Raw genomic sequence first — 60,628 nt, 5'->3', positions numbered from 1 at the left:
CTGCATCTAACGTTCTGCAGAATCAGAGGCATTGTGCATGCTGACAGTGGTTAAAAGGGTCTCAATTTTGCTGTCGTAAAAACGAAATCCCCACTTAAGCTGTTTCCTTCAAAAAAAAATCACCTAAAAGGGATTAATCAAATCTAAAAGAATCTTATTTTACAGCACTTACTATGTTAATTTAAAAATCAACATGCTGTAAAACTGCAAAATACTCATATATTATACACACACACGCACGCACACACAAAGACAAGATCATCCAGAACATAGTCACCCTCCCACCCCCCTCAAAAAAAAAAAGTCAGATCAACAAATCAAAATTTTTATTTGCATGGCCAATTATCATTTGTACTCTTTGCAACTTCATTTTAATATCCCTTTAACAGGTTCTAAGCTTTTGTTGCACAGGGCATAAAAGCTGCAACACTGCAAACTTTCTTCAACAGGCACTCCCACAACACCTAAAAATGAAACAGATGTAACAAATGACAACAGCACAGACAGAAATGCTAAGCTCCACCATTCAACGTAGTTCACGACAGTGTCTTTAGGGTTCAGTTGAAGAGGGGGTAAACTCCTAAAAAGAGGGTCATTTTCCTTCCCCCATATTTTATAATGTCGGTGGTTTTAATCCATATTTCTTTGCAACTTCTGTCTGGGCATGGGCAGCATCACAGAGTGAGTATAGATGAGCCATCTCCATTTCTGATTTGGCCAGGTTAATAGCTTTGTTGAACATGTCAATGGCTTTCTCCATGTTTCCTCTAAAACAACAACAATTTTAAATGTTTCAGATTCAACAAGCACTTTACAGAATGCAATGAAGTTTGTAAGTGAAGCTACATGGAGCCTGACCTTTAAGTTGCAACTATGATTCTAATAAAATGCTTCTTTATAACAAAATAATGCCTAGTACATAGAAAACACTCAATGAATGTTAGCTACTATTACAAATACTATATGCTTATATTATGCTACTTGTGGTCTTTGTTTACAGATAAGAACAGTGAGACTAGAGAAACTAAATGACTTATTTAAAAATCATAATCATATCTGGTTCCTAAATTCTGCTTGTTTCTACTCCACAATGAGGCTCCTTTAGAAAGCAGTGACATAGCCTCAGAGAACATTACAGGTATTCAGGGGCCTTACCTTCACAGATCTGTGTGAGCCCTACCAGCATATCCCTTACCCAACGCTCTACTCCATACACACAGGTCTCCCTGAGTTCACTCATGCTCATAATGCTCAGATTATTTACTGCTTCTCTGCCTGATTCTAGCCAAATCCTCACCTTTCTAAGGCCCAGTTCAAATACAATATCCTCATGAAAAATACTCTCCCCTTCCCACGCTAGAGGAATTGGCCACTCCCTCCCCACTGTTCCCATGATTCTATTGTCATTCTATGCACAGTCAGATGAATATATATTGATATTTGTTTACATCACAGTCTTACCAGATCCTTACGGGACACCTTTCAATTCCTAGAACCTAGTACAATGCTTGGTAGCTAGTATCCATTCTTTGAATAAATGGATGAATATGCTTGGTCAAAAAATATATAATTTATCTCTTACAGTCTAACTGTGATCAGGCTCTATATACTTGCCAAGAACCAAGAGCTATTTTAAAGTAACTAGTACTGGCTATGTATATATGCATACATGCATGTAATCTTACAATAAATACTGTATTAAGTCCCCACTATATATATGCCAGTTAGAATCTAAGAAGTACAATGTACCTCTGGGGAGACTGTACTCAATCTCCTACTACATATATTGATACAGTACATAATAGACTTAATTAAAAAGAGTTCATGTTCATATATTAGGTAGACAGATTTGCTAAATCCTAGGATAATCAGCAATTTCATTCATTCACATTCACTTATCTATTTGTAAAGCAGGATGCAGAATGGATTTCTTAAAGTACAATTAACACACAAACAAAATTCATCAAACCCCATAAATCAGGGGTCCTTAACCCAGGCTCTAGGAACAACTTATCTGCAAAGTTTTGTGTGTGCATTATTTTAGGGAAAATCCACAGCTTTGCTCAAAAGATTAAGAACTATTACACCATCATATTCTAGTATGAGAATATTTTATACACATTAACAAACTGGCAATTAAGAAATAATTTAATATTTATATGCAACTGTCATATATGGATAAAAAGAATCACAAAAATTTTCATCAGCCTATATATATTCTGCCTACTCTGGAGCAGAAAGACAGAGGACCCCAGAAGTGACTGCATAACAGGTTATTAAGACAACTCCTACTAATTCCTGACAAGCGATGGTGGCAAGATCTGTTACTTTTGGCATCAGTGAAATATGGGCTCATGTCCTCTTTCCACGTGCTTACCATGTAACCTTGTCTGGGCATCAGTTTCTACACTCTTCAATTAAATGGAGGATCATATAACCTCAACCTTTATAAAAACTGGGGTAAAAATCAATTGAAATAATATTTGGAAAGCTCCTAGAGTTCAGTACCTGGCCTAGAGTAGATACTCAAATGGATGGCAATGCCAGTATCAAGATGGTACATTACACTAAATTCTATGGCATAAAGAGTTATCACCTATTAATGGTGGATCTCAAGTGCAACTCTGGATAAACATTTACAGAAAATAAGAAGTTACATGAAAGAATTGCAAAAGTTCTTATCCAACTCCCTGATTTTAAAGAAAACTCGGGGGCTCAGAGGTGATGGTGCAATTTGCCTAGCCACTTGGCTGTAGCAGGATCTAAGTCTTTGGGCAACGTGGCTGCTAATCCTTATGCTACACTGCACTGCCTAAGTACACTGCAGATGTTTTTTTCCCTCCAAGAGAAATAATACAGGTGAAAGGAGGAAAAAAACACAACAGGTATTGGAGAAAGATCAAGTTTCCCTTTCTAATGTATATGCCTGACTTAAACAACTTTTAAGTGTGACTTTTAAACAGGAAAAATAATTAAACAAGGAAAATCAAAGTTGTATAGTTTCAAGGGAATATTGCCTCAAAAGGCACAACATGTTAAGACTTAAAAATTTAATGATTATTCACAATAACCTGTCTATAATGAGAAGAATGAAAAGATAAATATGGAGATGCCCTAACTTTCCTAAGGACAGACTCTAGAAGTTACCTTTGTACTTCAATAGTTCCCATGGTTTCATATGCAAAATCACATTTATTGTCAATTTCAATAGCCTTGCTGATAAGCTCCAAACCTCTATCCAGATCTTGCTTCCACTGAAGCTGAAGTAAACTGCAAATGCAAAACAGCAGTCAGATGTGACCATGGCCCAGTATCAACTGGCTCTCAGTGAATTTATAATTTAATTTACAAGGAAAAACAAACTCTAAAACAGTACAGAATCAGCATCAAATTGGTTTTTTGCCCTCAATTTATAATGGTTTTGTAGTCTAAATTCCTTATTATGAAAAGAGTGTCCAACGGTCTAGGCTCTATTATTAACTTATTTTGCACAGCTTAATGTTTTACTCTGTATAAATTTAAGTGAAGTTTTAAAATGACAATTCAAATATACTAGGACAGGAAAAACTTATCTTACGTGTTTCCTATTTTGATACAAGTTAACATCTGACAGGATGTTCAGAACTGAAATACTTAAGCTAGGGTGAAAATAGCATATTTACTAATTATTGTATAATAATGAAACATAAGTAAAAGAAAAAGTAACTGAAGCATCCACAGCACTAAGAAATTTTTCAGTTAACACTGACACTATCTACCACAGTCCCCTTTCTCAGCGAACAAAAGAAATCCATCTTACTACTATGCAAGAAATTTAGTTTCTTACTGGAACAAACAGACCCACAAAAATACATACCCTTTATGAACGTATGTTGTGGCATTGTCTGGTTCCAAATTAATACATTTATCATACATTTCATCAGCTTTACCAAACTGTTGTTGATCTGTTAATGCCTATATGAAGAGATACTTCAGTTAAATTTAGGTAACTGTCACCCTAAGCAGTTAAAAGTATACTGCTTATTAATTATTAAAATTTACTTCATGTAACCATTCATTACCAAATTATTGTTTTGGGGATTAAACTTATTTAAAATGCTGCATCTTAATTATTGGGGTTTTTACATAGCAATATTATAAATATGAAATCTTAACTGTTCTATTAAATTTGTTAGTAATATGCAATAGAAGATCTAATAAACTCTAGAATACAGAAAATCCCATTCTTGGTGCAAGTTCTAATATCAGATTCTCACAGGTACGTTCATGTCACTTATTCATAATTTATCATAATATATCCTAAGGGAATTACTTTAAAAACAATACTCATTTGGAAGGATAAGTTCAGATAGGTATGTTAACTGTTATCAGAGTCATTCCTTAAAAATGATTGGTCAGAGAAAGAAAGCAGCTACACAGCAGCTACAATCAACTGTTTGAAGGCAAATCCCATGGCAGAAATGGAAGGCTTGGTTATGTGGATACCAGATCATGCTGATCAAACTGTAACTCTGAGAGTTAGCCGGCATCTAAGCTCAAGCTTCAGGGTTCAAAGAAAAAAGTCATACTATGTAACTGTATGTAACTATATATAACTCTCTCTCTATGTATAAATAAAATTTGCTATATATAGTAAAGCAAACATCAGAAGAGGGACCAAAAGATAAAATCTTTAGTGCAAACAGACTTGTAATAATGCTAGTGCTGATAAGATGATGCTCAAGTAGGGCTTCCCTGGTGGCACAGGGGTTGAGAATCTCCTGCGAATGCAGGGGACACAGGTTCAAGCCCTGGTCCAGGAAGATCCCACATGCCGTGGAGCAACTAAGCCTGTGCACCACGACTACTGAGCCCGCGTGCCACAACTACTGAAGCCCAAGTGCCTAGAGCTGGTGCTCTGCAACAAGAGAAGCCACCGCAATGAGAAGCCCTCGCACCGCAATGAAGAGTAGCCCCCGCTCGCCGCAACTAGAGAAAGCCCGCGAAGCAACAAAGACCCAACGCAGCCAAAATAAAACAAATACATTTATTTAAAAAAAAAAAAAAGATGATGCTCAAAGTAAGCCAAAACCTGTTTTGAAGGTAACATAATGAGGGAGAAATGTACAATCATGAAACCTCTGCAAAAGAGTTGTTCCTAGTATTTGGTTTCTTTAAAAGCTAGTCAGTGGCCTTTGCTCTTTTAGCTGCTTATAGAAATCTGCACCAAAAAAGCCCTTCTGAATTTCATTTCAGTGATGAAGATGCTCCTGTCACCTTCTGGCTTGTTCCTAATTAAATATAAGCCCTAAACCCAAGTGTACTATTCAATACAAACGTCATACAATTATAATGTGTGTTTGTCCTATTTTAACTTCTATACATTCTATAAAATTTTATATAGTACATGCTTTCACAATTAATTGAGCATGTAGTCAGCAACAAATGTATCATTTTGTTTTCTGTCTAGGAATTATAAGAACAAAGACTGAGCAGATAAGATTTCAAACTGAGGTTAATGAATTCCTGGGTTGCAGAAGTAAACCCACACACCTATGGTCAATTAATCTTCGACAAAGGAGGCAAGAATATAAAATGGGAAAAAGACAGTCTCTTCAGCAAGTTGTGCTGGGAAAGTTGGAGAGCTGCATGTAAATCAATGAAGTTAGAACACACCCTCATACCATGTACAAAAATAAAGTCAAAATGCCTTAAAGACTTAAAACATAAGACATGACACCATAAAACTCCTAGAGGAGAGCATAGGCAAAACATTCTCTGACATAAATTATACCAATGTTTTCTTAGATCAGTCTCCCAAGGCAATAGAAATAAAAACAAAACTAAACAAATGGGACTGAATCAAACTTACAAGCTTTTGCACAGCAAAGGAAACCATAACCAAAAAGAAAAGACAACCTACAGAATGGAAGAAAATATTTGCAAATGATGAGACAGACAAGGACTTAATCTCCAAAATACACAAACAGCTCATACAAATCAACAACAAAAAAACCCAAACAACCCAACTGAAAAATGGGCAGAAGACCTTAATAGACATTTCTCCAAAGAAGACATACAGATGGCCAGCAGGCACATGAAAAGATGCTCAACATCACTAATAGAGAAATGAAAATCAAACCTACAACGAGGTACCACCTCACACCAGTCAGAATGGCCATCATTAAAAAGTCTACAAATAACAAATGCTGCAGAGGGTGTGGAGAAAAGGAAACTCTCCTACACTGCTGGTGGGAATGTAAATTGATACAGCCACTATGGAAAACAGTATGGAGGTTCTCAGAAAACTAAAAATAGAATTACCATATGATCCAGCAATGCCACTCCTGGAAATATACCTGGACAAAATATGATTCAAAAACATACATGTGGGGGTGGAGTCAAGATGGCGTACTAGGAGGATGTGGAATTTGCATCTCCTTACACCTAGGGTACCTACCAGGCACCAGTGGGGAACCATGGTCAACTAAGGGGACAGGAGGAACCCCCAGCGACCGGGAAGGATGTGGGGTGTGGGGGGAGTGAAGGGGGAGAAGTGGAGGTGGGATGGGTCTGGCGCCCCTGAGGGGTGGCTGGGGTAGGGGAAGGGATCCCACATCCGAAGGGGAAACTGGGGAACCACTGGGAGGGCAGAGGATCAAAAGGGAGTGTAGCCAGGTTTCCCCTGCCCCCTTGGTCCCCCAGTAACCTGCTGAGATACCAGGCCTGATCCTCTGCCCACCTAGGACCCCTCCAGCCACACGGGTCCTGAGAGAATGGGAGGCAGGGAAAGGGGAGCAAAAGTAAAGGCCAGACCTATGAGACTGGCACCCCTGAGGGGTAGCTGGAGGAGGGGAGGAGTTCCTACACCCAGTGGGACCTACCCAAAGTTAGGAGTCCAGCAGCAATGGGGGAAGACCCTGGGGAGACAGTGGGAGAGGGGTGTGAAGGAATGGAAGGGAACACGGCCAGTGCTCTTCCTGTCCACTTGGGCACTGGGGAGCCTGTTGGGCTCCAAGGCCTAATACTCTGCCCTTAAAGCCTCCCTCCTGCTCCGCAGAACCCAAGCCCCGCCCCTACACCCCCACCCAGGGCCCTACCTCTGCACTCGGAGACCCCTCCAATGCGCTGGGCCTAAACCCCACCCACACACCCTCACTCAGGGCCTGACCTCCAAACTCTGGAACTCCACACTCCAGAAGCCCTCCTTTGGACATACTGCCTCTCCCCTTCCTTGATCATTCAGGTCCAAAGCAGAGGCCCCACCCCATGCTTGAAAGTCACCCCGCCTAGGCTCCACCCCACACTCAAACGACACCCCCCCACACCTGCCTAGGTTCTGCCCCACCCTAAACCCCACCCCTGCCTAAGTCCCACCCCACCTAAACTCTGCCCCCACAGCCAAGGCTTTTTTTTTTTTTTTTCCTTTTTCCTCTTTTAGATTGGGGTTCTGTTTTACCTTGTTGATTCACTGTTGTTGATTCTTTTATATTATTATGTTCCCTAATAAATCTTTTATTTTTCTAATTTTATTTTATTCTTTATACTTTGCTAGTGATCTCTCCTTTTGGCTTGTTCCCCCTTCCCCTTTTCTGTTTTCTTTTTTCTGGTGTGGTTTTATTTTACATTGTTGCAGTTGGTTCAATTATAGTTTTATTTTTCCTAATACATTTTTTATCTTTCTAATTTTACTTTCTTTGATACTGTACAGCTTTTTTTTTTTTTTCTGTTTTCTTTTTTTTACTGCACCACAAAGCTTGTGGAATCTTGGTTCCCAGGCCGGAGGTTGGGCAACGAGTTCCTGTGGTGGGAACTCCAAGTCCAAACTGCTGGACTAACAGAGAACTTAGGACCCCAGGGAATATCATTCAGAGTGAGGCCTCCCAGAGGTCCTCATCTCAGCACCAAGACCCAGCTCTATCCAACTGCCTGCAGACTCCAGTGCTGGATGTCTCAGGCTAAACAGCCAGTAAGACAGAAATAAAGCACCACCCATCAAAAAAAAAAATGAAATTATAAAAAATACGTTACAAACAAAGGAGCAAGGTAGAAACCTACAAGACCAATTAAATGAAGACGAAATAGGCAACCTACCTGAAAAAGAATTCAGAGTAACGATAGTAAAGATGATCCAAAATTTTGGAAACACAATGGAGAAAATACAAGAAACATTTAACAAGGATCTAGAAGAACTAAAGAGCAAACAAACAGAGATGAACAACACAATTACTGAAATTAAAAATACTCTAGAAGGAATCAATAACAGAATAACTGAGGCAGAAGAACGGATAAGTGAGCTGGAAGATGAAATGTTGGAAATAACTGTCAAGGAGCAGAATAAAGAAAAAAGAATGAAAAGAATTGAGAACAGTCTTAGAGACCTCTGGGACAACATTAAATACACCAACATTCGAATTATATGGGTCCCAGAAGAAGAAGGAAAAAGAAAGGGTCAGAGAAAATATTTGAAGAGATTATAGTCGAAAAATTCCCTAACATGGGAAAGGATATAGACAATCAAGTCCAGGAAGCACAGACAGTACCATAAAGGATAAACCCAAAGAGAAACATGCCAAGACATATTAATCAAACTATCAAAAATTAAATACAAAGAAAAAATATTAGAAGCAACAAGGAAAAAGCAATACATAACATACAAGGGAATCCCAATCAGGTTAACAGCTGATTTTTCAGCAGAAACTCTGCAAGCCACAAGGGAGTGGTAGGACATATTTAAAGTGATGAAAGGGAAGAACCTACAACCAAGATTACTCTACCCAGCAAGGATCTCATTCAGATTTGATGGAAATTAAAACCTTTACAGATAAGCAAAATTTAAGAGAATTCAGCACCACCAAACCAGCTCTACAACAAATGCTAATGGAACTTCTCTAGGCAGGAAACACAACAGAAGGAAAAGACCTACAATAACAAACCCAAAACAATTAAGAAAATGGTAATATGGTAATAGGAACATACATATCAGTAATTACCTTAAATGTAAGTGGATTAAATGCTATAACCAAAAGACACAGACTGGCTGAATGGATACAAAAACAAGACCTGTATATATGGTGTCTAAAAGAGCCCCACTTCAGACCTAGGGACACATACAGACTGAGAGTGAGGGGATGGAAAAAGATATTCCATGCAAATGGAAATCAAAAGAAAGTTGGAGTAGCAATTCTTATATCAGACAGAATAGACTTTAAAATAAAGACTATTAAAAGAGACAAAGAAGGAGACTGCATAATGAGCTAGGGATCAATCCAAGAAGAAAATATAACAATTGTAAAGATTTATGCACCCAACATAGGAGCACCTCAATACATAAGGCAAATGCTAACAGTCATAAAAGGGGAAATCGACAGTAACACAATCACAGCAGCGGACTTTAACACCCCACTTTCACCAATGGACAGATCATCCAAAATGAAAATAAATAAGGAAACAAAAGCTTTAAATGACACATTCAACAAGATGGACTTAATTGATATTTATAGGACATTCCACCCAAAAACAACAGAATACACTTTCTCCTCAAGTGCTCATGGAATATCCTCCAGGATAGATCATATCCTGGGTCACAAATGAAGTCTTGGTAAATTTAAGAAAACTGAATTTGTACCAAGTATCTTTTCTGACCACAATGCTATGAGACTAGATATCAATTACAGGAAAAAAACTGTAAAAAATACAAACACATGGAGGCTAAACAATACACTACTAAATAACCAAGAGATCACTGACAAAATCAAAGAGGAAATCAAAAAGTACCCAGAAACAAATGACAATGAAAACACGACGACCCACAACCTACGGGATGCAGCAAAAGCAGTTCTAAGAGGGAAGTTTATAGCAATACAATCCTACCTCAAGAAATAAGCAACATCTCAAAATAACAACCTAACCTTACACCTAAACAATTAGAGGAAGAAGAACAAAAATACCCCAAAGTTAGCAGAAGGAAAGAAAACATAAAGATCAAACCAGAAATGAAGGAAAAGATAGCAAAGATCAATAAATCTAAAAGCTGGTTAAGAAGATAAACAAAATTGATAAACCATTACCCAGACTCATCAAGAAAAAAAGGGAGAAGACTCAAATCAATAGAATTAGAAATGAAAAAGGAGAAGTAACAACTGACATTGCAGAAATACAAAGGATCATGAGAGATTACTACAAGCAACGATATGCCAATAAAATGGAAAACTTGGAAAAAAATGGACAAATTCTTAGAAAAGCACAACCTTCCAAGACTGAACCAGGAAGAAATAGAAAATATAAACAGACCAATCACAAGCATTGAGACTGTGATTAAAAATGAAATTGAGACTGTGATTAAAAATCTTCCAACAAACAAAAGCCCAGGACCAGATGGCTTCACAGGAGAATTCTATCAAACATTTAGAGAAGAGCTAACACCTATCCTTCTCAAACTCTTCCAAAACACTTCCAAAGATGTCACAAAAAAAAGAAAACTAGAGATCAATATCTCTGATGAACATAGATGCAAAAATCCTCAACAAAATACTAGCAAACAAAATCTAACAGCACATTAAAAGGATCATACACCATGATCAAGTCGGGTTTATCCCAGGAATGCAAGTATTCTTCAATATATGTAAATCAATCAAAGTGATACACCATATTAACAAATTGAAGGATCACAACCATATGATCATCTCAATAGATGCAGAAAAAGCTTTTGACAAAATTCAATACCCATATATGATAAAAACTCTCCAGAAAGCAGGCATAGAGGGAACCGACCTCAACATAATAAAGGCCATATATGACAAACCCACAGGCAACATCATCTCAGTGGTGAAAAACCGAAACCATTTCCTCTAAGATCAGGAACAAGACAAGGTTGTCCACTCTCACCACTATTATTCAACATAGGTTTGGAAGTTTTAGCCACAGCAATCAGAGAAGAAAAAGAAATAAAAGGAATTCAAATCGGAAAAGAAGAAGTAAAACTGTCACTGTTTGCAGGTGACATGACACTATACATAGAAAATCCTAAAGATGCTACCAGAAAACTACTAGAGCTAATCAATCAATATGGTAGAGTAGCAGGATACAAAATTAGTGCACAGAAATCTCTTGCATTTCTATACACAAAGGATGAAAAATCTGAAAGGGATATTAAGGAAACACTCCCATTTACCACTGCAACAAAAAGAATAAAATACCCAGGAATAAACCTACCTAAGGAGACAAAAGACCTGTATGCATAAAACTATAAGACAATGATGAAAGAAATTAAAGACGATACAAACAGATGGAGAGATATACTATGTTCTTGGATTGGAAGAATCAACATTGTGAAAATGACTATACTACCCAAAAGCAATCTAAAGATTCAATGCAGTTCATATCAAACTACCAATGGCATTTTTCACAGAACTAGAACAAAAAATTTTACAATTTGTATGGAAACACAAAAGACCCCAAATAGCCAAAGCAAGAGCGAGAAAGAAAAACGGAGCTGGAGGAATCAGAATCAGGCTCCTGGACTTCAGACTGTACTACAAAGCTACAGTAATCAAGACAGTATGGTACTGGCACAAAAACAGAGATATAGATCAATGGAACAGGATAGAAAGCCCAGAGATAAACCCATGCACATATGGTCACCTTATCTTTGGTAAAGGAGGCAAGAGTATACAATGGAGAAAAGACAGCCTCTTCAATACGTGGTGCTGGGAAAAATGGACAGCTACATGTAAGAGAATGAAAGTAGAACACTTCCTAACACCATACACAAAAATAAACTCAAAATAGATTAAAGACCTAAATGTAAGGTCAGACACTTTCAAACTCTTAGAGGAAAATATAGGCAGAAGACTCTATGACATAAATCATAGCAAGATCCTTTTTGACCCACCTCCTAGAGATGGGAATAATAACAAAAATAAGCAAATGGGACCTAATGAAACTTAAAAGCTTTTGCACAGCAAAGGAAACCATAAACAAGACGAAAAGACAACCCTCATAATGGGAGAAAATATTTGCAAACAAAGCAACTGACAAAGGATTAATATCCAAAATATACAAGCAGCACATGCAGCTCAATATCAAAAAAACAAACAACCCAATCCAAAAATGGGCAGAAGACCTAAATAGACATTTCTCCAAACAAGATATACAGATTGCCAAAAAACACATGAAAAGATGCTCAACATCACTAGTTATCAGAGAAATGCAAATCAAAACTACAATGTGTTATCACCTCACACTGGTCAGAATGGCCATCATCTAAAAATGTACAAACAGTAAATTCTGGAGAGGGTGTGGAGAAAAGGGAACCCTCTTGCACTGTTGGTGGGAATGTAAATTGATACAGCCACTGTAAAACAGTATGGAGGTTCCTTAAAAAACTAAAAACAGCACTACCATATGACTTAGCAATCTCACTACTGGGCATATACCCTTAGAAAACCATAGTTCAAAAAGAGTCATGTACCACAATGTTCACTGCAGCACTATTTACAATAGCCAGGACATGGAAGCAACCTAAGTGTCCATCAACAGATGAATGGATAAGAAGTTGTGGCACACATATACAATGGAATATTACTCAGACATAAAAAGAAACAAAATTGAGTTATTTGTAGTGAGGTCAATGGACCTAGAGTCTGTCATACAGAGTGAAGTAAGTCAGAAAAACAAATACCATATGCTAACACACATATATGGAATCTAAAAAAAAAAAATGGTTCTAATGAACCTAGGGGCAGGACAGGAATAAAGATGCAGACATAGAGAATGGACTTCAGGACACGGGGAGGGGGAAGGGTAAGCTGGGATGAAGTGAGAAAGTAGCATGGACATATATACACTACCAAATGTAAAACAGATAGGTAGTGGGAAGCAGCCACATAGCACAGGGAGATTAGCTTGGTGCTTTGTGAGCACCTAGAGGGGTGGGATAAGGAGGGTGGGAGAGAGACACAAGAGGGAGGAGATATGGAGATATACATATGCATACAGCTGATTCACTTTGTTATACAGGAGAAACTAACACAACATTGTAAAGCAATTATACTGCAGTAAAGATTTTTTAAAAAATGCATGTACCCCTATGTTCTTAACAGCACTCTTCACAATAGCCCAAACATGGAAACAACCTAGGTGTCCATCAACAGATTAATGTATAAAGAAGATGTGGTACATATATATACAATGGAATACTACTCAGCCATAAAAAGAACGAAATAATGCTATTTGCAGCAACATGGATGCAACTGGAGAATATCATACTAAGTGAAGTAAGTCAGAAAGAGAAAGACAAATACCATATGATATCACTTATATGTGGAATCTAAAATATGGCACTAATGAACTTCTCTATAAAAAGGAAACAGACTCACAGACATAGAGAACAGACTTGTGGTTGCCAAGCAGGAGCAGGAGAGAGAGAGGGACGGACTGGGAGTTTGGGGTTGGTAGATGCAAACTATTACATTTAGAATGGATAAAGAACAAGGTCCTACTGTATAGCACAGGGAACTATACTCAATATCCTGTGATAAACTATAATGGAAAAGAATATATTAAAAACAAAGAAACAAAAAGGAATTCCTGGGTTGTACTTCATACTGCAGAATTTCAACCCTTAATAATGCAGTGATGGTAGGACTTTATATAATAGATCCGACACAATCAATCTTCTATAGTCCCTCTCAATAAACCCTCAAAAAGAAAGTTTTATCCTGTGGAAATTTTCTTATAACTGGACTAAAGATAACATGAAGGAAGTTAAAAACAAAACAACCCTAAAAATGTCTGGAGGTAGGAGTCTAATACAGACAGTCATTTTTAAATGCTTCCTGCTTCTGTGATGTTTGGGGGGATAAGGAGGGAGGGGAACAACATTTCTTTGGAATAAGAAGAATAAGAGAAAATATATAGAGTTTTGAGATGGCTGGTTTTTGAGATACCAAAAGCAGCTTTCACCTTAAAGACTAAGAAAGAAACAGTCTTTCAGAAATCATTTAATTAGAGGAAAAACTCCTTTAACTGTGGCTATAAGAAGTTAATCATTTTCATTTAAATGGATAATTTAAAATTAATAAGTTTTCAAAGACTTCAAACTATAATTTAAAAAGTGGGGCTTCCCTGGTGGCGCAGTGGTTAAGAATCTGCCTGCCAATGCAGGAGACACAGGTTCGAGCCCTAGTCTGGAAGATCCCACATGCCACAGAGCAACAAGCTCGTGCGCCACAACTACTGAGCCCACACACCACAACTACTGAAGGCTTAGAGCCTGTGCTCCTCAACAAGAGAAGCCACTGCAATGAGAAGCCCACGCACTGCAACAAAGAGTAGCCCCTGCTCACTGCAACTAGAGAAAGCCCACGTGCAGCAACAAAGACCCACTGCGGCCAAAAAAAATACCAAAAACTGAAAATAATCTGAATTTAAATCCTACTTTCCATAGCTTCAATCCTAAACCAAGGAAAGCTTCAAGAATTTTAAACAAACCAGAGAGATTAAAATGAGCTGTTACAGACTATCTCACCATTTAAAGAACAGTGATCAAATAGAAAGAAAACCCTTTCCAAGGACATTTCCCTCACCAATTGCATACAGTAGATTTTCCTAAGATAATTAAATTTTGCAAATCCAATCCAAATGAAAACATGAGGGAAATGCTCTATTTAAGCTTCCCCATGTTACAAGTTTAGGGCCACGGTTTTCAAATTGTATAACATAGGAAGCCCTCTTAAGGTGATCCAGGACCATCCTGGGGACCAGGAGAAACAAAGCAGGAACAAAGCCATCTGCTTCCACAAAAGCTGCAACAAGAGAAGCACTATTTTCTGATTTCCAGGCTAGCATTCAAGATATGAATGCAGTTCTTTAAAAAAAGAACTGGCAAGTGAAAAAATATGAAAAATGACATTTACCTGGGCATATAATGCATAGCCTTCAGCACACCTTGGAAATTTCTTTATGACCTCTTCAAAACCTTTCATAGCTGCCTGGATTTGTGAAGAATTGTTTCCCGTATATGCTTGGCGATACTGTGTAAAAAAATCAAAACAGGCCTGTCAAATCAAGAACTCAAAAACTCAGGAAATGTTAACATATTATAAAAGTCACACAAAATTACATAAATATTTCCAGAGAAGCAGGCAATCTGCTACATAATTTGCTGCATCTAAAAGGGTTCCACGGGAATATCTCTAGAGCAGGGATCCAAAGGCTATGTACAATTAGGACTTCATTGCCACTAAACAATTTCAAGATGTTCAGTATTCTATAAGAAGACAAACTAACTTGTAACAGGTTAACTTTGTATATAAGTAGGGGAATTTTAAATTCAATATATTATCACTTTATTATTTATTATTACTTCATAATAAAAGTATTATAAAGCTTCTTCATCTGATAACATTTTTAATCTGTAATATAAATGTGTTTGTGACCCAATTTCTTTCTTTAAAAGGAAAATCCTTTTAGGACTCAGGGTATGGGGTTAACTGAAGAATCTGATTTCACTAGAAATGGCCTTATTTTACCTAATTTTCAACTTTGTGTTTCTGAATATTAATAGCTCTACAAAGGCGAAATGAGAGATGAGTTATATGGTGTCATGATTGCAGAGTATTTCCTCTAAATGCTTTTGTTCTTCATACTGGTTTATGGTAGAGAATTAGAGAGAAGAGTGCTGTTTAGGGGGCATAAAATCAGGGACAAACATCTATCAAGATGAACCAAATAAGGCATCCAGAGAAATATTGGAGCAGAACCTCAAGTAATACACACTTCTACTTTCCTAAACTGACATTTTTTTCTCCCTGTCAGTAGATGATTTTGTAGACAATGATACTCATTTTTGTTATCAATGGGAAATACTGATGTTTAGGAAAATACAAAAGAAAGTCGAACCTACCAATGCAAAACATTTCTGAGCTTGTGCCAGAGCAGACTCAGGTCTTAATCTAATACATTCATCAAAATCTGCTACTGCTTCTTCAACTTGATCAAGCAGTATTTTCAGCTAAGGAAAAAAAGTACATAGATAAACGCAGTTCAAAATAACAAGTACACCAGTTAAATATGTACCGTGTCTCTTAGTACATCTCTGCATAATGCTACGCATGAAATTATTCACTATAGAATTACTTTCTAGAAATACTGAACTAGAAAATCTTATAATTTTAAAGGAAAGATTCTAAAACTTAAAACCAGTGTCCAATTTTTTTAAAAAGCACTATAAACCTACCATTTTTCATCACTCTTAAATGATTTTTCTTCTAGAAAATGAAGTATCTGTACTTTCAAACGTCAAAGTAGATCAGACAGTAGATAATTACATTTCAAATTAATCTTAAAAGACACTACCAGTAAGGATCAAAATACCAAGAATTTTAAGGTTATCTCAACACTTCTTAAGACCCTTCAGACAGAAATATTAGATAAAATTCTCCATTAGAAAGAACCTGACTTTTCTGTTATTATATGGATTAGACCATACTTTCTACTCTAATGCATTCCAAGAAGCCACGTCACACAAGCAGATTTATAAAGCCGTGTTTTCTCCAGATGAGGCTGAAATTGGGAACTGTTTTCTTCACTATATATTTTTACTAAAAAATAAATATGCATGTTATAAAACTCCATTCAGAAGAGATTTTTTTTGATACTGTCTGGATAGTTCAGGCTAATATTTCCTTACAGCAAGAAGCTCACAAAAATCATTCTGTTGATTCTAGCATTAACTCAAAATGCTCACTACATTTTCTTTCTTTAATTTGTCACTACATGTTTTTAATGTTGAAACATGTTTTACATATTTTTAATGTTGAAAACCTATGAAGCAGAAACAACTGAAAAACAAACCTGATATGGCAAAAGCCAACATTTATAGCCTTCCTCTTCCTTTTTTTTTGCAAGTAAATATCAGGACAAATGTTCAAGATGGGACTAAATAAATGCCAACCCAAACTGTAAACTACTCTGATACTTTGTTCACAGCTATCACAAGTGATGTAAGAAAACTTTAAAGACATTCTCAAAATGGTATCAAATTCCTCAATTCAAAGATCAGAACTCTTTAAGAAAATTAATTTACCTGTCCTCGGTGGTGATAAACATCTGCATTCTGAGGATCAATGTCGGCAGCCATGTTAAAATCCTGAGTAGACAGCAAAGGCTGCTGCTGTTGCATATACATGCTGCCTCTTTTGATGAGAGCATTTGCTCGAAGCTATATACCCCAAATGAGGAAAGATTCATCATTACTACTTTTATTCTAATTTAGTTTTTTTAAAATAACAGCTGTATTGAGATGTAATTCATGTACCATAAAGCTCACCCTTTAAAAGTATATAAGCCAGTCATTCTTAGTATATTCAGAGTTGTGCAACTGTCACCACTAATTCTAGAACGTTTTCACCACTCCCAAAGGAAATCTCATACACATTAGCAGGCACTCCCTATTTCCTGCCTAATTCTCAGTCCCTAGAAACCATCAGTCTTTTTTTCTCTTTCTATGGATTTGTATATTCCAGACATTTCATACAAACTGGAATTGTACATAATGCAGTCTTTTTGTGACTGGCTTCTTTCACATAGCATGTTTTCAAGGTTTGTCTATGTTGTAACATGTATCAGTACTTCATTCTTTTCTTTTTTAAAATATCTTTATTGGAGTATAATTGCTTTACAATGGTGTGTTACTTTCTGCTGTAGAACAAAGTGAACCAGCTGTATGTATACATATACCCCCATATCTCCTCCCTCTTGAGCCTCCCTCCCACCCTCCCCACCCCACTCCTCTAGGTCATCACAAAGCATTGGAGCTGATCTCCCTGTGCAGCTTCCCACTAGCCATCCATTTTACATTTGGTGGTGTATATATGTCAGTGCTACTCTCTCACTTCATCCCAGCTCATTCTTTTTTAATGGTTAAATAATATTCCATTGTACAGATATATCACATTTTATTTATCTGTTCCCCAGCTGATGGACATTTGAGTTGCTTCCACTTTTTTTTTTTTTTTTTTTTTTGCGGTACGCGGGCCTCTCACTGTTGTGGCCTCTCCTGTTGCGGAGCACAGACTCCGGACGCGCAGGCTCAGCAGCCATGGCTCACGGGCCCAGCCACTCCGTGGTATGTGGGATCTTCCCGGACCGGGGCACGAACCCATGTCCCCTGCATCGGCAGGCGGACTCTCAACCACTGCGCCACCAGGGAAGCCCAAAAAGGCTTCCACTTTTTGGCTCTTATGAATAATGCTGTTATGAACATTCATGTACAAGTTTTTGTGCTGACATATGAATTCAATTCTCGTGGGTATAGATACCTAGGAGAGGAACTACTGGGTCACATGGTAACTCTATGTTTAACATTTTGAGGAACTTCCCAACCCCAACTAATTTCCAAAGGGATTTTACCATTTTATATTCCTACCAGCAATGTATGAGAGTTCCAACTTCTCCATATCTATACTAATACTTTTAATTGTCCAAATTTCTGATTACAACCATCCTAGTGGGTATAAAGTGATAGCTCGTTGTGATTTTGATTTGCATTTCCCTAAGGGCTAATGATGCTAAGCTGCTTTTCTTGTCCTTATTGGCTCTTTGTACATATTCTTTGGGAAAATGTCTATTCAGATCCTTTCCTGGTTTTAAATTAGTCTATCTATTTATTGTTGAGTTGTAAGAAAACTTCTTTAATATATTCTGGATACAAGCCCCTTATCAGATATATGACTTGTGAATATTTTCTCCCATCCTGTGGAATGTGTTTTCCCTTTTTTTGGTCACTTGTGCTTTTGGTGTCATGCCTAAGGAGCCACAGCTTAATCTAAAGTATTGAAGAGTTCCTCCTATGTTTTCTTCTAAGAGTTTTATAGTTTTGGCTCTTAACATTCAGGTCTCTGATCCGTTCTGAGCTCATTTTTGTACATGGCATATGACAGGCATCATCACTTACCATTAAAACAAAAAATCATGATCATGAAATAAGAAATAGGGTTCTTCTCTAAAATTTTTTTCAAGGCAAAAGTACATACAAATGTCTTCCTCAATGAAACAAATAAGAATGCCCTCACAACAATAACAAAAACACATAACAGAACATACTTGTAATCATCAGGAAAATCAGCAGGAAATAAAACTAATTATTATTAGGGTATCTTCAACTTGTAAATCTATTTTGAGAAGGACTTTTAACAAATACTTTTCATTTGGAGATGAATAAAGCCAGAGTTCACTTAATTCAATGAGGAAAAAGAGATGTTAACCATCTAATAAGGAGTACAGTACTTTGGCAGCTAACCGCTATTCTTGTTACACTGACTAGAAGGCTCATATTTGACAGACCCCCCCCACCGAATCTTAATTATAAAACTAACTACATACACACAAGAACGCTTAGAAAATGAAAAGCTGTTCCAACCACACAACTGCAAAAACTTTTGGTATATTTCAGTATATTTCTATATTATATTTTTAGATCTTGTTTTTTCCTCATGTAAATAAAATCTTTCAAAATATATTAAATGTGTTTATTTTTTATTAAATGCATTTTATAACCCTGTACTACATATTGCATGTTATTTACAATACTACCTATAGCACTGCTACATCACCTTTACCCCTACCCAAATATAGTCCAATACAGTAAGCAGAAGCTATACGGGGAAGCTGAAGCTACCACATATTATAGGGGGAAAAAAAAGGTCCTTTCCTAGTTAAAGATATCTATCACTGACATTTATGATTCAGTTTCACTGCACCAACTCAATCATCATTAGGCGTAGTCCCTTCCAAAACAAAAAATAATCTTTTGGAGAATGGCAACTGAAATGCCAAAACTTCGGCAAAACATACCTAAAAGTCTTATTTTTATTTATTATTAATTTTTTCACATGCACACACACGGAGTTTTAAATGTACCTTCACATTAGCTTCTTTCAAGCTGATGACCTTATCTAAATCTGGTTTGGCCGCGTTGGCATTACCAATAAGCAAGTAGAAAGTAGCTCGTAGTAATAATGCTTCTGCCATGTATTTGCCTTGGGCATCTACTTCTTTTGAGCATTCACTTATGATTTTATCATAGTTTTCTTCTTCCATATACTGTTTGGCCTTTAAGTATCCAGAGCTGAAAATAAAATAAGCATAGGAAATTACTATTTATTACTAATAAAATGAACATAAAAAATTACTAAAAAAGCATCAAATGCTAAAACTTGCCACATTTAGTATACCTGAGTTAAACAACTGTCCTCCTCCCCTTAAACAAGATAGCCAGTCAATGTGAGACTGGAGTGTGGTGGTGGTATGCGGGGCAGTGTGTGTAACAGATTAGGATTTTTGATGCAGACTGGGATTTTCTTGCTGCCTTGAAGAAAGAGTTTTAAAAAAGGAAACAACAGAGAAAATGGCAGAAACCTCGGGTTATTGCCCAGGCTTCAACATTTAGACACATGAAAAGATGAGCTAATGACAGACTGATCTGCAACATAGAAAATGATCCTGTCTTATTCACCTTCTTATCTGTGGCACATTGATGGCACGCAACAGTTATTTTATGACTAACAGAAAGAACAGAGAAATAGAAAGTTATCAAGTGAGTTTAGGGTCACAGAGCCCAAGGGAAGAGGTGTGACCTGAGTTGTACTTTGTAAAGATCACTCTGGCTGTGTTGTGGGAAATGGACTGAAAGGGAGCAAGAACTGGAGGCAGGGAAATATCTATTGATAAAAGGCTCTCATCCAGAAGTTGTGCTGTTTCACCTAAAAGAACAGACCTAGAATGAATAGGTGGAAATATCAAAGAAGCAGACTCTTCCATCAAATAGTACTTAAAGAAAACACCTTCCCCTACTTTTTAAAAAGCAGTGACCACAATATCATCACTCTTCTAAGATGATGACTTTTATTGAGAAGGCTTGTAGAACGAATTTTTTGAACTGAAAAGGAATTTATACTATATGTCCTTTAAGGGGCACTGTAAATTACATTTTCTTATTTCATTTGCTACATATTCTGAATAGAGAAAACTGGCAAGTGACTTAAGTTATGTCAGTCAAAGTCTTACAAACTCTGTGCTAACCTTTCCTATAATTACATTCTAATATTCCCTGCACTCTAGTTTTATTCCTCAGGTCACCAGGGTTAAGATAAAATAATTATTAAATCAGATTGGAAGTAGTAACGGTTCCTACTTATTGAGAACCTAAGTGCTAGATACTCACATGACCTCTAAACCTCACAATAAGCCTCAAAGGTAATTATTACTTCCTCATTCAAAAAATGATGAAGCTAAGGCTCAGAGTAAAATAGAATTCAAAAACTTAGGACCAATTCCAATTAGTGTTCTGGTGAGAGATAGCTATGTCCTGCCACCTCTCAAGACAGTTTTTAGAATAATGGTATTAACTTCACTGTAGTTTTTCTGGGATAAGGACTATTTCCTAATCAGAAGAGGCAATTATTGGCATCACCTTAAACATTTACTTCCCATCTACAATCTTCTCAAAGAGATTCCTCACCAACTAACTCAAACTTGAACATCTTGGCACAATTATACATAGTATCCTCCCTTAAAAGGTGGCTAATAATGGTAGAAAAATTGGGAGATACAAATTAAAAGCAATCTTTTTCCTAAACCTTCCAATATGCTATAGATGCAAAATTATGCTTTGCTTTGGGAACAGCATTCCCTTTTCTTCCAAACTCATTAGAAAATGTCATGTTGGTAATAATGTTGTACCTTCTCTTAGAGAGGAGAGCTAGCCTCAACAGCAAGATAAAAGTATTGATAAATATAAATGGATAAGCAGGCTAGATAGCTTATATACTACATTATATCACTTGACCTCCAGTTGTAAACATAGTATCTTATACTTTGGTTTCAGCTCTCGACAGGAGCAAACACAAACCCAAAGAATGGCATTTTCCTAGGCATGCAGAAAAAACCTTGAAGAAAGTCACTCTTTGGGGCACTCCTAAAAATTAAATTATATATTATAAACTTTCTTGCACTAAAACATCTGGATATTGAGCTACACAATCATTTTTTAAGTTAGTGCCCCTGTTCAAATATAATCAACCACTTGATCTCCACTAGGATATCTCTTGAGAATATCATGTAGGACCTCAAAAGCAGGGCAGACTTCTGGCAGTAAAACCTTGAGTCACCAGAGAGGTAACTCTTAGGGTGTAATAGACATGTGTGAGAAGAGAAGTATTTTTATTATTATAATATTATTATATATTACAATTTTGTTATATTTATATCTATTTATAAACAGATCTTTTGGAGATGACTCAGAGTTCCACTTTGGCTCTATGGCAGCAAAAAACCCCACAACCACGCCCCCGCCAAAAAAAACACAGAACATTAAGCAGATACTATACTCGAGACACTTACTTTTCTTTTACTTCTAAAGCCTCCCCTTCCTTGTCTTTATCTTCGTCAGACTTCTCTCCTTTAAGCATTGGCTGAGAAATTATATCATCCGTGAAAGAACTGAAGTAAGATTTGATAAACTGTGGAGATGGCATCAGAGGTTCACGATTCTGAAATTTAATCATATTTATACACATCAAAATAGAAAACACTAACCAAAGAAGCAGATGCCTTTGTAGAATACTGAGAACCACTGTCGTAAAAACTGGCGTCTCATTTTCAGATAACTGAAGAATATCAGGCTCCAAACCGTAGTGCAATAGACAGTGGAATTGGTAATGCGGCCAGTCCCAGCTGTTCAAAGTAGGTTTTAAATGAGAACCTTTCCTCTCTCCAAAGATGTAAAATGTCAAGAACTCTTAGAACCACTCACTAAAAGAAGGTGAAATCTGGAACAAAGGAGGTAAATAACTGCTGAGTTAAAATTATCTCCTTCTGAGTTAAAATTATCTTCCTGTCCTAGAAGATTAATATCTCAATTTACTACTCAGGACCATGTCTTACACAGGTGCTAAAATGTTAAGTCCATCTACCATGGGCTTTCATTTGTCCCCTACTTATTCTGCATCTGAAGATCTCCATTGGAGTAAGTGCCACTGAAAGCCAGAATGAAATCTCATTTCCTCTTTTAATTATTACTTTTTCCCATGGCAACCTGATTCATAATCATAGAAGTATTTTGTTTCTCCTTACTATACTTAAGATGATAAAGTTTTAAAGGAAGAAGGAAAAGGGACTAATGTCACCAAAGGGCTCTCATAACATATTTTGGATCCTTTGCAAAATTCAACCCAAAGACTTTAGAGTGGAAATATGGTATTCTAAATTGTATGTATAACAAATACCATTTCTAATATTTTGGTAGATTTAATGTCTTTGTATTTGAAGGAGGGGAAAAAAATGAATCTGGCTTTGTAAGTATATGATCTAATCTAGGATAGATGAGAGTGGGGTAAATAAGAAAACTGAATAGAAAAATCTAAGGAATTCATACTCTTTTTTTGGTGCTCTCTCTGGGGAGAGACTCAGTGTGTCTTTTTTTTTTTAAATGGTACAGTTACTTTTAAAATTTTATTTATTTATTTATTTATTTACTTTTGACTGTGTTGGGTCTTCGTTTCTGTGCGAGGGCTTTCTCTAGCTGTGGCAAGCGGGGGCCACTCTTCATCGCAGTGCGCGGGCCTCTCACTATCGCGGCCTCTCTTGTTGCGGAGCACAGGCTCCAGACACGCAGGCTCAGTAGTTGTGGCTCACGGGCCTACTTGCTCTGCGGCATGTGGGATCTTCCCAGACCAGGGCTTGAACCCGTGTCCCCTGCCTTAGCAGACAGATTCTCAACCACTGCAACACCAGGGAAGCCCCAGTGTGTCTTAATTACCATTTTAAATCAAATGGTCACCACCAAGTGATAAATACACCTAACTTAAGTATTTCACTGAAGACCCTGTGTTGGAATATATAAGTGGCAATCATCTACCACTTCAGGGAAAAAGCTTAAATAGAAATTTAAATAGCCCTTACTGAAGTTGAATAAATCATTAATGTCTTGTAGTTTCCTATTTCAGCTTAGAAATGAAGCTACCACTTCCCTGTCTTTCAGAGTTACAAATTTAAAATGAGAACAATATTTTATAAGTAATGGCCTTAAGTATCAAAGGAACAAGATATAAATTCTAGCTCTGCCACTTATTAGCTACGTGACCTTACACATATCATTCTCAGTTTTCTCATCTCTAAAATAGCAATAAAAATACTCTCCTTATTTATCTTATAGGGTTATTGTAAAAATAAAAATAATAAAATGAAAAGTATTTTGCAAAGTGGAATTTACAAAGTGGACTACAAACAGGTTAGAAAATATATGTGGAAACTAATTTGGAACCTATATAAATGTAGGTTATCATATTTTCTTACTACTCTGCAGTCCAACCAGTATAATTACTCAATAGCATTATACTCAAGGAAACGAGGTTCCTTCAAAGTTCAATTTGTGAGACTCGAACATGGTATTTTGCAAAATATTTTGAGGAGCACCAGTTCTAGTTCCTCAAAACAGCATGTTCTACCAGATGCTGAAGGGAAGGAAATAAGTTCCAGAGTTTAAAGAGACTGAGAACCAGTATAGCTGTATTTGGAGATTCACAACACATACTAGCACAAGAAAGTCCTGCAGTGAAGAAACCTGTTTTACTCAGCTAATATTCAGAGATGTAAAGTTAAAAATACAGAGAGATTATTAAATCAACTTAAGAGAAAAGCAAGTTATTATTAAAGAAAAAAGAAACAACTGCCTCGATATTATGAAATTTAGCAGAAAACCTCTACCGATGTTTAGTAATACCTGTGGTACTCCCACAGCCCTCTACTTATATCCCTCCATGACACTTTACCAATATCATGCCTTTTATACTTATTAATGGTCCCTCTCATTAAGGACTTTGTAAGGGCAAGGACCATGTCTTTGTACCTACCCTCCTAAAATGTCCATTATGGACCTCTGTTCAATAAATATTTCTTGAATTAAACCATCTACTAACTGTGTAAAACCAATGCCAATTTATACAGCATATCTTTAAAAACTTTAAAGAGTACAAGTTGGCAATTTTTTTCTGTAAAAGGCCGGATAGTAAATATTTTAGGCTTTATGTGCCATACAGTCTCTGTCACAACCACTCAACTCTGCTGTTGTAGCTTAAAAGCATCTAAAACAATGTGTGAGTGGCTGATTTCCAATAAAACACTATTGGCACATTATCTATAAAAACAGGTGGCAGGCTGGATTTGGCCTGTAGGCCATTGTTTGGCAACTTCTAATATACATGAATTCTTTCAATATCCTCCAGGTGTAATACTGGACATAGTTTACATTCTTATTTTAAAAAAGTAAGCCACAAAAGCCCAAGATTACAGGAAAAAGAAATATAATCCGGATCTAATTTCAGTTGTAAACATCACGCCCAAGTTTAAGCAGTATAAATTAGAAATGACCCTTCACAATGTATACTCCCTCTATTAACCAATTCAGATTAACTTACCTTATATTTTTCTTTGGCTTTCTCTTTTCCAAGAAGTTTAAGAACTTTATCAGCTAACAGCATGCTTTGCTGATTTTGGAACCCTTCTAATATACACACAGCAGTGACATCTAGAAATGATGCAGAAAACAAGAGTAAGTATGAAATTATCACAAAGATGATTAGCAGCATCAAATGGATTCAATGTTACCACAGAAAGCCAAACTACATGCATAGCTTTATGTGGCTATCATTTCCAATAAACTGATTCTTAACACTCTAGTTTTACATACTGTACGACCAAACTCAAAGCTCAGAAAGTCACTCTACTTCTCTAGAATTCACTTTCCTCACCTGTGAAATGAAAGGGACCATACTACACCATTTGTGATGTTTCTCATCACTCCAACATTGTACATAGCAAATAAAACAAGTAATCCAGGAATATTCTTTTCTGGCCGGTTAAGTATATGCCAAATCAACATAATGTGGCTCTCTCATGTCTGGTCTTTTTATAGGCCTCAGGGTTAACTCCTCGTCTCCAAAGCCATCTTGCCACAGAGCTCTCAATTAAATCTGCTTCAAAATACCATTTTAACCTGGCTATGCTAGAGCTCAACACACAGTGGTCTGAAATTCAGAAGATCAATGTTTCCTTAACCTCTCAACTTTTCATTCAAAGTAGTGAACAATGGCTGTCTCTCTCTTTTTGAACTCAATTTCTCACAATTCCAAATCCTTGCTCCTCCAAACAAGTCAATCTGCTGTATGTTCCCCTGATAATCTGGCTAGTGTCAATGTCAATGTCTTTTCCCCATCCCATTTCTCCATCTAAAATCCATTTAAACTCCTCTCTACAATTATCGCTTAATAACTTCAAAGTCTGGTTCAAAACTCAGAAGTCTCTTTTCCAAAGCAACACTCCTTCTACCCACCATCAAAGTACATGATACCACAAAACCTCAAGTTTTTCTAAAATGTTCTCTAAACCACTCTCAACTGGTAATCCTGATTAAAAAAATAAATAAATAAAACAGCTTTTCCCTTTTAAATAATGTTATTTTAAAAAAAAGTATGGCTAAATTTCTGATTATTGATGCTTTTAAAGCAGATTTAAGTATGTAGTGGAAAGTACTTTTCGACTGCAGAAATTGCATTTTGGTTTAGCTCTACATCACCCAGAAGAATGTACTTTATAGGCCAGTGGCGGATACCCTAATTTGAAGTTTTGGCAACAGAAATGGCCAATTAGAGGCCAAAAAATATTTATAATATTTACTGAGAATAGCAAATTCACTTGATGCTTTGTATCAATTACATAATTTCTAACTGAGTATAAGATAATGTCTGAAAATTGCAAGGGCAAAAAACAAATGTTTTCTTTAATGATTCATCTCAAAATTATTTCATATTTATATAGGATATTAACTGAAAAATACGTAGAATCTTAGAAACACTATCGCTCACTAAAACCTCTCTTCTGATTTCTTATTCATGAAATTACACTGATGCTCATTAATTGCCAAGTTTAAAATGTGTGGTATATAAACTCTAAATCATTTAATTTACCATAGTGGGGAACCGAGACAGTACTCAAGTATCTGCAATCTCAATTTAAGCTAGAAAACAAAGTCTCAATTGGGGAAGAGTAAAACTTTTAAACACAATTAATTTCTCTACTCATAGGCAGAGTTTCATATAAATTTACCAATGACTATGAAGCCTTTAGTAATTTTCATACATAAACACAAAAATACCCTCACCTTCTAAACATTCCTTCTTATTGTCTAGCTTCTCGTGGGCTTTTGCACGTCTAAAGAGAGCTTTCACATATTTGGGATTAAGTTCAACAGCCTTTGTACAATCTTGTGCCACCTCTTTCCATTTTTGCTGTAATGAAAGTATTAAAAAAAAGTCACACTAAAGGAAGCACTGTTTGACAGAAATCAGTTTTCTAAACTCAGTAGGCCAAGTATTAAGAATCCCACAACAGAAAAAATATTCCCAATTCATACAAAGAGTTAATATCCACAATACATTATAACAGCTCATATAAATAACTGTAATAAAGATTAGCAACCTAATTTTAAAAAATAGGTAAAAGACATATTTAAGCCATCTTTCTACCACCAAATCTACAACCTACCTGCATCTATGTGATCATACCATCTCCTCCTTCCCTCCTGTTAAAACTGAGGAAACACCCCTCTTCACCAAAGGCCAACCTTCCACTTGTGGTATGGATCCACATTCTCCCCACTTCAAGGACTTCACTGTTAGCTATCCTGCCTCTGCATCAATCTGCTTCTCTACTGAATCATTCCTATTAGCATAAAAACACTTGATTTAGTATTTTCTACCTTTTAAAAACACTCCTTTGATTCTGTAATTCCCTGCAGTTATTACCCCATTTCTTAGCTCCTGTTTATTGCCAAACCTCCAAGGAGTCGCCACTCTACTTGATTTCCATTTACCTCACCGGCTGCTCCTTCTCAATTTCTGTAGCTGACTTCTCCTCCTCTATCTGATTTTTACATGCTGGAATGCTCAAGGACTCATCCCTTCTCTCTCTTAGGTGATCACATCTATTGTCCTCGTAGTATATAACATCTAAAATTAGATGACTCCAAACTTTATCTCTTTAACCCAAACCACGCTCCTAAAACAGAGACATTTCTCAATTCAACTGTCAGCTGACTCACTCCTTCCTCACTCCACTATTATTAAAACTCCTGCTTCTCTTCACGCTTCACATCCAATACAACAGCAAATTCTGTTGGTCTTCAGCTTTCCTTCATGTCTCACTTAGGCAACTACAACATCCTTCCTTAGTCTCCCTGTCTCCACTCTTGCCTCCCTCCAATATATTCTTGACAGAACAGTGAGAACAATTTTAGACGATGTTCCTGCCCTATTTAAAACCCTTAAATATTTCCCATTACACTCAGAATCAAATCCAACCTTCTTACCATTGCAAGGCTTTGCCGGATCTGGCCTCTGCTACCTTTCCAGTTTCATCTCTCTATACCCCAGGATCCTTTATACATACTTCTTTAATCATGGCAAACTCCTGCCTACCTCAGAGCAATTACATACACTGTTCGTCCATTTGTAACACTCTATTCTGCACTGTTTTATGCACCAACCCCACTCATTCGTCTATTATAGAATCAAAGCATTTATCAAAATGTCATTTAAGTTGTTTTGCGATCCTTGAGTTCTATGCATAATTGTTTGCTTTTATAGACCCAGCTCCTACTACAGTAACCTTTCATATACAAAACAGTCAATAAAATTTCGTTGAACAAAAAATGCAGAGAATATAAATGCCGAATAAACATAGAAAAAGATTGTCCACTTCACCAACATCTCAAAAATTGCAAATTAAAACAATGAGAGAGAATTTTTCTCCTACCAGAGTGGCAAATATTATTAAGACTGATAATACACATAGTCAGTGAGATACTGGAAAACAAACATGTTCATATATTATTATAATAGGTATTGATACTATCTTATTTCCATTTCTAGAATTTTATTCCCCCAAAAGTATGCAAAAAAATACTTACAAAAATATTTACTGCAACACTGAATGCGATAGGGAAAATAGGAAGCGATTCAAATGTTCATCAACAGGGAGATGTTTTCCACTATATAACCATGTAACAGCTACTACATATAGCCTTTAAAAAGAATGAAATAGATCTGTGTGTGCTATGAGAAGCTGTACAAGATACAGTGGCAACTGAAAAATTATGTTGCAAACCATGTAAGAGGAATTCATCTTTTGGTCTTTTTCCCCCCACATATGCTACTATTACATATATGGGGACAAAAGTTGAAGAAATAAACTGTTGAGGAGGATGGGGTCACCAGAAACTTTAACTTTCTGTTTTATCTAATTTCATAAAATCTGATATATACAACTTTGGATTGTGTGTGTTATGAGCAAAACTAAAATTTGTTCTTTTATTTATTTTTTTATGAGTCCCTAAAGGTAATTTACTGGTTTTAAAACTACTTTCATACAGAATAGACATTCAGAACTATTTTCTGAACTGTGTTTGGACAATTCCATATAATGCTTTGCATGAGAAGAGGGGTATCAAATCATCAAAATGGACTTTCAGGACAAAACCCAACCAACCACGGACCCAAGGCAGGCCCCCAATCAGTATTTTCTCCTGATACTGGTGTGAAAAAGACAGCGTAACCTTAATATTCCAAAGATTCTTTACTTTTTATTTTCCTTCTTGGGACTCTTGAAGCCTTGTGCCTCAGGGTCTCCAGAGTCTTCCCTCTCTCTTGGCCAGCAGCCGCTGTCCTCCCCACTCTGCAAGGTGTCTATCTTTCTGCTTTCGACTTTTTTGCAAGTCTGCCATGAAGTCTATGCTCCGCTTCAGGCTCTGAATTCTCTCCTGGCTAAGAATTTTCATCCCTGAGTGCAACAGCTTCTTTGCAGCTTTATAATAAATGGTCTCTGGTTTGTTGTAAATCATAGCATTAGTACACATTAGTTTGAAGTTATCCTTTAGTTCTTCTATGGACTGGTAATCATTGTTCTTGATCTTTTCTTTCATGGTACTAAAATCCATTGGGTGTTCAATGATCATGGAGTAGCCGGAAGCAATAAAATCAGTCACAGGAAATGAAAAGAAAGCACTTGGGTCTTTCCTCTGCAGTCGTCTCATCAGTTGACTCAAAGCTTCTTGAAGGGGTGTCTGTTCTACTTCTTCTTGTTTGGCTAAAGGGCTTGCAAGAGGCTTCTCAGGAGGCAAGTCTAATCCTACAGGGGCCTGACACTGGAGGTCTTTTTCTGCCTCATTGTCCACGCGGTCACGATCTCGCTTCTTTTTATCTTCCTTTATTCATCTCCGTTTTCTCCCCTTTTCCTCCCCTGGAACCTGCTTCTCTCCTTTCTTTCTCTTTTTCCGCTTTCGGTCCTTGTGTTTGTCATGATCGTTTTTGTCTTCTAAGAGGCTGGAGTCATGCCTGGAGCTGCCCGTGGAGAGCTCGGTGACTTCGTTCCCTCCCACTCTGAGGACAAGCTTCAAGGGCTTCTCTACATACTCCTCGTAGAGGTGTTTGTCCGACTTGTGCTTGTGCTTCTTGCCCATGTCCGACCGGGCCCCGGTGCCCGCCCCCCGCGCCAGGCCCAGGCCGTGCGCCGCCGCTTCTGGTCCGGACCAGGCGAGCGGAGGGTGGGAGCGGGGCCCACGAGACCCTGTGCCTCGGGGCAGGGGTACGGTGCGCGCCGAATGGCGCGAGGCCTCTCACGAAGAGCTAAAATTTGTTCTTAAAAATCTATGTAATTAAAGGATATAAAAACCAAACAAAAATCCTGTAATTTCAAAACAACTTCTAAAAGTTTATTAGATTTGAGTGGCATTAACTGAAACATTATGCAAATAAAGAGAAACAAAACAAACAGAAAAACCAACCTAGGATACATACCAACTGCTCAAAGGCAGCAGCTCTGTTTTGATAAAACGTGGAAAGGTCAACATTCTTCTCTGTAGGGCACAAACTGATGGCCTCGGTATAGCACTGAATAGCCTGTTCATATTTTCCTGCTTTAAAATATTTGTTGCCTTTGTTCTTGGCTGCTTGGGCTCTATCAAGAGAGTTCTGAAATATGAGGAAACAATCATGAAAAAGTTATCAATACTCAGTAATAGACTTGGATCACAGTGATTAAATGACAACACCGAAGAAAACATGGGAGGGCAGAATGGCTGTTCACAATGCAAGTCACTCATAAATATCGTCACGGGATAGAGTCTTAGTAACAGGATTGCTTAGCCAAAAGGCTTACATATTTTTAACTTGAAAAACAGACTTCTCCCAAGAAAAGGCTGTAGTGCTTGAAAGTACCACTTTTCTGCCATTCCTGCCAGCAAGAGATGATAGCTGTGTTTTATTTTTGCCAGTCTAATGAGTATAAAAAAGTGGTTCTCAATCAGGGATGATTTTCCCTCTAGGGTACCTTTCACAACGTCTGGAGACATTCTGATTATCACAGCTAGGGGTCAGGAGGAGGCGCGACTGGTATCTAGTAGGTAGAAACCAGGAATGCTGCTAACATTCTACAATGCACAGGACAACACCCTCACACCACCACCTTGATCCAAAATGTCAACAGTGCCTAGGTTGAAAAACCCCAGTGTAACATAATTCTAGTTCACATATTATTGTAATTCACATTTTCTCACTATCAGTGAATTTGAAAATCTGTTCATGTTTGTTTATTGGCCACTGGACTTTTTCATTCTGAAAACCACTTATTCACACATATTGCTGTTTTTCTATTAGGCTGTTTGTCAACAGTGTAGAAGAGATACTAGAAACACTTTGCCATCTTCATTACAATTGTTATGCCAAATCTATTGTTTGCTAATCAAATACATTTGGGGGACTCCTATCTTTGTCTCAGAATCTGCTTCCTTGAGGAGCCATCTCACATACTTCATGATTTGGTAGTTAATACCCACTGAGGACAGTTGCAAAAGCTTCAGTTAACGTTTGGGAAGCATCTTTGTAGACAAATCCAGTTATCTAGGTCCAGCTACTAGGTCCAAGAGCTTCATGGCACATCTTTACCCCAAACTTTATTGTTTGTCAACATCATTCAATTTTAACAAATATGTGATTATGAAAGAACCCGTGTTATCTCCAACAGGTAAGCATTGACAAAGCAAAAGCAGAAGTAGCTACCCCCACAACTAACTTACAGGGAAGGCTATGTTGCTTGGGGCCCAGGGCATCTCAGTCACAAAGAGACGATGGGATAGCAACCTTCTGTATCTGCTCTTTTCTCCCTTCCTCTTGCTTCATTCTTCTTTGCTACCTTTTCCCCTCCATTTACCTTTTGTTTCCCTTCTCCTTTAGTCTGAATGTAGCTATAATTTTTTGTTTTTCTTGTTTTTTGTTTTTTTTATAGTGTGCAAAGAAGGATGTGTAGGAAACTTTAGGTTCAGAATATAAAACAGCTAGTTTAAGCTAGCTAGTGTCAAGAAGAAACATGCTCATTTTAAAATAAGATGTGGGAGGATGAAAGGAGCCAACTAGAACATAGAGTAACAGATAAATATGAAATCTTCCACTTGTAAATAGCCTAATCACCTTCCAAAAACTTTGACAGTAAAAATCCTCAGCACAAAACATTCATACTAGAAGACAACTAGGACTCTCTTATGTAGTTGTGGATTCTAGTTGCTGGAAAACTGCACTTGAAGCAACCTCATCAGTCCTCCCACTCCACTAAGAGAAAGAGAAGTCAGACTGGAGTAGGGCTGTATCATTCAGAAGGAGTGAGGATCCCCTCCACCCAGGAGACAAGTGACAAGCATACTATGCCTATCTTCCAAGAGACCATACTGTCAAGACCATACTGTCAAGGGGCTAACATAAAGGAAAATTAATATCATAAAAGAGAGGCACCTGATTCAAATAAAAAACTAGTATTTGAGAAAGCGGGATAAACAAAGCAAACAGAAAATTTAACATGAGAGGAATGAGAGGTTATCACAGACATTTTTTAAAAGGCTGCTTCTAAAGAACACCAATTAGACATCTTGAAAATTAAAAAGGATTATTACAATAAACTCAATGGATGGATTGTGTATTAGAATGGGCATAACAGAGGAGCAAATTAACAAGTAGAAGGCAGAGCCAAGGAAATCTGCCAGAATGCAACAAGAACAGAGGACAGGGAGGTGAGAAATTTGGAGGAAAAGTTAGATGATACAGAGTATAAATACCAAAGTTCCAATATCTATCTATCTGAATTTTAGAAGGAAAGGCATAAAAAGGAGTGTTTTAAGAAAATATTAGAAAAATTTCTGGAGTTGAAAAGCAAAGACACACATTTTTAGACATATCATGGTGAAATTTCACAGTAAAATTCCTTAAAGTTGTTAGGTGGAAAAACCCAGATTACCTACAAAGAAAAAAAGAACCAAACTGGGGTCATAGTGTCACCAATGTTAGGTATTTAAAAACAATGAAGCAACAACTTTAAAGTCCTGAAGAAACATTATCTTGAACTTAAAATCTTATGCCTAGCTAAATTAGCATTTAAGGTTGAACACAAGAACAGAAACAGAGGTGTACAACTTTCTTACCACTAAAAATAAACCCCAAAGCAGTGGAGATTAGTAAAACAAAAAGCAGGAAGGAGAGGGTAAAGGAAGAAACAAAAAAGCGGAGTACACATGGCAGGAATCATTAAACATGTCAATAATAACAATAAATGTGAATAGCTTAAATTTCCCTATTATAAATAAACTATCTACCTACCTACCTACCTATTTATTTATTATTTTTGGCTGCATTGGGTCTTTGTTGCTGCGCGCAGGCTTTTCTCTGGTTGCGGCGAGCAGGGGCTAGTCTTCGCTGCCGTGCATGGGCCTCTCACTGCAGTGGCTTCTCTTGTTGCAGAGCATGGGCTCTAGGCACGCGGGCTCAGGAGTTGTGGCTCGCGGGCTTAGTTGCTCCGCGGCATATGGGATCTTCCCAGACCAGGGCTCGAACCCATGTCCCCTACATTGGCAGGCGGATTCTCAACCATTGAGCCACCAGGGAAGCCCAAATTATTTAAAATAAAAAATAACCACATGCTACCTATAAGGCATGACCTAAAACAAAATGACAGGTCAAAAAAGAATGTAAAAGTTACAGAATGTAAAAAAGAATGTAAAAACGTTACAGAATGCAAATACTTGCAAAAAAGAAGGCAGTATGAGACAAAATACCATTCACATGCCTCAGATGGAGCACTTCTGTGGGCAATTTTATTGATAAAAGATACAAACTGCCAAGAAAACATCATTAACACAAACCTTTGTATGCCTAATAAAACTTCAAAATAGGGAAACAATTACTTTTGATGTTAAATACAAAAACAAGAAAAACATTTCAATTTCTTGTAAAAAGTTTACAATGTTTCTAAGTCATTGAGAACATAGCTAATACACAATCTAATAAGCTAGGGACTGCTGATAGAGAAAATAATGTATCAAATGCCTGTGAGAAGTATGTTCGGCTACAAACATATTGAAAATCTATTTAGTATTTTTACTAAAGATTTTCAGATTAAATAAAAAGAACGTTCTTTGGACAGAGTAATGACCTTGTTTCATTAACACAAACAGGCAATGAACTCTTTCCTGTCTACTGGAAATTTAAGGCTACAGGATGTCACACCGAATACAAGGAGAAGCAGTCATGGTAAAGGCAGACAAGTTAAAAGAATAGAGAGAAAACTGGATAGGTATACAAGGCTTCCTCTCCTTAGAAAGATGGATACTTCCAATTTTTATTCAGCAAGGTCTAAATCAACCTAAAACCAACCAAGAGAATCTTTCAATTACCCATTTCCCTCCATTCAGTCAAGTTTTACAATAGATTCCCTTTAAAAAGTATTATAAATTCCTAGGGGCTTCCCTGGTGGCACAGTGGTTAAGAATCCACCTGCCAATGCAGGAGATACGGGTTCGAGCCCTGGTCCGGGAAGATCCCACACGCCGCGGAGCAACTAAGCCCATGCGCCACAACTACTGAACCTGTGCTCTAGAGCCCGCGAGCCACAACTATTGAGCCCGCGTGCCACAACTACTGAGCCCACACACCTAGAGCCCATGCTCTGCAACAAGAGAAGCCACTGCAATGAGAAGCCCATGCACCGCAACGAAGAATAGACCCCGCTCGCCGCAACTAGAGAAAGCCCGCGTGCAGCAACAAAGACCCAACGCAGCCAAAAATAAATAAATAAAATTTTTAAAATTATTATAAATTCCTTATCACCTAAGGCCTAAATCAGAACCTGCTTAATTTCCTTTCCTTACTGTACTGGGAAAAAAAAAGATGCTATGACATTGAGTGAAAAAGGATCAAATTACATAGGCAAATCACCAAATGGCAAATTTCTCCCACTGTCACTGCACAGCGCTACCAAACCATGTTTGGGGAGAACAATATCTCAGTTAACCTCCCTATCACCTTCTGCTCATTGCACCCCGCCCCCACCACCGCATTACTTTCTGTCCAACTGCTTCCCTTCCTTAACAAAAATGCAGAGAAAGAATGGCATTACAACAGGGACAGTACAGAAAAGCTGATTATTTTGGCCCACCGGTAAAATTTAGGACAAAAAGCTACTTAGCACAATGCCAGCTTATCAATCAACACCAGCATTCTGCTGTGTCAGGAATTAGACACTATTTTCACAAGCTTTGAGGCCAATACCAGGTAGAAATCAAAATAAATGCACTGGAAGAAAAAGTTTAAATTAGAAAATATACAACTACCAATTCTTTATAATATAAGGGATTTTTTTTCTTTTTTTGCAGTACGCGGGCCTTTCACTGTTGTGGCCTCTCCCGTTGCGAAGCACAGGCTCCAGACGCGCAGGCTCAGTGGCCATGGCTCACGGGCCTAGCCGCTCTGTGGCATGTGGGATCTTCCCGGACCGGGGCACGAACCCGTGTCCCCTGCATCGGCAGGCAGACTCTCAACTACTGCGCCACCAGGGAAGCCCAATATAAGGGATTTTATTTCCAACTCTCAGGAATCCTTTGCACTGCTTTTCAGTCACTTTCTCCCCCACTCAGTCTACCTTCTCAAGTTATAATAAGAACTTTTGGAATTAAAAGTTGAAGTTGGAAAATAAGCCCAAAGACAATTTTGAAAGCATATTTCATAAATGAGAAATGAAGACATTCAGCTCTAGAATGTAATGGGAACACCCTGAAATGCTATTATCTTTTCATGTGGTCTATTTTCATATCTAAAAACTACTAAGGAGATTTAAAAGACTATCAAGACATTATGTTACTGGAAATCACTCTTGGTTTTGGTAACCTTTTTAAGGTTCCGAACATTCCACAATATTTTACAGTAAAATTCTGTGAAAATGCATCTTTCTCTTACTTTTCTTACAACAAATTAGTTTCTGATTGATCTGAAAGATCTTCGTAAGTAAGCTGGACCATATCATTTCCTGCTTAAAACCTTCTAGTAACTTCCCACTGCTACTGCCTATACATAAGCCTCCAAACTCCCATTACTCCACTCCTGCCACTCCAGCTTCCCACATGTAACTTTGGTGGATCCAAAAAGTACTAATTTCTTCCTCAAAGAAAACAGTTTGAAAAGATTAGGTACTGAAAAGATTAGGTACTATGTACTCAATTTCTACAGGCATAAATTTAAACTTTGTGAATACTGGTAAGAATACAGACACATTTTAAAAAAGAAAAGACATTCACTCCTGCCTAGTATGTCCCACAATCAAAGTATTATTTAAAACAATCTATTAGATAACTTAGCTTTTTTTCCATCCAGGATTTGAATAAGTTTCATCTCTTCCTAATGAATAACTGTCCAGCAGAGTCAACTCCATGACTCCATGTGATTCTGCTAAGTGAATTCAAAAAATATGTGGAGCTGAAACTTGTATAGAATCCTGACATTAATGCATGAAGCAAAAATCAATTGTCAAAATTACTTTTGAAAATTCTTCAGAAGAGTAACACACTGGAAATTCAAGGTAGGTGCTATTATTATCCCCATTTTACACATAAAGCAACTGAAGCCCAGAGAGATCAAGAAGCTTGCCCAAGGCAAGATTCAAGCAAGCAATCTAACTCCACATTGCCTAAACTTTACTTCTATACTGCATGGATTGTCATCCACACTTTATGAAAAATGAATATCATCAGAATCACATCCAGACTCACACTCTGGAACTGAAACAAAGGAAATAGTTCAGGTATTATATCTTGCTCACTACTGACCCCAGAGCAAAAGGACAAAGAGAATCATCAGCATAATTAGGTCTTTTGCTTTTTGCCAAGCAAGTGTAACTGATTTCATTTTAGTTAACAGCACATTTGATGTGACTCCACTGTACAACGATCAACAGGATAGTCTTTATCCTGAAGGAACTCTAGAGACAGTGCAGGATACAAACAAGTGAACTGGCAGCCTCTCAAAAGAACTACCGCTGATCAAACACTGAAACCCCAATTCACATTAAGAAAATGTACATTAGGTGATTAGAAACTTGTGTAGCTAATAAGTAGAAAATTTTTAGTTCAAAGAGTAGCAACTGCATATATACACACACTTACATACAAACTATGTGGGTAAAACATAAGGATTAGGAACAAATAAGTAATAAATCTAAAAGGAAACAATGAGAAACATAGTAAATACTATGTCTTCTCTCTCTACTACAAACACTGCTGAAACTTGTCAAAGAGACAAAACCTAAGAACCTGCCCTCTACCTCCTGCAGAAGCAAATCTACTATGGAAAACAAGTTACATTGAAACACCAAAGCAACAAAGTATTGATACAATCCCCATAAATTTATTAGAATACAAAGTAAGAAAACAATCAGGGTTTGAATCATCAGTCAAGGCTACTTCAGTGAAGGTTACTTAGAACAATCTGCTCTGGAACGAAAATGACTAACAAACGACAGTCAGGAAAATACTCCAAGGAGGAAAAACAACGCCAAAAGGGTTATTCAACACACAGACACAGAAGAAATTCAGGAGACCAGAAAGGGAGCTCTAAAACAAGTCCTGCGATGGTAACATGGCTATGTTACAGACGGCTTTCAATGACATGAATTTGGTAATAAGGAATCACTGTAAATTCTTAGCGAGTATTTATAAAATATTACTCTGATGATCACACACATATAGTCACTAAAAGGAAATGAGCTAGAATCAGGTACATTAATCCATGTGTAAGGAAATAAAATAGGTACAGTAATCTCCCCTTTATCTATAGGGGATACATTCAAAGACCCCCAGTGAATGCCTGAAATTGTGAATAGTACTGAAACCCATATGTACATTTTTTCCTATATATAAGTACCAAGGATAAAGTTTAATTTATACATTAGGCACTATAAGAGATTCATAACAGTAACTAATAATAAAATTGAACAATTATAACAATATACTATAATAAAATTATGTGAATGTGGTCTCTTTCTCAAAATATTATACAAATTTAATGCCTTTTCCATCTTAACTAAACACACACTGTGGCTGTAACTTTTGCAGTTTGAGTGTGATAGCAAAACTAGCACAGATTTCTTTCCTTCTTCACAGTTCAGAAATAGATTTATTCTTACCATAGATCTTAGCAACCTCACCATATGATTATTTTTCCTTTCCCTTTAAGTCAAGCACATTCACCTTTTCACTGAAAAGAAGCAGTTTAATGGCTTCTCTCTAGTGTATCTGAATTGCCAGCATCACTACTTTTGTGCTTTGGGTATTAAGTAAAAAAAGGGTTACTAGTACAAGAGTTAATCTGATAGCTACAAAGTGACTAACGGGCAGGATATGCTGGACAAAGAGATGATTCACATCCAGGGTAGGATGGAGTGGGACCGTGTATTGCTACTCAGAATGGCACACAATTTAAAATTTATGAATTGTTTATTTCTGGAATTTTCCATTTAATATTTTCAGACCACAGTTTACTGTGGATAACTGAAACTACAGAAAGCTGAGACTGGGTAAGAGGGAACTGCTATATTACTTATCACCATAATTACACATTTACATCCAGTTAAAATATACATGAGGTGGTTCCATGTTTCTCTTAAATGGTTTTGTTCCCTTAAACTTACCAAATTCCAAAGGCATATTTTAAAATTTGGATCCCAACTTTACAGAAGTAGCAATCAACTCTGGAACACTTACCTCATGAGAAACAATCTTTCAGTATTTAATTGACCAATTGTTACTTTTATAAGAATCAAATCTAGGATAAAAGATACCTAAGATAATAAAAGTCCTTTCCCATATTATGTCCTGAAATTTAAAAATCTACAACAACCCCACCTACTAAATTGTAACACAGAGAACTCTTTACCTAAGAAGAATCTACTTGTAACAATGCTGCTTCCAGGGCTTCCCAGGTGGCACAGTGGTTTAGAATCTGCCTGCCAATGCAGGGGACACGGGTTCAAGCCCTGGTCCGGGAAGATCTCACATGCCGCAGAGCAACTAAGCTCTTGAACCACAACTGTTGAGCCTGCGCTCTAGAGCCCGAGAGCCACAACTACTGAGCCCGCACGCCGCAACTACTGAAGCTTGCGTGCCTAGAGCCCGTGCTCCGCAACAAGAGAAGCCACCACAATGAGAAGCCCGTGCACCACAATGAAGACCCAACGCAGCCAAAAATAAATAAATTTATATTAAAAAAAAGAATGCTGCTTCTGAAGGATTATGGTTGTAGTTCATACAAAATCACGTGATTTATAAAAAGAATGCCTGTTTACAACCAATTTCTAGGATAAACTGGTAGAATACAAATGAAAAGCTGGAAATTTTGAAAAAATATTCAGTTTGTGGGAATTTTAAAAAAATGTCAAATGATGAAGCTTCATCAGTTCATTCACTCAACACCTGCTATGTGCCAGTTTCTGAAAAACGGTGAGAAAGATAGAGCCAGTCCCAGCCTTCACAGAGTCAAGAGTTTAGTAGGAAAGACATGAATAAATGACTCTAGTACCATGTGGTAAGTGCTGTGGAAGAGAAAAATTCAGTGTTATGTGATCACATAACGGTATGCTTAGGTAGAAGAGTTTCAGAAAAGGTGAAATTACCTACATGTTGTGACTTGAAGGATGAGAAGGTAGGGGTATTGGGCATTGTTACAGAACATCCAAAGGCAAGAAACAAGAAGTGGCAAGAGATGAAGACAAGAGGTAAGCAGGATCAAGATGACAGAGGGTCTTAAATCATGATGAATTTGAACTTTACCTCGGTGAGCAGTGAACAGACCACTTAACAGTTCTAAGCATGGGACTGTTAGGATTTACTCTAGCTCTGACAAAATGGATTGGAGGAAGACACTAATGAGAGTATCAGTTATTCAGTCAAGAAATAGCAGTGGGAATGGAGGAGTAGTCAGATATTTAAGAAGTAGAATTTTCTGGGCTTCCCTGGTGGCTCAGTGGTTGGGAGTCCGCCTGCCGATGCAGGGGACACGGGTTCATGCCCCGGTCTGGGAGGATCCCACATGCCATGGAGCGGCTGGGCCCGTGAGCCATGGCCGCTGAGCCTGCACGTCTGGAGCCCGTGCTCTGCAACAGGAGAGGCCACAACAGTGAGAGGCCCACATAATGCAAAAAAAAAAAAAAAAAAAAAAAGAAGTAGAATTTTCTGGACATGTTTCTAGATTGGATGTGGAGAACATGGAAAGAATAGAAAGTTAGGGATGATATCCAAGTTTCTGGCTTGGGAAACTAGTTAGATGACACACATTAAATGATAAGGAATAGTCTCAGGAGAAACAGGAGTCTGGTGTGAAACACTTGTACGGTAATGAGGTGAAGAGTTCCTTTAAATCTGGGCCTTTTGAGAGGTCTGGGCTATAAACAAGAAATTAGGGGGCCATCAGTATATAAGTGTTAAGTGAAGCTTCTGGAGGGCAAGCAAGCATCCAGTGAAGGTATGTAATATAAGAATGCCTATGACAGAACAATGAAGGTCACCAAAAGAGGCAGAGAAAAGAGCCTGGAAAGGAGACTGAGAGGAATCAGCAAAGAGAGGTATCAGGAAGTTTTAAAAAAAGCAAAGAAAATCAGGACAACATAGTGCCTCAGAAGCCAAAGGAAAAATTATGAAATTAAGAGAAGACAATGTGAAATACTGCAAAGCATCAAGTAAGATAAAGACTGAAAGGTGTTCTCTAGACTTAATTATATAAGAATGTCACTAGTGACCCTGATTTAAAAAAAAAAAAAGATTAGAAACAGATCATTGAGGGGGAAGAACTATTTCATTTCAACCATGACTGATAACAGCAGGTTACTCAGCTTTTGACCCCTTTATTAAAATGTTTAGGTACATCTCTCCCTTCCTGTTCTAAAGGACTGACTTAGTGGTTTCTAAACATTTCCTGTTGGGATAACTCTTGTGTAACATTGAAAATACTTGAACACTAGAATAACTGCTTTTTAAAATCATCAAATTAAAAACAATTGGATAAAACACTACTATAAAGTCAATAATAAATACATGCACATTAGAAAAAAAATCACAGGGACTTCCCTGGTGGCACAGTGGTTAAGAATCTGCCTGCCAATGCAGGGGACATGGGTTCAAGCCCTAGTCTGGGAAGATCCCACATGTCGTGGAGCAACTAAGCCCGTATGCCACAACTACTGAGCTTGCACTCTAGAGCCCATGAGCCACAGCTACTGAGCCTGTGTGCCACAACTACTGAAGCCCAGGTGCCTAGAACCTGTGCTCCGCAACAAGAAAAGCCACCGTAGTGAGAAGCCCGCACACCGCAACAAAGAGTGGCTCCCGCTCGCCGCAAGTGAGAGAGCCCACGTGCAGCAACTAAGAACCAATGCAGCCAAAAATAAATAAATGTATTAGAATAAAAAAATCACAGGTTGCTTGAAAAAAGAAATACCTAAGACATTTGTGCAACCAGATACCACGCTTGGTGTATATGTGGGCATGATGCTCCCCTGTGATAACTCTGGCCCAAAGACTGAGAAGTCCTGTGGATTAGATGATTGGCAAAGAACCTTACCAACTTTGAAAAATCTGTAATTCTCAAGTTTTCAAAATAAATTACTAAAGCAAAATGGCACACCATGGTAGATTTTATAATGGCCCGAAGTGGAATATGATTTAATACTTTACCTCTATCGCACACACTAACAACTGTGATTAGATGCCTCTCTGGTGAAATCCTAAAATCCCCATTAATTAAACAAAAATATGAATTTTTGCTTTTGTTTTACAAGTATATGCTATCCCAGAAAAAAAAATAATTTGATATAGCCTGCTTGCACGTGAATATCTCAAACCCAATAGACAGAAGCCCAGTTATTTTATAAGTTCATTTTTACATTAAGGCAAACATAAGCCAACAGACAATAACCACTGATTTTCCACTTTATTCACTGATATTGAACCCTGAACTGACAATATTTGTCCATTCCTTCATTGCCTTAAAAATTACAGCTATTGCTCAGGTGGAGAAAGAACAGTCAGAGCATCAGGATTCTGCCAGTTTTTCCATCAGTTCAAACAAATGCTTTCTTGTTTACAAAACCTACTGAGGTTGACAATTTAAAGGTGCTATTCAAATATAAAGCAATTTCTCCAACCACAGATAATAATAAATTACAATTTGTGGTTATATTTAGGTAGTCTAATAATAACTCTGAGAACTAGACTATAAAAAAGACAAAAAAGTCTTTCAGTATTTATTGGTCACCATCAGCTAAAATACAAATTTTCATTAAAAAAGTGGCAAAGACATTCTTACTGTTGCTTTACTAAAGTATCATCTAGTAACCCAAAGCAAGACTACAGGTACCACCCCACAAATTCCGTAAGAACAGTATATGCAAGTGTTCTGCTCAGTTTTATTTTGGGGCAAAAGGAATCATTTTAAAGCAGTTCAAGTTACAAAGAAGTCAATGTTAAAGTCTAATTTTTAGTGGCAGTCAGGTCAATTTAAAAAAATGTTCTGATAAAACTACAATACACCATGAAATTTAAAAATTATCAGTGTTGACCTAGACAATGCTGAAAAGCTGAAAATGGGATTTAAGGAAATCTAAAATCTGGAAGACAGTTTGCTGAATTCTATCAAATACCAAACGGGTGAGGTAGGGTAGTATTTGAAACTGCAATGAAATATCAAAACCTTGTTTCTTTTATAGAAATTATCTTTATTTTTGGTGATTATTATAGAACAGAGAACTTTTATGTATTTTTCATTCACCTACTATTCTTCTGTGATTAAAATAAGCAAATGAAATAGGAAATGACCAGAGAATTTCAGAAATATGAAAACAACACAACAAATGATGACTAATTCAAAGAATCAACTTGATTACCACTCTCATTAATAGCACTCAGAATCACCAATTTTTAGGGCTGGAAGAAATATAAGAGATCCAATATTTTAATTCTCTTATTCTACAGGGATGACACTAACGTCGAAGAGATAAAATGACTTTCTCAAGGTAACCATGTTGGAGAGCCCAATATAAAGCACACTTCTCCTGGTTCTCACAATCCATGGGTTCTTCTAGCATACTTGTACTGCATCTTTTCCACATTTTCTTTTTAAAGCAGTATCTTACTCTCCCATTAGAAAGACTATTTGGCTCTCTCAGGGCCAAGCACAATGCCAGATATATAGGATGCACTAAACTAAGGTAGTTTGCTTCCACATCAGAACTTCCTTTAAAATTAATTTGACTACTTAGTAAAAACATGTCTTCAGTCTGAATAATATAATGTGGAAATAACTTGCAAATGTATATAATTGGGAGTTTTTTGACCAAAGGTTACTGTGAACTCTGATTTACTCCGTAACCGCCATTGTACAATCTCAGACTCAGATAAAATCCTCCACCTCGCGTTATCTCACCCCAGTATTGTTAAATGCAGCCAGGCCAATTCCCCCCACAGCTGTCAGATACCAGAAGGATTTAATAGTTCAACAAAGCCATACAGAGCAGTTAATTCACCAGACACTCCGACGCTTGGCTTAACCGTATGTCAGGCTTGGTCATGTAAATTTCCAGGTAAAATTTAAAAATGAATTTAAGATGCCTCTACCCCAAAAGTTTAAGAACTCATGCCCACAGATGAAATAAATGCCACTGAACACCATTTTACTCTTGTCAACCAACAGTCACTGTATTTACCTATCCCCAACCCTAAAATACTTCAAAAAAGGGGATTCGCTTGTTATTAAAAGATTATTACTAATTAAGTCCTAGGCCTTAGACATGATCAAGGCAATTCACATCACAACGTACCGATAGTTAAGGGAATTTGGCTTCCTTCATTAGTTAGTTAAATACAATCATCCCATTTGCAAATGTCCCCGTACCCACAACGCTAAGGATAAATGCTGTGTCACTGAGAAGAAAAGCAAATATTTTTCTGAAACCAAAAGGAAGCTCTCAACGAATGTTACTAACCTGTGCCCTCGGGCTACTCTATTCCCTATAAAGGCAGCCAGAACTGAGTTTCCCTAAACCCATGCGCTGCCTGTTGGCAGCTTCCGTCTGATGGGAAGCCCCCTGACGGGCACAACTCGTCAAGGAAAGGCTGCACCCGCCGGGTTCTACCTCCAGGGCTCGGGGCTGCTTCTCACCATTTCCAGGTGAGTACCGGGGCCCTCGGGGTGTCCGCTGCCCGGGGCCGGACTGGCCCTGCCCTCCGGGGTCTTCCGTTCACTGTTGCGCTTCAGGCCGCTGGCGTCGCCTCGGCCCCCGGTCTCCCGGCGCCGCCGCTGCCGGCTCCACAGGTACATGGCACCCGCGCCCAGCAGCAGGGGCGCCCCGACCGCCAGCGCCAGCTGCCATCGCGGCAGGCCCCCAGTGCCCGGGCCCGCAGTCGCACTGCCGCCGCCCACCCCACTCCCGGAGCCGGGAATAGCCGCTGCGACCACCGCCGCCTCCACAGGCTTAGAGGCGGCCATGACGAGGGTCCTCCGCCACCGCCTCCTTGCTGTTCACGGGCGCCACAGTCACCAGGCAGCGTGCGAAGAAAAACGGGAGGGAGACAAGGACGGAAAGCACTGAGCGAACGAGCACGCTAGGCAGTAAGAGCGGACGACAGAAAAAGGCCAGAGGTCACCGGAAGTCCAAGGCATGCCGGGCCAGACCTGGCCGTCGCCTTCCCTTCTCAACCAGGGAGGGAGGAGTGGGAAGGGAGGAGGGGTGGTGAATCATTTCCGGGTCAAGATAAACTGGGCGTGCGGTGAAAGTCCCAGGCAGCCCTTTTTGTTTTCTTTCGTTCTGCTGCTGTTTGTGAGACTAGCTTCTGGGATCTTGGGCCTCGGGTGGTAGCCGATGCCGTACCCTACGCCTTCAATAAAGAAGGGCAGAGGGCTCTCTGGTATAGCGAAGCGGAAGAGGGGCGCACATACGGCGGGTTTTTGGTGCTCGGGGGAGCAGAAAAAAAGGCTCTGAAACTGCGCTAAGAATGGGCGGGAGTAGCAGAAGAATTGTGAAGAGTTGTGAAGATTATTGGCTGGCAGGACTGGTGGGCGGGGCGTAGGCCGAGCTGCCTCATTTATTGATGGAATTTGGACCCCTCGTTTTCTCGTTACTGCCACGTTGACGCTACTTAGAGCCCGGCGGTGTTAGCTCCGTTGTCTGTACCCGTGTCCTCGGAAACCAACGGATTGGAAGGACTTTTAAAAATATGGGAGGAAAGAGCCAAAAGCTGAAGATAGCTCGCTGTATCACCGATCTTCTTAGCTCTACCATGGCCAGATTTTAGTTTGGACGAATTTGAGGTTATTGGGGGCAACAGCAGGTGGCCCAAATCAGGCTCGGTGGAAACGGGCAGATACAAGTTGGCTCCAGTTGAAACGACTTGAATGGCGTCCCTGCGACTCACCGTCTGCGCCAATTACGAAAGCGATGACGTCTGTGTGTTGTTATGAGGTTCTGGAACTTAGTGGGTAGAAATGCGAAGACCTAGAGTTCCCACTTTTCCTGTACGTATTTGTGTCATACCGGATTCCGCTTGACACCTCGCTCCCTGGAGCATCCGCGGCCTCGCCAGTGCTCTGTTCCGCCCACTGTCATGCCGTTTTGCACTAGGTGTCTCAGCCCTCTTGCCACTTCCCAAGTAGAAATGTCAATTCATAGCTTTTATGTATCTAATAGCTTTGTCAAATCCTTTCTTCATGTTCTGCACCAGACCTCTTAAAATACAAAAATTTCCCTTGCAAGAAATTGTTTAGAATTTTTTTTTTCTTTCTTTCTTTTTTTTTTTTTTTGCGGTACGCGGGCCTCACACTGTTGTGGCCTCTCCTGCTACGGAGCACAGGCTCCGGGCGCGCAAGCTCAGCGGCCATGGCTCACGGGCCCAGCCGCTCCGCAGCACGTGGGATCTTCCGGACCCGGGCACGAACCCGTGTCCCCTGCATTGGCAGGCGGACTCGCAACCACTGCGCCACCAGGGAAGACCCTGTTTAGAATTCTTGGTAGAAAATACTAAACAAGAAATTGTCTAGTATTTTCAAGAACAAAAGAAAAGTATTAATAGAAAATCAGAATCCAGAACTATGGCTCCCCATTTCAGATATACTGATTTGAAGACCTTCATATTAAAAATTTACAAATAATGATTTTGCTTTTGGGTACAACAGGATTTTCAACATCACTATAGCGGTGCATAAAAATTGAGAGGAAATAATTTATTAAACGGCACTAAAATAGACTTAATGGCTTAATTAGAAAGCTTCAGCGTCATTGCTTTTCTCTTGCTTCATGTGGGTTCCTATGAGTAAATTGCTTTCGGGTTGTAGGGTTCCTTAGCAACAGGCTAAAAAGATGAGCTAAAAATAATAGCAATAGAATTGGTTTGATCAAATAGTGATTGTTGCAGGCAATGACTTCTCTCCCTTCCTGATTCCCAGCCCCCAAAGGCAAATCTGCTGTTCTTAATGTAATTTTTCCCTTGCCTTTTCAGAACAGAGTTAGGATTTTTCTTTCTTGAAATTTCAATTTTTCTGCAGCCTCAGGGTATTGTAGAATGCTAGTAATTACAAACTACCGGTAGGAACTGAAACATATAAAGTTTTTAAAGAAACTTTATTTATTGGAAGAGGTAATAGATTGTTACTGTTAAAATTCAAAAGTTACTGTGAAAAGTCTCCTTAAAACCCTGTTCCCCAGCCACCCAGTTCCCTCCAAAGGCAATGTTAGAGTTCCTTGAAACATTTTGTTTAATTAGCAATTATTTATCTAAAGAGTTGGTTTTCTTTGGTTTTATTTATAAGATCGGCATGTATATGAATTTGTCCTTGTTACTTTTATACTTTGTTAAACATCTAATTTCCATTCCCTAGCCTATTGATCTTTTTTCTCCCACTTTCTCCACCATTTCCTCATTGATTATAGTATAGAACTGAGTAAAAGTGTCACTACCTCTATGACCTCACTGACCTGATGCATAAATTTCTAAGCTGTGAATACTGAAAACAGGTTATATTAAAGATTTAATTAGATGATAATTAAGGTCTTTTTAGTGTAATGTTTGTTACAAAATAGTAGACAGTCAAGGCTTAGTTCTGTTTTTTCTAAAATTTAAAGGAGAGAAGTAAAAAAATTGTCTCTTTTTTTTAAAATTGAAGTTTTATATATGTGAACATAGATATTTTCTTGCTAGATTAATGGAAGTCAATAGAATAAGCTTTCTTCACTTTTCTGGTCTGTGTCTTAGGAGGCATTTGAATGAGGCTGAACATCTAATGGCCTAGGATGCAGAACACCTGAGTTCTTATTCTAGCTTTTAATACTACTAAGCGGGTGTGAATGGGCACCTGCTTTCTATATAATGTGACCAGTAGATTAGATGATTCCTAAAGCTTCTCGTAGCTTTAAAATTGTATGATTCTATCCCCTCAATTGTCATCGCTACATCAAAGCCTTTTTTGATTGGTAGAGTTAGTGGATAGCTGGTTGGTTGATTGGTAGCCAAGCCTTCCAGTGAGTCCACAAACATGCTTATCTTAGGCACATACATACACAGCTTGATTCTCTTTCAGTTCTTCCTTAGGTTTACATTCTTTCTCTTTTTCTTCACTGAAAAGTTACTTGAAAGAATTGTTTATACTTGTTACCTCTACCTATTTATCACCAATTTCATCCAAAATCTCTTATAATCTAGTTTCTAACTTTTTTACTAGTCTGAAACTGCTTTAAGAGTCACAAGTTATTGTTTGTTTTTAGCTTTCATATGCTTTTATTGGAGCACTTAATACCATGGGTCATTCTGTACTTGAATGGCTTTCAGGAGACTAAATTCTCCCCTTTCTTCTACTCTGATGAATCTCTAGGTACATACTGTCCAATAGAACTTTCTGTGATGTTGGAAATGTTTTATAACTCTGATATTCAATATGGTAGACACTTGAAATATAGCTAGTACGACTAATTAAATTTTTCATTTTAATTTAAATTGATTTAAGTCCCTTCATGTGGCTAATGGCTACCATATTGGACAGCGCACCTCTAGATCTTCCTCAAGTAGGAGAATCCATAAAAATATATCCTCTTCTTTCTCTTCATTCTCTTCATTTGTAACCAAAGTACATCTCATTGTTTCAGGTACAATATCTCTGAAGATAATCTCTATCTTCGCATCTCCTAGTATGACTTATCTTTTCACCTGTAGCCCTGTAATTTCCTACTGTTTGTTGAGCAGCTTTGCCTGTATGCCTCATTTAAAAAATATATAACACATTGTCCTCCCTCCTCATTCTCTTCCTTTGTATAATCCTTTCTTCTCATAATACCACTATTACCTTGCTGGTTACCCATACTTGAAACCTTAGACCTTTTTGAACCTTTCTTTTTTCCAACTGTATCTACCCAAGTACAAGTAAATGTACCAATATGCACATACATAAACACAAAATCAGCTGTGAAGTCTTGATGATTCTTTGTAATATCTTTTTAATATTTTTCTTCCTTTTCATGCCCCCTGCCACTTCCCAGTTCAAATATGTGAAAACACTTAAAAGCATGTCTGACACATAGTAGGTGCTCAATAAATAGTTTCTTCCCTTCTTTTCTCTCTTTTTTCCATTTCATTCATCTTTCCTGAATGCTGTATTAGCTTCCCCACCTGTAGTGCCTCTCTTCTATGTGTCACTTTGCACCTTGATACTAGATTATTCTTCCCAAAGCATAACTCCAATTTCATTCTTTTCTTCTTTCTTTCTTTATTTGGTTGCGCCAGGTCTTAGTTGCAGCAGGCAGGCTCCTTAGTTGTGGCATGCGAACTCTTAGTTGAGGCATGCATGTGGGATCTAGTTTGCGGACCAGGGATCAAACCCAGGCCTTTCATTGGGAGCACGGAGTCTTATCCACTGTGCCACCAGAGTCCCTCCAACTTCATTTTTGAGCTCAAAGACTTTTAGACTCACTCTACTTCCTATAAACATCTATGCCCACCCCCACATCCTTTCTTGCACTTTGTCTTTTTCCTTGGTCCACATTCTTAGCAGTTAGCAGTGTTTGAAATTGTTTATTTATGTGACCCCGCAATAGGACATAAGCTCCATGAGGATAGAAACTTTGTTCACTTTGTACTCCCAGAGCCCAGAAGATAGTCAGTGTAATGCTTGATTTTATCTGTCACTTTGCCACAAGAAACCCAGGTATTTGGTCAAACATTATTCTGGGTGTGTCTGTGAGGGTTGGTTGTTGTTTTTGTTTTGTTTTTTTGTTTGTATGTTTTTCTGATGAGATTAACATTTGAATCAATCCTCCTGAGTGAAGCAGATTGCCTTCCCTAAAGTGAGTGGCCATAATCAGTTGAAGGCCTGAATAGAACAAAAAGATTGACCCTTCCTTTTGTAAGAGGGAACTTCAACTGTCTGACTACTTTGAGCTGGGACATTGATCTTTTCGTGCCTTTGGACTTGAATGGAAGCATTGGCTCTTTTTGGGTCTTGAGCTTGCCAGCTTTCACACTGGTATTTACACCATCAGGTCTCTTGGGTCTCTGGTTGTAGACTGCAGATCTTGGGACTTCTCAGCCTCTATAATTGCATGAGTCTGTTCCTTTTATAAATTTCTATATAAATTTCTGGTTCTGTTTTTCTGGAGAACCCTAAGTAATACCAATACATTTTGGTACTAGGAATAGAGTACTGCTGTAACAAATACCAAAAAATGTGAATGTGGCTTTGGAATTGTGTGATGGGTAGAGGCTGGAAGAATTTTGAAGCCCATGCTAGAAAAAGCCGGGATTGCTGTGAAGAAACTGTTGATAGGTATAAGGACATTAAAGATGATTCTGGTGAGGGCTCAGAAAGAAAAGAGGCAAGCAGGAGACAAAGCTTCCACCTTACAGAAATACATGAATAGTCATGAACAGAATGTTGGTAGAAATATGGATGATAAAGGCCATTCCAGTGACAACTCAGATGGAAATGAGGGAAAGGTTATTGGAAATTGGAGGAAAGAAATCCTCGTAATAAAGCGTCAAAAAACTTGACTGAATTGTGTTGTACATGAATTTGGGGTGAGAAGGACATCAATTTGGGGGGGCTGGGGGCCTCATTCCCTGTACCAAAACTTGTGTTAGTCTACTAGGACTACTATAATCAAATACCATAGACTGGTTGGCTTAACTAACAGAAATCTATTTCTTACAGTTCTGTAAGGTGGGAAGTCCAAGATCAAGGTTCTGGACAGTTAGCTTTCTGGTGAGGGCTCTATTCCTGGCTTGCAGATGGCTGCCTTCTCACTGTGTCCTCAGGTGATTTTCTTTCTTTCTTTTTTCCTCACCAGAGGGGAGAGAGAGCTGCAAGCTCTTTAGGGTCTCCTCTTATAAGGGCACTAATCCCAGTGGACCAGGGTCCTACCCTCATGACCTCATCAAAAATATTCAGTGTATAGCAGGCACACAATATAGTAGGCACTCAATAAGGATTTTTTAAAGTAAACTATATTAAAGGGTATCAAAGAAGGAAAAAGTGGCATTCAAGATTGAATAGGTAGAATGCACCTTAAAACAATATTGAGTGTCTGCTATATGCAGGCTTTCCTTTAAAAACCTAAAATATTTTTTCTGGAACTTTCTAAAACATATCACTTTTCTACTTGTTTTATAGAATTACATTTGTCCTACCTCATCGACTGGACTATAAGCATCCCAGGTCAGGATCTATGTCTGATTTATCTTGTGTCTTCTACAGTGCCTAACACAATGCCTGCTCTAATGCTGTATGTCAAAACAAGGGAATATGTTTTCTCTCTTTGCATTGGACTATACAGAAGTTTATATTTCTTTTTCACAGTTACCACATTGCCATAATTATTTATTCTCATGTGTGCTCCCCATACTCAATTTTGAGCCTCTGAAGGGTAGGGACCATGTTCTAGTCATCTTTGTACTCCCACATCTGTTACAGGGCTGGGTATATAATGGGTATTTGTTAACATTTATTTATCTACCCAACATGATACCAGAAATGTGGTCAACGCTGAATAAAGAGTTGATGAAGTATTTGACAGTTTCCTGACTACTGCTTTATCTCCATTCCTGTTGCCAGCATTAATGGTCTGGTGCCACCACTGCCATCCAATATCACTGGTATCAGCTGGGAAATCAACTCAGTTGCTGCTACTGCTGCCATCACCAGAAATAGTCTGCTTGCATCACCACCATCATCACAGCTACTTGTTCCCAGTACTAAGCATGCTGTAGTCACTGCTACCATCTCCACCACTGCAGCTGCTTTCACCAGGACCTGCTTGGTTTGTCCTTCATATTCCACTCATATAGAGAAGTATTTGTTTCTTCTGAGCCCTCATGCTGTTAATTTTTCTCCAGTCTTTCTCATAATGGTTTCTGCCTTATTCAGCTTCCATCAGAGCATCAGTTGAGTGGGTGGTACTTCTTTGCTTCTCAGGGGGAATGGCACTTTAATGATTCAATCAAGTAGTTGCTCTTTTTGCTGTCAGAAGAAGCCTCTGTATTATCTTCAGGGAACAATCTACGATAACCCTAGATCCCTCTCCTTAGCTGTGACTGTTAGCTCATATGTATACTTTCTGCACTCATTTGCCACCTTTCTGCCCACTCACACAGATTCATAAGATCTTTCCATCCTCATCAACTTAGTTCATTGCCACCCACAAGAATCTATGTCATTTGCAAATGTAGAAACATTGCTTTGCGCTTTAATTTATAAAGATATTGCATATAGGTTATACTAATTGTGCCCTGCACAAGGATGCTGGGAGAAGTGGGGGCTGAGATTCAGCCTGCACTTTGTTCATCACAGTCTAGTGTTAGGCTGTGCCTGCCAGGAGAAAGGTATTCCTTTTTCTGATTTGCATGAAGATGCTGGCCCATCACTAAGTGACCCTGGTCCTGCAGACCTGATCTTTGCACTGGTCTAGCACTGAACCTGAGATCCTCTATGCTATGCTTGCCTATCTTTACCTTTTGTTGTTTTCCTAACCAGTGGAAAATAGCCTCAACTCCAATAATGAGGAGGAGACTCAATTTTGTTAAATTTTGAAAAAACATAAAACCATAAAAAATAGTTTCTATACCTATCTTCCAGTTATCTATTGCTGCTTGGCAAACTGTCCCAAATGATAGTGGTTTAAAACAACTATTTTATTACATCTCACAATTTTGTTGCTGAGGAATTTGGGCAAGGCTTGATTGACTCTTTTCTTCTGCTGGTGTCAGCAGAGTTTACTCTCCTGGTGGATGGCTGGTCTGGTGGGTTCAGGCTTCACTCAGTGTCTGACACCTTGGTGAAGATAGCTTGGAGACTGGAATCATTTGAGCCTATCAAGTGGAGCACCTTCTTGTGGCCTTCCCAGCATAGCAGTCAGGGTAGTCAGACTTATGTGACAGCTCAGGGTTCCCTGCTAGTGTGTCCTAGGAGTCCCAGGCAGAAGCTGCAAAGCTTTCCAAAACTTCACTTCTACCATGTTCTGTGGGTCAAACATGTTAGTAAGAACAGGACAGATTCATGGGGGAGTGAATTAGACTCCAACTCTCAATGGAAGAAGTAGCAAAGAGTTGCAATTAGTTTTAATCTACCATGATCTTCTACCAAGATGTAACCAAAGTTGTATTTTGCCATATTTACTTGTGATGCAATTAGAAAAACATTTTCATTATAGAACCTTGATAAAATAAACATCATATCTAAAAGTGAAATATTAGTAGTTTTCTTTTTGAAGTCAAGAACGAGTCAAGCTTTTCAGGTTTATTACATGTTACTGAAGTGTTAGTAAGACAAAAAGGAAAATAAAAGGACAGTGGAAACAAAGAAGTAACTTTTATTATTTATAGACAATATGTCTCCATAGAAAATCCAAGAAGATCTATAATCTAGTTCTAAAAAAATAGTTCAGCAACATTGTGGATAGAAGGATAACACGAATCTCAAATTGGTCCCTTGTGCTTTCTAAACTATTGGCTATTTTGTGATCCTCTTGTTCTTAGGTCTGATGGATGCCCTTTTATTTACTTCATTCTTCCTTCAGCATGGACAACTATATCAGGTCTTAGCTGTTGGTTGTGTGACCTCACACTTTCCACTTGAGGGTGGAGGACATCTTGTTGCCAATATTTGTTGCAGAGTTGTCCATGGGTGTTTTTTAAATTAATTAATTAATTAATTTTTGGGTGTGTTGGGTCTTCGTTTCTGTGCGAGGCTTTCTCCAGTTGGTGGCGAGCGGGGGCCTCTCACTGTTGCGGCCTCTCTTGTTGCGGAGCACAGGCTCCAGAAGCGCAGGCTCAGTAGCTGTGGCTCATGGGCCTAGCTGCTCTGCGGCATGTGGGATCTTCCCAGACCAGGGCTCGAACCCATGTCCCGTGCATTGGCAAGCAGATTCTCAACCACTGCACCACCAGGGAAGCCCCATGGGTGTTTTCATTTACAGTTGTGCTATTGGTTTTTATGTGGGGATTCAGAGAGATTGAAAAGCTATGCTATCTTCATTATTATCTTCCCGGAGTACTTGTAGTTCAATAGCATTTTGATCTAGTCGCTACCCATTTGTGTAACTCCCACTGTTTTATATATATATATGCTTCATTAACGTTTTTCTTTATAGTACTTTGAAGATTTCCCATTGTTTATTGATTCAAAATTTAATTTTTCTGATTTATTTTTCTAAATGTCATAAGTATTTTGTCACAATTCCCTTTAAATGTTTGGTGATCCACTCCTTTATTGTACATCGCAAAATTTTGCCCCTATTAGAAGTGAGACTCACAAGAGTCTAATTCCCCCAGCCCAGTTCTTCTCTGGAGCACTTCTCATGGGCAGGCTTATGGACTCAAGTTAAAAGAAAGTGCTGAGATGCATCTATTTGACGGGCCTGGAGCAGTTCCTGTTTGCTAAGGTTTCCACTACAGATGCAAGAAAAAAGTGTCCTCACATTTTCCGTCTGTCTGATTGTGGCAGCCCAGATTGAATGGGGGAATACAGGAAAAAATTGCAACTCACAAATAAAAAAAAAGTACTGAGGCACTACCCTTAGACTCTGAAATTGCGCTGTGAAATTAGTAACTGGAAGGAAGACTTTTCTGAAGTATAACACACTGATGAGCTGAACTGATAAAGTTTTTTACAAAGTGGTAAATTTTAACAAACAGTGTGTTCAATCTGTTATAGAATAATAGGTGCTCAGGGATCAAAAAGACCATGAGAGGTCATACAATTAATAACACTCCTGGAGTCAGAGCTGCACAGGGTCCATCTCTGGTCCAGTTTCTGGCAGATGAGAATCAATGCTGTGTTTAAAGGTCTCTTGTGAAAGAGATGAGGCATTGTTTTATAAAAACCTATTACAGTATCTAAAAACTTTGACTCTGATGAAGCCTACCATTAGCCAGAATTCTGCAGAACTCAACGATGCTTAACGCCAAAGTAACTGGATATTTATACAACAAATATTCCAGTAGGCAAATCTCAAAAAACATACCTTATTTCCCTCACATATTTTTTCATCAACAGTGGTATATTTTTAAAATAGTTTTCATAATATAAGCTACATAGCTTTTTAGAATAAAAAATGATAATTATGTACCTTCACATACATGCTTTAGGACACTTGGTTAAGCAACAAGCAGTCTGTGTCTTGATAATCACCTCAAAAGGCTTGCAAACTTCACAGTGTAACTGGACAACCATCATGGAAATGGATGATTACATTAGGATATGTTGCCTGCAAAAGAACATTCTGACAGTCAAGACATTAAATAGAACATAGCACACAGTTTCAAGCACTGCTTTCTGGCAAATGAAAACTGTCTAAAAACCACTGATGTATTTTGACTACCAAAAAAAGAAAGAAAGGAAAAAAAAGAGATGTAGCAGTGTAGTTCTTCTGTACATAGCATTTCTTTTCCAAAGTGAGACTGACTTGGGCAAGCTTGAAAGCAGTGTGAGGAATAATTCTTCCCTTTAACTGTTAAGAAAAAATATGAACTAAAAAATACATTACTATAACATATAGGGGCTATGGAGGATGAAATAAAGGGAATGAAATGAAATAAAAGGAAATGAATGAAAGAGAGTGAAATAAAGGCAAAATCATCTATGCATTATTGCAGTCTTCTGAGGCAGCAAATGTGAAAGAGGGCACTGCAAAGCCACTTCATTTTTACACAGGCCAAGGATCATTGTCACTGATTACCTGGGCACCCTTGATGTCTGATCACTTTATGAGAACACACACCACAAGTTTCCTACCCTCTAAGAGAAGGTAATTCCTTTCATATTAAGTACCATAAGAAAATGGACAATCAAACTCTAGAAAACTGCAGCTATCTCAGCCACTTGACACTTTGCATAAACACTGTGGCTTGGCAAGGCAGAGCATTAGAGCAGGGTCAAAAGGGCAGCTCCCTTTGGTCCCATGCCCCTGGAAGCATTTCCGCAAGGCAGGTGTCCAAGCCTCTGCCAAGGAAAGCTGGCGGCTGGGCTCCCAGGGTGTGGCATGGCCTCCTTTCACGCCCTGGCTTCCCAGACAGAATGGAAGAGCAGTTCTCCCCCAGCTGCCAAGACTTGGCAGCTGCTGCTGCTCCTTTGCTGTGCTAGGTTTGTTATAAGAACTTTAGGACATGCAAAGTGGAGAGCTATCTTTCTCTCACACTTTAAAAGAGATGGGCTTAACTAGGGAAAAAAATGGAGGTGGACTAATTTTATATAATGTAGACCAAATTCTTTTTCTTTTGGTGGTAAATTTATATCTTGTTACTTTGGGAAAATTTTTGGCCCAAGGTTTGAAGAGTTCCCTTTCCTTCCTGCATTGGGGTCCCAGAGACCACCCCTAGGTTTGGTGGCTCACTAAAAGAACTCACAGGGCTCAACATGTACTCATAGCTAAGATTTATAACAGTGAAAAGATACAAAGCAAAATCAGCAAACAGAAAAAGCCCTTAGGTGAAGTCCAGAGGAAACCTGTCTCAAGCTTCCAAGAGTCCTTTCCTAGTGGAGTCACACATGACGTGCTTAATTCCTCCAGCAATGTTTTGTGACAACACGTGCCAAGGGTTTACCAGGGAGCCTCAGAACCCTAAGATTTTATTTGATGCTGGTCATGTAGGCATGCTCTGCCTGGGAGGTCCCAAAACTCCGGACTTTCAGAAGGAAAGCAGTTGTTCAGCGTAAATCACCTTGGTTGTACAAGAAGTATAGGCCACTCTTATCAGTTAGGGAGTTTTTTTATCTTTCTTTTTTATTGAAGTACAGTTAATATTCAATGTTGTGTTAGTTTCTGGTGTACAGCAAAGTGATTCAGTTATATATATGTATATATATATATATATATATAGTGGTATAGTTGAATTACAATGTTGGGTTATTTACTGCTGTACATACAGCAAAGTGACTCAGTTATATATATATATGTGTGTATATATATATATATATATATTCTTTCCATTATGGTTTATTACAGGATACTGATTATAGTTTCCTGTGCTTACAATAGGACCTTGTCGTTTATCCATTCTATATATATGTAATAGTTTGCATCTGCTACTCCCAAACTCCCAGTCCAACTCTCCCCTGCCCTCTCTCCCCCTTGGCAACCACAAGTCTGATCTCTATATCTGTGAGTCTGTTTCTGTTTTGTAGATAAGTTCATTTGTGTCATATTTTAGATTCCACATATAAGTGATATCATATGGTATTTGTCTTTCTCATTCTGACTTACTTCACTTAGTATGATAATCCCTAGGTCCATCTGTGTAGGACCATGGCATAATGGTCCATTATGCCATTTGCATCTGTATGCAAATGGCATAATTTTGTTCTTTTTTATGGCTGAGTAATATTCCATTGTATATATAAACCACATCTTTTTTAACCATTCAACTGTCAATGGACATTTAGGCCATTTCCATGTCTTGGCTATTGTAAATAGTGCTGCTGTGAACATAGGGGTGCATGTATCTTTTTAAATTATAGTTTTGTCTGGATATATGCCCAGAAGTGGGATTGCTGGATCATATGGCAACTCTATTTTTAGGTTTTTGAGGAACTTCCATACTGTTTTGCATAGTGGCTGCGCCAATTAACATTCCCACCAACAGTGTAGGAGGGTTCCAGTTAGGGAAAGTTTTATATCACTACAGGGGACTGGTTACCAGCCAAGTTCCCAGATACCAGTTAAGGGCCAACCTTGCAAGGAGGCCTTTCTAAGGATAGGCAGTCTCAGCCTTCTGTGTTACCTCTTTTCTGCAGAGTCCACCTTCTTGGCCAAGGCATTTTTAGAGCAAAATTATTTTCAGTAGGACCCCATGCAGCAGGGTGAAAGTATCCTGTAATATTGACTTTTGTTATGCCCTCTAGGGGTCCTGAACTTAGCCAATTTAAATAAATCCCATTAAAAATAAAGGTGATTCTTAGAAAGCTAGGTGGCTTTCTCCTTAAGTTTTTGTATTAACCTTTTTTTGACCTGGCCTGAGCCATCGATTCAAGCACAACACAATCCTGACTGGTAAGTTGAAGCTGACCTGCGTGCCTTCCAGGACTGAGATGGTCCGTGATAGTCAAGGTACACACAGAGAGTACCCTTGGAAACAAAAAGTGTGCAACTGTTAAGTCACCCCAACAAGGACACACATTAGTCAGGCAATACAGGTTAACGAGGCTTCCAGTGTGGCTTCCCACTGTGGATCCTTCTGCCTTAGGGCTCTCTGTCCAGTCCAAATAATTCAGTTGAGTCCCTAGTTTTAGAAGGATTTCCAGAAGGCAGTCAGTTTCAATCAGTTTTGCTTGTCTTTGACCTCAGTTCATTTGCCTCATGAGTGGGGACAACATCTACAGGTGTTCTTCGTGGAAATTTAGGAGCTGGGGACATTCCCTGTTGTGTCACAGTCAGTGTTGTTAGGTGTACTCATAGGCTCAGCAGTCAGTTTGAATTCAAGACTTACAGCATCTTGGGAAGGCAGCACTGGCATTCGGGAGTGGTTCTTTTTTTTTTTCTTGGCCATACTGCACAACTTGCAGGATCTTAGCTTCCAGACCAGGGATTGAAACTGGGACCCCGGCAGTGAAAGCGCTGAGTCCTAACCACTGCACTGCCAGGGAATTCCCCCCAGGAGCAGTTCTGAAAAACAGCAGTCATAAAAAACAGAAATCATTAATGCCCACCTTTCCCTGCATCTCCCAGGTGCTGGCTTTTTGTTTTTTCTGTGTTTTTACAAAATCAGTGTGTCTCATACAGTAATCTTAACTTTACATTTTTTTCCCAATCATTTTTTATTCTCATCTAGACCTTTCAGCAGGAAGTGTTTGGTATAAAGAGAGTGTTGAGAATTTAGCTAAGCTACTCCACGCTGTTGCTGCCTCAGCATCTATTTTGTTTGGCCAAGCAGCCAGCAGTGACCTTAAACTGACACTAGTCCCCTCAGGCAAACCCATGCCCCAGATGGCAGCTCACAGAGTCACAAGGAAATCTAAGTTCCTGATATGACCTCCCCAACAGCCCTTGTGATCAACAATCTCCCCGCCTTCCAGGGCCTTCCCCTATATGCTCCTTAGATAAGACCAATAAGACCTTTGTGGGATTTATCAGAACCCTGCTCTTTTGGTTTGAATTGACCAAATCAGGCCTTAGCCTGGGAACCACAAAGCACTCTACCCGTAGACTCTAATAAAAACGTGTTCCCCAGGTCCTGCTTCTCTCTGTCTGCACTCTGCCTTGACCTCCCCATGTGGTCCCTGAAAGCATGCCAGGTATTTCCTCCAGGACCTGTGAGTAATAAACTTCTCTATTTTAATTCCTATTGTGATCTCCTGTTGAACTGCAGCTCGCCATCTGATATCCTGCACTCCACCTAGTAAGTATTAATTTAACAAATCCAAACAGAGGAATAAATTTGCATAGAAAAACAATTTTAATAAACTTAGCCAGAAAGACACATCATGTTCAGGAACTGGTAGGACAAAATCCTGAATTTTCAAGAGTTTTCAGAATGTGTTTACATAACTCTGACACCTGTCATCCTGATCATTTATTCAGTAAATAGCCCAGAAAAGACCAATCTCTGTCTGGGGACAGCTATGTTTAATAATCAAAATTCCTAACTAAGATGAAATGTGAGTGAAGTAGAATCAGGTTATCAGTCCATTGTAAATTTCAGATAATCTTAAAATCCAAACACAAGTCAACAGCAGTGAGACCTGCCTGGGAAGGGGATGAGAACCCTATCTGTTAGGAGTGGGTGCAGAGGTCCCACTCCCCGTAATGTGCTCTCTCCCAACTTGGAGCTTTCAACAGGAATCACAAGTTAGGTTTCTTGTGATTAATCATCTCAGATGCAATTAGTTCCTGCATTATACAGATAGAGCCACTAGAAGCTTGGTTTCATATGGTCCCGTCAGAGAACAAGCACTTTCCCCAAGCACTTTCCCATGGGCATCTGCAAGATACCTATGTGGTCCAGTCAGCATCCATAATGTTTTTATAGTTTATGGCCCCATAGGGGGGAGGGTCTTAAATCTGCAATAGTCCCAGAGTCTGAGTTCTGTTCATTGAACCTATGTCTGCTTTTAGAGGTCCATCACAATCCTTATGGACCAGCACAATCATTATGAGGTTTCATCCTACCGTTAGGTCCAGGCAAATAGGATTTCTGAATTCAGGATTCCAAAAAGGACTTTTCTTCTTAAGCAGCAGCAAAGCCAAGAGACTACTGGGCCACACAGTGAGGTTTCAAGTCCTTCTAAGCCCCTTTTATCTTGTCAGACTTAAAGTCCAAATTGACCCACTCAAAAATATGCACATTAGGCTGGAAAATCATCAGCCTCTGAGGGTTAGACATTTGCTTTTTAAAAAATATCTTTGTTGGAGTATAATTGCTTTACATTGTTGTGTTAGTTTCTGCTGTACAACAAAGTGAATCAGCTATATGCATACATATATCCCCATATCCCCTCCCTCTTGAGCCTCCCTTCCACCCTCCTTATCCCACCCCTCTAGGTGGTCACAAAGCACCGAGCTGATCTCCCTGTGCTATGCAGCAGCTTCCCACTAGCTATCTATTTTACATTTGGTAGTGTATATATGTCAGTGCTACTCTCTCACTTCATCCCAGCTTACCATTCCCCCACTGTGTCCTTAAGTCCATTCTCTACATCTGCATCTTTATTCC

General features: G+C 38.5%; 1 protein-coding gene and 1 non-coding gene across 2 annotated transcripts; one reads left to right on the top strand and one right to left on the bottom strand.

The window, feature by feature from the left end:
* Positions 1-311: 311 nt before the first annotated feature.
* TOMM70 (translocase of outer mitochondrial membrane 70) lies at positions 312-45,445 on the bottom strand. Its single transcript, XM_065876558.1, has 12 exons — positions 44,610-45,445; positions 30,891-31,064; positions 27,200-27,326; positions 25,458-25,567; positions 22,384-22,532; positions 19,903-20,110; positions 17,069-17,203; positions 15,887-15,994; positions 14,898-15,014; positions 3,857-3,954; positions 3,148-3,270; positions 312-767 (listed from the first exon to the last, which is right to left on the bottom strand). The coding sequence occupies exons 1-12, from the start codon at positions 44,934-44,936 to the stop codon at positions 614-616; spliced, it is 1,830 nt and encodes a 609-aa protein (XP_065732630.1). The 5' UTR covers positions 44,937-45,445; the 3' UTR covers positions 312-613.
* An 8,875-nt stretch (positions 45,446-54,320) lies between these two features.
* LOC136122970 (small nucleolar RNA SNORA31) lies at positions 54,321-54,451 on the top strand. The gene has a single exon (XR_010655860.1). It is a non-coding gene; the product is annotated as a small nucleolar RNA SNORA31 (small nucleolar RNA).
* Positions 54,452-60,628: the final 6,177 nt, after the last annotated feature.

This window comes from Phocoena phocoena, chromosome 4 (assembly GCF_963924675.1).
Source record: "Phocoena phocoena chromosome 4, mPhoPho1.1, whole genome shotgun sequence".
NCBI lineage: Eukaryota > Metazoa > Chordata > Mammalia > Artiodactyla > Phocoenidae > Phocoena > Phocoena phocoena.
Note: the sequence above shows the minus strand (reverse complement) of the source record. Positions and strands in the feature narration are given on the sequence as shown.

Excerpts from the sequence above, each read along its gene's own strand:
- TOMM70 (XM_065876558.1), bottom strand. The coding sequence starts at position 44,936 with ATGGCCGCCTCTAAGCCTGTGGAGGCGGCGGTGGTCGCAGCGGCTATT. Across the intron at positions 3,955-14,897 it reads GCTATGCATTATATGCCCAG|GCATTAACAGATCAACAACA; the intron begins GTAAATGTCATT and ends CTCTTCATATAG. Across the intron at positions 3,271-3,856 it reads ACAACATACGTTCATAAAGG|TTTACTTCAGCTTCAGTGGA; the intron begins GTATGTATTTTT and ends TTGCATTTGCAG.